The following is a 71,132-nucleotide window of genomic DNA, read 5'->3' as shown; positions in this document are numbered from 1 at the left end:
CTTACCAAAGATGAATCTCATCTGTTGCTCCGTTCCCGTCTCACCATGGAGGACCTGGAGAGTGAGGATTTCAAAGTTCATGACCCCTGCGTGACATGGCTGAATGGTATTATATTGACATCACCCACCCCCCCTTCAAACAACAGCGTGCTTTTCAGTTTGAATCCAATTTAACCCATTTAGAGTGGGAGCCCCTATTTGTAACTATACCTTTCAAGACGGGAACCCCTTTGGGGTTCTTGTTGCTATGTACAGTATATAGCAACATAATGTTTTTGTAATCTTTGAATAAATATTTGAAGTTTTTCAGAAAACTTAGGTCAGGATTTAGAAGGCGTTTTTAGAATCGGCCTCAGGTCTAAATGGGTTAATGGTCTCACCTGAAACTAAGCCTCAGATGAGCAGAGGTATTAACTGAACGTTGTCCCTGTGGATGCATGTCAGAAGTGTAATAACACAGATCTGTCTTGTCCCTGTCAGACAATGAAGTGGCTTTGAGCACCAGAGAGGCACACATCCTGTCATACAGCCTGCATAGCAACCTCACAGCCACCCTGCTGGACAACAGCACCCTGGTGAGTCAAGGCTTATTTTTTATTTTGATTATCGCTCACCGAAAGTAACTCCATGGGAAAAACACGCTGCACTGTGTCTCATTTTTGGCAAACAGCACAGTCGTACAACTAAATAATAAATTAGTAATACATAGCTTTAGATCCGTACAGACTCTGAGGTAAAAGAACTGATCTCAGTATTGATTGACTCATATATGTGGACAGCTGGACAAATGGACTGGTCATTAGAGAGGTGCTTCCAGATGGAGAGTGAATTTAGGCAGCGCGTTACACATTACACAGATTATAGAAAATAGTACATGCATCAGCTGAGTGATGATGTCAGCCCTGCTTTTTTCCCTTTTTCCTTCTGAGCACCCAATGTGTGGCTTCGGAGAGATTTTCCAAGCAAGGGCATCATTTTGAATGCTTTTCTCTGCACGTCACTGACAGTTATGTGGGTCACTGCCTAGGCACAGGGTTGCATGTTTAGGTTGGAAAGATGCCTCTCCTCTTTAGTGTCTCCTGAGTTATCATTTGGTCTAACATCTCTGCAGCATTAGTCTTTATATCCCCCGGTTGCAAATATATTCTCCCATTTATATTTTTCTGTATATTATTCTTTTTGTCTATTTTCCTCTGGTTGCAACAAATCCTACCTCAGTAACCGAGGAAAGATGCAATTCCAATTAAATTGTCAATATATACTCTATTGGCACTGTTTTTTGCTTTAGAGAATATTTCTACACTTAGACACTGTATACACATGCGACACCAACATTTCAGTGCATATAATGTACTCGCATATACGTGTCACAAACACGGCACATTGTCAGCTGGTAGATCGGCTATTTTCAGGGAAGAGATTTAGTGTGGGGGGAAGGTGCGGACCAAGTATAGAGCCCTGGGGGACCCCGGTCAACTAAGTATAATAGTTGTTTAAGTGGTTAATTGATTATTGTTTTCTGTCTTTTTCACAAGGACCTGACCTCTACTCAATTCCACGTGTCTGGAGACATGAGGTTTGTCCTCCTGGCGTATAACACCCAACCGGTAAGTTTTGCTTGAATGTATTGCCAGAAAAGATTTGCTGCCACTACATATAAGCAGGTAAAAAGGAAGGTTGGCCATAAGTCGACTTTGAACTAAGCCAAAATGACCTGTCGAGCTTTCAGCCTCAAGAGAACATGGGCACCATATATCACACCCCAATTTCAAAGGCAGTCCGTGTCTGCTCCCAACCATGCACATCTTGTTATAGCCACTGGTGTCTTAGAAACAACAGTGACATGCATTCTAATTGATTCGTACACCGTCTGAATTAAATAAGGGGGACCTGCAAGAAACCACAGAGGCGACTGGAACAGAGAGAGAGAGAGAGAGAGAGAGAGAGAGAGAGAGAGAGAGAGAGAGAGAGAGAGAGATTCTGCTGCTGCAGCAGTCCGTGACTCTGTAACACAGGCAGGCCAAATGACTGGGAAAACATATGGGGGATTGAATATTTAAAGTGGCTGATGGAGCAGGGTGCATGAGGTAGAGGAAAACTAAGGGGGAGTGATAAGTTTGTAGGTGGTGCGGACAGTGGGTGACGATGCGGGGATGGAGTGGAACTGTAAAGTTGGAGCTGCGGTAATGAAATCACCCTGCTGTTTCGCTGGGGAATTTTAATGAGGCACTTACGAGAGTCAAATGCACGATTGCAGGTAGTGTGAGTCAAGCCTTTACACACGTCAGTGGTGTAGATAAAGCAAACAAACAAACAAACAAATGACTATTATATTTCCACTCTGTGTTACAGATCCATACAACCTTCCCCGCACCAACCCCCTCGCTCTGTAAATACCTGCATGCTTATAATAATAAACAATTGCCCTTACCTCAAGGGGCAAAATATAGAGGTATACTATTTCAATAATGAGGGGGAGGGGAGGGGGGGGGGGGGGGGCAGCCTGCAGCATTTGTTTTCTTATTTATTCAAAATTCCTGCACAGATTTTGCCTGTTGTTTAGCATCCACTCTCTGGGTCCATATGTATGTGTTTTTCATTTGAAGTACCTGCTTTAGCTCTAATCATCATCTGCATCATATCCTCTTAGACACACTGGGTGTGGGAGGATGAGCCTGTTGCTGTGTCAAAGCTTTCATTATGATCACAGCACATTCATCCTGACTGAATTATTTACAGCCTGATATCATTATTTGCACCATGTATCGCGTTCTCTGAGCCGTGTGGAGAGATGGGTTTCAGATCTTTGCCCTTTATCTGTGGGTTGGGTCGGGTGATTTAAGACTCTTCATTTGCATATTTGCTACATTATCAGCAGGATAGCCTGTCTTGATCTGTATGCTCAGTGTGACTCTGAATCAACTACAGCGGGCACGTCACCTGCATGCATGTTTATGTATAACTACGTGTGGTGTGTAACTGTGTATGTTTATGTATGTGTTCACATGTGGGGGTGGGGAGTGGGGATATTCCTCCATCCTCTCATCCTTGGGCTGTCTTTCTCCCTCTCTCTCTCCCTCTCCCTCTCACTCTCATTCTACCTCTCTCTCTCCCACACATTTTGTTCCTCCTCTATCTCTGGGGGTTTTCTGCTGACTGAAGCAGTTTGCAGCAAGCGCCAGCTTCCTCATCAGGAAGAGAAGAGGCACGCTGCTGAGAATGGCAGAGAATGAGAAAGGGAGAGTGTACGGCCAGAAACGTGTGTGGAGGGGGTGCTGTATACCTTATTTGGCCTTAGATACCCTGTCCAATCGAAATCAATCAAAATGCGTATAAAAGAATGATGCCGATACTAAAATGTGAGTGCCGCAGCGGAGATAAATTGGTGAGTGAGCTGTGAGTAAGTGAGTGCCTGGAAGAGGTGAAAATAAATGGATTTTTATAAGGGGTAGCTTATGGTCCAAAAAAAAGGTGAGGTATAGGGATGGAGGTGGATAGGAACGAGTGATGGCAGAATTCCTATAGGAGGAGAAGAGGACTATTGGTCTCTCCTCAAAGTTCTTGTGAATCAGGCAAGTGGGCGAGACGGAGACAGAGAGAGAGGGTGAGAGAGAGAGAGAAAGAGAGAGAGAGAGAGAGAGAGAGAGAGAGAGAGAGAGAGAGAGAGAGAGAGAGAGAGAGAATGAAATAAGTGCATAAAATAAAGGAGAGAAAGCTGTGGGGGACTGGGAAGATGTGGCGGCATGGTTAGACAGCTACCTGCCAAGACGGTGCAGTTTAGGGACAAGTGAAACGCCAAGCAGTGATGTGTCTGTACGTACACTGCAGCAAGTGACAGTTGGGTGCCGGCATCAAGAGGCAGCACAGTGTAGAATTGTTGAGAAATGGCTGTGAGGCAGTAACAATGGGATAGCTAAAAATGCTGTTATCCCACATTGTGTGTCCTGCGGCTCACAATACCAGTCAATAGGTATGGTCATGAGGAGTTGTAATCTCTTTACGGGTCCATTGTCGCTGCATCCCGCGTGAACACGTAGTCTTCTTCAGAGTGTTAAATATCACCCTCCCCCTGCTTGGCACCATGGATTGGGGAGGGAGGTGTGTGGGAGCAGTAGTGGGAGGGTGGAACTAGTGTAACCATCACTAGCGCAACAGTGGATGATTTGTGACATGTACTTGGCAGCCACATTAAAATTTATTTTGCCTCTGCTAGACACCTCCTTCACATATAAACACACGCATGCACACATACACATGTCTCTTTCCATTACTCTGGCCTTCAACTTCACTGTCAGTGTCTCTGAGTTTGTTTGTTTTCTCACTCGCTCCATTCTTATCCGCAGGACACAACTCTTATCTATTCTCTTCTCACTATTGCTGTTGTGTTTTTTGGTTTCAGCGTTAGCTGCACCTCTGAGTGCCATTTTCCCTTTTAAACCCACATTCCCCTCCATACTCAGAGCCAATGACCCGCTGTGTAGGAGTTACATTCTGCAATCAGGTTTCAATTTTGGTTAGAAAGCGACAATGTTTTCTTCTTACGTCCCTGCAGCTTTGCCTTTGCCTCTCTCCATCCCTGCATTTTACAGTCAGGGACAAACTGCACAGAGAGAAATCCAATTTCACTGTTAAGTACGCTGTATAGAAGATGTGACATTTAATTTCTTTAGGGACTGGCTTTCTAGTGGCTAAGAGTTCTTACTGGCCAGTGGGAAGAAAAGCATGCCTCAAAGTAAACTGGTTGCTTGAAAAAGGTACAATAACAGTCACTGCATCACGTGCATTACCTTAGAATGCATCAGGTACCCACAGGAGGAGATCATCAATTGCATTTAATGTGGACATAACACACACACACACACACACGCACGCACGCACGCACGCACGCACGCACGCACGCACGCGCGCGCACAGTCAGTCACACACACACACACACACACACACACACACACACACTGGACGCTGGACATATATAATTAGCTGTAGTGAAATTCTTCACCAGCAGTTTGTAAAAATAAATCCTTGACTAATGTCTTATGGCATTTAAGGTCACTTAGGTTTACACACACACACACACACACACACACACACACACACACACACACACACACACACACACACACACACACACACACACACACACACACACACACACACACAGTCTCACCTCTTCTCCAATGTTAATTTTATCATTCAGTGAGCTCCTACTACCTATGCTAGAGAAGAGCTCCCACAGTGGATTGCTCTCATTGAGAAAGATATTATAGCTATAATAATTTATATAATTAGAATGCATATCCTAGTCCCCCGTCCTCTTCTACACATTACCTTCATATTACATCATTTACGTGTTAGCCCATCACTTACTCTGTATAAAGGGACCTTCTCATTAATCAGACCTGATCACAGAAATGATCTGACAGATGAAACGGTGTAGACGATATAAAATATGATGGATGAAGTGCCTGGCCTGGGTTTAATGACCCATAAAGAGCGGGTTAAGTGCAATCCTTGCTTGGTTTGTTACATTTGCCTCATTTGTGTCTGTGCTAAGTGCCTGTTTGTCTGTGTACGCTGTGCGTGCACACATACAAATAGGCACGTCTCTATGCCCTGTGAGCAAGTGCGTGCATGCATGTGAACTTACTGCAATGTTTGACTGAGCGTGTTCTCACCTAACCACTTTAACCCTATTTTATACTTTGCCTTATGATGGCGTTGTGGAAAAAAATTGCGGAAATAGCCAATCTCTCACCCAATCTCACAACACGCCGATGTGCTAGTTGAGCTGCTATTTTCACTATTATTTTGAATTAATTTCTAAACATTTTCGCCTATAATGACATGCCCAAAAAAGGCACACCAGGTGGAAAGTGGTTAAGTGTGGCACCCCTATGTGCATCATGTCCTCTACCTCTTTTCAGGTATTCTCTCAGTCCTTCACAGCCTCCTATGCTATCTACAATGTGGCTAATGGGTAGGTAGAACCATGAATGCCAATGCATGGGCTGCACCGGGCATGATCCCTGCCAATGCAAGCAGGCCCGCGGACCGACCAAAACTCCTCCAAGTGTGCCTCATCGAATGAGAACATCATGTTTCTGTCAAACATGCATTCCACTTTATCATTCTTCTTTCTGGGTGCCATACCGTAGCCAGCCTGGAGGTTTGTAATGTACTGTACCTCTATGACTATGTGCACTGCCTGAGATTCATTGCCAGCATCATGACAGTGAGACACTCAGTGGTAGATGTAGTTGTGGATAAATAGAAAAAAACTAAACCTGATCTCTTAGGAAAGCCAAAGCCTCTCTTTGAAGTGACTTTTGGAGAACCTGCACTATTATATGAATTGCCTGAGAATGAATGCCTTGTAGAAAAACATTTGCCTGCCCTGAGGAAGCTCTAAGTGAGGCTAGAAATATGGAAAGAGAAATGTGTCACCATTGCATGAACCAGTGTCTCTTTTTTGCACTCCTGCATCTTGGTTCATTCTATTATTTTATTTTCTCACCTCAAAAACGTGAAAACTTTCAAACCAAGCCCACAGCATGGACAGATCTTGGAGGGCCTCTATCCCTTGATCTACCTGTGGGTTTAAATAGCGCTGTTCTTCTCTAATGAAGGGTTTATGTTGAATTCTTTGTATGTGTTCCAGGGAGCTTCTGGAGCTTAACCCACCGGAGCGGGAGAAGGCAGTGCTCCAGTATGCAGCATGGGGACCTCAGGGGAACCAGCTGGTAAGACTGGCACTCTCTCACTTTTTACTGTCTCACTCGCAAGCATGTGTCCCAATTAATCAAAAATGGTACTACACAATAAAATATTGTGTTAATCTTGTGTACATCCATCTTAATTTAAGTCATGTACCGGTAAGGATTCCAATTATTTACATTTGTACACTCTCTTACAAAGGGCTAAAATAACACTGAGGATTTTACTCTGTAGTGGCTAGTGATGAGCGGGTCGGGTTTTTTCATGACCCGCCCCGCCCCGCCCCGCGACGGAACCCAACCCGCCTCAACCCGCCCCGTGAACCCATATATAAATCTATGGCTCAACCCGCCCCGCGACCCGCGATTTTTTTTTTATTCTGTAAAATCATGGTCAGAAAAGAATCCCCAAGTATATTCAAATTGTTTTATTGCTATTATTCTTATTCTTATTAGGAATACAGACAAAACAAGAGCATGTGATTATTTTTATTTTTTTTGCGTGTGAGAGCGGCTGACCCGCTCACCCACAGCCCGCATAATTGCCTCGACCCACCCGCGCCGCGGGTTGACCCGCGGGTCCCGCGGGTTACGGGTCGACCCGCTCATCACTAGTAGTGGCAATTTTCATAATACTAAGTAAAATCCAGAGTCTTAAAGTAACACTCTGAAGTTTCTCGTGTGGCACTATGTCTTCGCAACTTTGAGGTGACCTCAAGCAACGAGAGCAGAGAAGTGATCATAGTGCTGTAATATGGTTGTCCTAAATTAATAATGTATCGTCTCCGTAATGAGATTTTCTTTTCACGCTATGCCTATGTGTTCATCCGCAGCATATAAATTTGAGTTAGCTGACTCCTCTTTGCCGGCCAATGACTCACTCATTTTTGGACAGAGCCTGATTCATGATTGAGGCAGCCAACACTGAAGCCTGCAGCTGTTATGTCTTTGATAAAGGATTTAGCGCTGTCCCTTTGTGTCGCTGTCATGCCAGGCTTACGTCTTTGAAGGGGATATCTACTACCAGTCAGGTGTGACTAGCGAACCTGTGCGTCTCACCTCTACAGGCCAGGAACCACAGGTTGTCAACGGGCTCTCAGACTGGACCTATGAGGGTAGGAAGTGACGTCACATCACCAGAAGCTTTTTAAATCACATTCATTTTTGTAGGGATTAATGTTTAATCAAGTTAGGGGGAAAGAATGATGACAACAATGCTTTTAAAAGGTACTGGTAGATGTAGGTGTTTGCAAATGAATAATTCACAGATGTTGGTCACTTTTCCAACAGAGGAAGTTCTCCTGACCTATGCTGCCCATTGGTGGTCTAGTGATGGAGCCCGGCTGGCATACCTCACCATCAACAATACTGCCACTCCTATGATGGAGATACCTCATTTCTTAGGCGGTCTCTATCCCTCCAATATGGTCTTTCCTTACCCCAAGGTGACACCTGTTTACATACTGATTTGTCAAATCTTTAACGGTGAATGCATGAAATAATTGTATTCTCTTTTTCTTAGGCTGGCTCCAGTGTCCCTTCAGTCAGTCTGTTTGTGGTGAATCTGTATGGCCCGGCACACACTCTAGAGATGATTCCTCCTGACTCTCTCAGGGCCAGGTATTGCCTCAAGGAGAACCCAACAACAAACAGTATACTAGAAACAAAAAATAGAAAATGCTACAATATGTCAGAGATGTTGTGTATTTGTCAAACATCCTCTCCTCCCCTCTCTTCTCTGGTATATGCCTTTAGAGACAACTATATCTCCATGGTGACTTGGATCAGTAGCACCCGTCTTGCAGTTCGCTGGCTGAATCGCGCCCAGAACCAATCATTGCTCTGCGTGTGTGAGGCAACCACTGGGGCATGCTCAGAGGTGAGAGGTCATGAGTCATTCCACCTCAGTAATCCAATGGTTCCCCATTGCCATAGAATAGGTGGATTTAATAGAATTTTCCAAATCGGGCATACTATGTGAGCTAGGATTGATTTCCTTAAGCTCCCACACCTCGCCATGCAATATTAATATGTAAGGTCAATGGTTGCATGTGAGGAATTTATAGTCGTGTTCTGCAGTATTCCTGTTTCCTTAGCCCCCAGTTAGAAACTACATATTTATGATATATTCACTATATATCAATTAATAACATAATATGTTGTACTGTATCGTTGCTGTCGGATTTAAACCTTATATGTCCAAAACTGTGGCTTTTCAGGATTTCAATTCAAAAGTAGCAAAAATAGCCCATCTGCAAGCTCAAAGCGCATAGATCGGCTATTTTTGCTACTTTTGTGTGACACTGTAGTATGACGAAGTAGGGCATTAATTTACATAAAATAAGGAGATAAGAGGTTTCTGACGGACAGCAACACTATATTTAAACGTTATTTATATGGCATTATTCTTATAAAATGCTTATAAAATGTATTTTATAAATGATAAAACAATGCATTTCCCTATAATGTATTATTTACATCCCAGAAACACAAGATGGCCATGGATCTAATGCAAAACCAACGGCAGGTAGGTGTTAACTCATGAACTCCAGAAATCTATTCACTGCCTCTCGGCCGACTCCCAAAATGGGATATTTCCTGGATTACTGTGTTGATGTGATGTGTCTCTTTGGCTCAACAGGAGGTGCCATTGTTTTCAGCTGATGGCTCTGTGTTTTATATGATTCTGCCAGCAAAGCAGGGTGCCCGCGGAGAGTTCCATCACATTGCCAGCCTGCCAGTACAGGTAAGTTTTTAGGGCAATTAACTTTTACTCCCTTGTGCGTCATCGATGAATGGTTTACTACTAAATTGCTTGTTAACCTTTCAACAGGGTCACATGAAATATCTTGTGATTACAAATCTTAACAATACAGAGCCCCAAAGTTTACTTCATTCATACCCTCAGCCACATCACGCATTATGAGAGCAAATTCTGCCCATTTATTTTGGTCTCTATTATTATGATCACTCGCTGAACAATATATTTTAAAAATGATGTTTGAAGAAAAGATTTGTTTTTCTCTTCTATTTAATAGCATTAATTTCCGTAACCTTTCTTTGCCTCTTAGCTTTTTAAAGGGATTCTTGATCATGCTGATTAGAAACATGCACTTACTAGCCCTAGGTCAGACACCAGATTTACTTGAAATCATATGTATTGATTGAAATGTTCATTATGCACTGTCCTGGAAATAAATAAATAAAGTAAAAAGTAAAGTAAAAAGTACAGCATACATGACATCTCTCTCGATTTCTTTATTGTACAATAGTATAATAGACTTTCTGTACTCCATCAGTGGAAATCCAATGTCTACATTTTTTACTTCATCTCAGATACACCTGCCGTATTTTCTGCCTGCATTTCTATTTTTCATACTCGCCTGTTTCTATATTCCACCTTGTCTCTGTTTCTCAACTTCTATATAACGCAGCCTGCCACCCCCTCTGCCCCTCCTCGCTTCTTGACATCTGGAAACTGGGATGTCACCTTGCTCTGTGCCCTAGACGTGGATGCTGGGAAGATGTATGTGAGAGCCGTCATACTCTCTGTGTGGAGCTGTGCAGAATTGTACTTTAGCATGTAGCTATTTACAGTGAATGTGAAGTGCAGGGGTGAATAACATTCAAACACATTGCTAAAATGTATCTTGGTATTTGTCCAAGCTAAATGTAATTTCAGAAAATGGCAGCTTTTGCACTGCAGTTTTAAATGACATTGTTGTAGGAAGTACGTATTTAAAGGTCTATTTCAAAACGTTCAGTCTTAAATTGCAAAGAAAACCATTTTAATTTCTACTCGTTTATCTCTATAAAAATAATAATGTGAAAGGTATTTTACTTTCCTCCGAGTAAAGCAGTGGAAATGACACACACTAGGATTAGTTAGTCTTAGCCAGCATAGAGAATTGCCAATTCCGCCTTCACCCAGCTTGAGGCATGAGCACCACATGTTCAGAGATGGTTGCAGTTCCAAAGCCCATTTGGTGGCATTGCTCTTTGCCTCCAAGTAATCTCTCTCTCTCTCTCTCACATGCACGCACACGCACACACACGCACACGCACACACACGCGCATGCACACACACACACACACACACACACACACACACACACACACACACACACACACACACACACACACACACACACACACACACACACACACACACACACACACACACACACACACACACACACACACTCAACACTCTGCTTCCATTCATAGCGCAATGATGACCTACTGGTCATATTCAGAAATTCACTATCACAGATGCTTCCCAATGATCAAATTTGATTGTATTAATCATTTAATGTAAATGTTTATGGATACATTATTTTCTTTTTATGGAGCAATTATTATGTGTAAATCGTCATCGTGTAGTATTTGGACTTGAATAACTGGCCTTTCACCCTTTTATGCAGCTATTTCTTGAGCACAGAAGAATCCAGGCAAAGCAGACATCTCTACAGGTAAGTGGTGATTTGGAGAAGACTGTGAATAATTTGGCGGATACATTGGGGAAGGCTGTGGGTGGTTTGGGATCATTTGTGAATGGTTTGGAATAGTTACTGACTGTTAAGGGATGATTTGAGAAAGGCACTTGGGGTGGCGTGAGACAGTTCATAATAGTTTGGGGATGTTTTGAGGATGGCTGATAATGGTCTGGATACATTTTGAATTGTTTGGAGCATCTTGAGAATGGTTTCGGATGTTTTTGGGACAGTTAGTAGCTCATTGGTTTTCTCATTGGCTCAGTGGTTAGTATTGTTAAATCACATAAAGAGGATCCTGGGTTTGAACCGCCTTGGACCTTTCTCTGGTCTTTTGCATGTTCTTGCTGTGTTAATGTGGGTGTCTTGGAGGCAGCTGGGTGAGGAGGATGGATTATGGACAGTTTGGGATGGTTTGCCGTTAGATTGGAGATGGATTGGGATGGTTATCACACTGGTAAATTATTTAATTCTGTCCATTGATAAAAAAGATCTATATTAAATATAAGAAATATACAGTTTGTAAATAAAATAGAGAGATGAATCTAATATGAATTCATTGTCCCTTACGGCACATTTTTAAAGTTACTACAATCAGTTACCGCACACAAGAATCATTCTCGTGTGCGATAACAAGAATTCTCTGAGAATGACTGAACAGCTATCACACGAAATAAATCAGAACAATGAATGCTAACTGATTTGCTGATATGATGAAAAAGTTTAAAGACAACTGAGGTGTGGGGTAAAAATCTATTGTGCAGCAGATGAAGCCTCTCCATCCTTGCCAGGGTGCTCCAGGCACACAGCCCAGTTAATGCATTTACAAGAGAGACTGGAAGCTTTTGTGCTGTTGAGTCATGAGTCACTGAGACGTAAGGTACTGTCTGCCACCTGTGATAAATGTGCTCATGGCCTTGCGTTTCTATCCTATGGGCATTATATTGTTTTTATTACATAGATTGGGGATTGAGGAGATCACTTAATACTATAGAGGAGGCAAACCAACTGAATTCAGCTGTGTCTGCTATTAACAGACATTTACACACTGGACTCAGCCTAACTTAGTGCTACAAGTGAAACGGCTTTGATATTCACCCTTATTGATCCTGTTTGTTCATGGGAGGTCGATCGTCTGAATTGTTTGTCTCTGGACACAGATACATTGCTTAATATGTAGGCAATCAATTGGCTGTATCCTGGAGCACATTAAATAGTTTCACATTCTCTAAAGTGTAATCAATAACACTACACTACTCTTATCTCTCAGTGTGGACCTGGATGGAATCTTTGAGCGCCAGTGCATCTCCTGTGACCTCATTGATGGATGTAGCTTTTTCAAAGTTGATTTCAGTCCAAATCAGACTCATTTCACCCTTTATTGCCTAGGTAAACATTCCACACTGACATACGCACACATGAGCACTGAAGCATGCCCCTACACAAAGATCCATGCTGCTTAGGCAATTAATACTCTTTCATCTCAATTCAGTTTTATAACTACGTCTTTTGAACAATTCCCCCAGGTCCAGGAATCCCTAAAGTGACTGTTCACAATACAAAGGACCCCTACAGTGAGTATCACATCTGCTTGCCTGACTAATGGTGTAATCGTCCAGCTAGCAGCAATACACTCCACTCATGCCCATTAGACATTTTACAAACAGCCTGTAGAGGGTGGCATACCCAGGCAAACACTTATCTATTCTGTATGGACCAGACAGTAGTAGATGCATTTTGATGACTCTAGTGTTTGCTTGAGAACACTGCCCTCTGTCTTTAGCTCCCGGTTAGAGCAGTCTTGGACTCAACATGAAGCATTGAGTCCACACTACAGTAGCCTTCTATCTGATAGACTAACCTGGTGTTCAGGATGAAAGATACTGCACCTATCTTTATATGCACAATTACCTGACACCATAGTATTTAACCTTAGTATAGCATGGCATAGCATACTGTACCATCATTTTGTTTCTTCAAGGATACATTGTTCTGGAGGACAACAGCCCCCTTTCTGAAGCACTGCAGGAGAAGAGACTCCCGGAGACATTGTTCCGGACCCTCTCAGCAGATAACCATGGTACAGTAGAGAAGCTTGTTTTTGTATTCATTAACGTCATCTGACCAGGGTGCTTATTGATTAAAAAAAATTACTTATACAGTATTGGCCACAAAAAACACAATCACAATGTATTCTCCCAGAATGATCAATACCTTACCCAAGCAATTACCATTACCGACTGCAGTTCCACCCACTGTATCCAGCTGTGACAAAGAGGCACTGGCTGCACATATTTCAGACTGCAGGGAACAAATACAGCAGAGAGAGCCAATCAAAGCATTAATTGCTTGAATTGGTGAATTGATGTATTAAATATTCCTTCAGTGTATAAAAAAAAGATCTTTTATCTCTATTGGGAGTCAATTCATAAAAAGACAAAGTGTGACAGATATAGGAACTGACCAACCACAGACCTCCTTAGACCAACTATGGATCAACTAACCTTGTGTCACTAGGTTCTGGTTTTCGTTCCAAACTGACTAGGGTGGTCCGGTCTCGGCCACGCCTACTACACGCCTACCACGCCTACTTGAATAAACTTGTCGGATTCATAAACGTACACATACAAAATAATAATACAATTATGACACCTCTGGCCGAGGGGTATCGTTTTGGAGGAGCACAGGCTATATCCGCTCTGCTCTGATCTGTTACAGTCCAGCCAATAGGGGCTTTTCTCTGGCGAAACATGGACACACTGACCTGTGATTACAGACCCTTCGTCATAAGATAGTGGGTCTGACCATGTGATACTAATTCACTGTTAACATAATAGCACATACAGTATCAGCCTCAAGGGACCTAATTTAGGCCTACTGGCCCAGTGTCTGGAGATGTTGTAGACACTGAATAGTGATGAGTTTATCTACAGCTCTATCAAAACCTCTATTGACAGTTGACATACTACTATCTTGTTTACACTCATTAGATCTGCACCTGAAGCTATCTCTGCCTCAGGGCTATGAGGCCACCCTACACCCTCTTCTCATCATTGTGTAAGTATGACTGAATTACAGCCACAGTGGTGGTCACTGGTGTCATTACATGCATTTGTGAAATATCAAGCTACTATGAGGCTACAGTATGTACAGTAACATTACAGCTCAACTGAATTTAGTATGTAAATGATCTTTTATATGACCTAAATAAATGCTATTGACTGTGACAAGCTGGCAGAAAAGCTCTAGGTGGTTGAGTGTGACATGTTTTATGACCTGTGATCTTTAGCCTTATTTTGCATTCACTCATAGCCTCATAGCTATTACCATACAAGCTCATGCTGCTTACAATTTAGGCATTTAGCAGACGTTCTTATCCAGAGCAACTTACAAGTGTGTAATCTGAGTAAATGGCATGATCCTTCTGTTGCCATACAGAGATGGAGTGCCTGGCAGTCAAGCAGTGACAGAGGAATTCGCCCTGGGCTGGCCTCAGGTCCTCTCCAGCACACATAATGTTGCCTTGGCCTGGGTGGATGGGCGGAGTGGGGTTGGCCGTGGACAGAAGACTTCCACTGTGGATCCACGCAAGCTTGGCTCACTTAGAGTCAAAGATCAACTAGGAGTAGTGGAGTCAGTGACCTGCTTATGGCATTGTCATTGATTTATCTCTGGGTATTTTCAGCGTGTTGATAAACTGACAGCTTTTATTTGACCTGTTTCCACAGATGGTTGATGCAACTGCCTTACATTGATGATCGTCGCATGGCCCTCTATGGCAAGGTCGGTTTGTGTTTAAATTGGGAGATCCTACTTCTCTTAACTACATGGATAAAATTGATTGGTTTTGTGTTTTCATGATTTTGACTACTTTGCTTACAGGCATTTGGCGGTTATTTAGCCCTCAAGATGTTGGCAGCAACAGACAAATTATTTCAATGTACAGCCGCTGTGACACCCATAACTGACTTCAGATTGTACAGTGAGTTGAAATTATGCAATTCATTCAGTAAGCACTTGGAATGGATCTATGGTACAGTAGTTATGGTCAAGGGCAAGACAAATCAACTTTATTTTTATAGCATATTTCATACACAAAGGTAATTCAACCATATAGAAAGGCACTTAAAGAATAGAAGGAATAGAATATGGCAATAAAAAGGCATAAAGGTTAAAGTGCATTTAGAGTTTTACTACTCAGTAAAGTTTCACACCAGCACCAATAAAGTCATATTCATCAGAAGTCTTGTATTGTTGTGTAAGAGCATTTATCCTTTGTATTTTCAGCCACCAACAAATAATATAAAAACATTCTGCCACTTTCAGGTGCTGCCTTCTCGGAGAGGTACCTGGGTCTTCCAGCCAAGGAGGAACACACTTACTCTGTGAGCATCTAAAAATAAAGCTCTGGACTTAAGTGAAATTGTATAACTTTATTTCATGTTGGAGACCAGGTTATCATTTCAGAGTGTTGTGTATTTGGTCAGTTGCAGAGACTTGTTACGGTTGGATACTTGGAAAATATTTACTTACATTTCTTCTTGCTTTTTAGTCTGCATCTTTGCTGGATGAGGTTAACAAGCTGAAAGATGAGAATTTCCTCATACTTCATGGAACTGCCGATGGTGAGAAATCAGTCAGCTATGCAATAGTTTTGAATGTTGAATCAGGTATGGTCTGGATTTCTTGGGTTGAACTTCTTCATGTGTGTGGGTGTGGGTATATTTCTTTCTTTTTACACAGCGAGGGTACACTTCCAGCACAGCGCTGAGCTCCTGAGCCGCCTGGTGAAGGTGGAGGCCAACTATTCATTGCAGTTGTATCCAGATGAGGGTCACAACTTCAGAGAGCCACGCAGCATCCAACACTTCCAGCGAACAGTGGTGAACTACCTTCAAACTTGTCTGAGACACAGCCTCCTCTTAGCTCCCATAGAAGAGCCAGAGGAAGAGGATGACTGAGTCATTCTGGAGAGGGACACTCTGAGAACAATGTACCATCTTATGCATTAACTTGGGTCAAACTACCAGGCACAAGAGCACATGAGTGGGGACCAAACATATCGGCTTCACCGCCTACAACAATAAAAACCGTATATACCTTTTGTCGACACAATTTGTTTGTGCTGTTATATGTTTAAGGCCCTGTTTGTTTACATGAGTCACAAGAGATGGTGTGAGCTAGTAGGCTACTGATTCTACCCAAAGTTTACAAACTAGTCGAAAACATGCATGTCGTAATGGCTGCATGATCATGATGTGGCGTGGTTTACAATGCGTCCCTCTGTGTTTTGCAGCTCCTCATTCAGCCCAGCGGGGGTTCATGTGAAAACTCTGCCTAAATGCTGTTACTGTATGTCATGCATACTGTTCATCCTCAATGTGCCAAATACACAACATGGACTTTTCCCACAAGTTTTATTAATGTTAGTTTCATATGAATGTGATAAAGAATGATTATGCTATTCACCGCACCAGTTGTGATGTAAAAAGTCATTAAACAATTCAAAACAACTCCAGATAATCCACTATGTAGCTATTTATAAATTGTTGTGTTCATTTCTATCATTTTAGAGTTATATGTTTGTGAAATAATAGCAATAAGTTGGCTGCTACTGTACGTTGCATCCCCAAAAAGAAACTCTTCCAGAGAGAAGCATAAACTGTATTGTTGGATGAGATCTTGACCGACTGCTATGGAGAAGGCTATCAAACAAACTGCATGTAGCTGTTTTGAAATCGAATGCCCTGACCTGAGAGACTACAGACTATTCCTTGTTTCAACCTTCCTTCTCAATAAATAATGAAGTTCTTGTTTTACAGCAAAAAAAGAAGAAAAAAAAAAAAGAAACACTTGGCTTGCTCACTTCAATCTTCAGTGAACAGCATGTTTGCATTCTGGGAATCTGTTCACTTGATCTGTTCTCCAGCTTGGTCTGTAGAGGCCTTGGCTTAATACCAGTCTATCTGATCCCTGCAAACTGAACCTCCTGCAAATCTTGGCACCCACCGATTGGTATCTGTAACCATTGCTCTCAATGGTGATTATAGTAAGCAATGGTACTGGTGTTTTTAAAGCAAGGTTGATAAAAGATGAAGTGATTATAGAAGCTATAGTCGTTATAATGAGAAACTTTCTTGAAATAATGACTTAGTATCTCAGAATAACAAGACACTTTCTCAAAATGATTTAGTATCTCAAAATAATCAATAATGGGAAACTTTGCTCAATATTTTGAGACACTAATTAAAGCACTATAACATTTTTTTAATTAATACATTTGAATTATTTCCAATCTGTATGGTAAAGTATGTTAATACAATATAACTTATACAATTGGGGTGGTTGTATTTTGTCTCCCTGCTCTTCTGTTGAGACATTTAGAACCTGTCAAGACACAGGATCAGACACGAATTTTGACCTGATGGTCAAGATTCAATTTATCCCCTGAGCAAACAGGCAGGCTCTATTAGCTCAATGGTAAAAATGTCAGCACTTATGCAGGAAACCTGCTTCAAATCCGATAGAAGAGGAAAGTTACATAGTGCAGCATCAAGTCATTTTAATCATTTTTTAGAAAGTTTCTCATTATTTAAAAACAAATGCTGAATCTGTGCACAAGACCTAAGTATCTGTCTAAACACGATAAGATCCTCAACCGAAAAATACTTTTGTCACCATTGTGACCGTGTGTGTGTGTGTGTGTGTGTGTGTGTGTGTGTGTGTGTGTGTGTGTGTGTGTGTGTGTGTGTGTGTGTGTGTGTGTGTGTGTGTGTGTGTGTGTGTGTGTGTGTGTGTAAACCTAAGTGACCTTAAATACCATTAGACATTAGTCAAGGATTTATTTTTACAAACTGCTGGTGAAGAATTTCACTACAACTAATTATATATGGTCCAACAGCTAACAGCTCGCCACACACACACACACACACACACACACACACACACACACACACACACACACACACAATACTACAATACACACAGCACAGGGGGTATTGTAGCCTATTGTTCTGTACAGTATGCTACTGTCTGCACTGTACATGTCACAGTTTAGTATAGATAGATAGTATAGAGAAACACTTTTGCATTAGTACACAGAAATAGCCATTGCTATACAAGGCCTACAAGACAACCCATTACTATTGTATTAGTCTTGTGTGTTGTGATACAAACGTTTACACACTCGCCCTTGAACGTACAGTAGGCCTACTCTTTTTTTTTACTGATAGTATAGACTGACAGGAAATGAGGAGAGAGAGATGGAGAGTGAGAGTGACACACAGCAAAGGTCGTCGGTATCGGGATTCGAACCCGCGACTCGCTGTCAGGCTGCTACGCCAGCCATCCGGGCCTGCTCTGATCTCCAGTCAGAAATAACGCTGTACTACAGTTAGCTGACCTCCAATCAACATTCTCCCCATAATCAGCCGGCCAATCAAAGTTCCCTTACGCGGTGACCACGCAACGCCGGCGTCGTCCAATCAACAACGGCGCTACTTGCGGGCCCGGATCCCTCTCTTCAACCTTCTGCTTTCTGGAGGCGAGGGCACCTTCAAGCAGCTCCGCGGCGCACTGGCACTGGCTCTCTGACTTCATTTATCCAGCAGAGGAACCGACACCTTGACCACACACACCATGTCCTTTCTGTCTCTCAGCCGGCTAGCGCCGAAGCTCCTTAATTCAAAGGTAAGAGAACTTCGATGTCACTTTATTTGCCAACCTCTGTCGGCCGTGGAAGTTAGCTGTAATAGCTTAGCCGGGCTAATTCAAGCCCTCCCCGGTGTTTCGTCGTACGGCGGCGTCGCGTGCCGAAAACAGCCGATCTGCAAGCTCACGGAGCGTCGCTTCCGCGACTCTCCGTGAGCTTGTAGATCAGGCTATTTTCGGGGCTGAGTGACGAACGTTAGCTCGTATGCTAGCTAATGTTAGCGCTGTCAAGCACATTGTGTGTCAGCATATACGCCCCCGATTAAAGGGATTAGCTTTTAAAACTACAACATCCAGTGCAGTTTATAGACAAAATTACCTTGTATTTGTTGTGTTTATTTTTTTGTTAAAGGCGATGGAGTTGTACGGCTGTAATACCGTTGTCTTACACTCGTTTGGTATTTGTTAGCCTGGCTGGCATTGTCATAGCCTGGTTGAGTTCATGTCACTGGTCTATAACTAAACGTTACTACGTTGAATGTCCTCCTGTGGTGTTGTATTGTTATGCAATGCTTAGGCTACATCCAGTGCCATATAAATACTGCTCTTCCTGTCAAACAATAACGTTACCTGCTGCTACCCTCTCTCTCCCTCTGCCTTGACCTTCACGTGAAAATTGATGGTGATAACGTTATCTATCATTATGTTAATGTGATGATAATCCAGAGATAATGTACAATAAGTCGTTTATGACCTGTTAATATAGTCAATCTATAGAACCAATCTTCTTTTTTCTTTATTACTTTTGCAAGGCTGGGTTCATGTCACCCATTACAGACCAAATGCAAATGTTCCCATAACATTTTGCCAAATGTATAATGATCATAATTTAAAGGCTCATTAAGTACCTATTGACCTGTTTGGCTCCTACTTCAACTTGAGTAATACTGAGTGATAGTAGTGAGTTTGATCTTTCTTGGCCTGAATGCATGCAACTCAATGTCATACTCCAGTGACCCAAGACTGCCTTAAACTCACACTCACAACACTGACCCTGGAGTCAACTTGTGCCTCTCACCAGACTAGGACTTTACTGTATGTAGTTCACCCTGTCAGCATCAGTGACTCAACACTTTGCTTCTCTGAACTCTTGTGTGTACATACTTCACCATATCAGTGCCACTGTCTGTAACGCTTATTCGTTTGAACCTTTCCCCGCCTATTGACTGTAATCTGTTCAGAAGCCTTATTTGCAGGATTATTATTTGTTGTGTTCATTACCAACAGCCCATAGTGACCAAATCCATTCTCTTTGTTGCCAACTAATATTTGGTAAATATCATGACATGAGTTGAATGCCTAAGATGAAGTATTGCAACAACAAAATCACGTGATGCAGTGATTCACATATTTTCATCTTGAGAAGAATGTAAAGTGATGAAGTATTTGTGATGTTCACACCCCTTCCTTTCCCTTTCCTTGGTTACCTTTTTAATCATTTTCTTTTGGAAAAGTTGAGCTCATTTTAGTGCCCCCACCTACAGAACACTTGGCCTAGGGTCTTTATTGACGGTTATTTCTTTCCCCGTACAGACATACTGTGTTTTGTCACTACCAGAGAGCACTGCTCCAACTGCCAAGTCTATTTTCAATATAGATTTAGCCTAAATTCTATGTTGTATCATGTGCAGTTTATTTTTCTTAATGTATAAAATGGGGTTTATGGTGAGGCCTTTGCACTTCTGGGAGTGGTGTAATCTCACCCTTACCCCGGTCCCATCCCACAGGTGGTCAGGAGTGACCGGTTACTCGTGCTCTATATTTATAATCAGTATTACATAATCTCTTTCAGCTGTGTAGACAATCTGTAACTACGATGAAGTGAAATCATGGCTTTGTTTCTGTCGTGAACTACCAAGAGCATAATCTACTCAACACCACTTGTCAAATGTGATCTGCAGTCTGCACTTAGTGGGAGGAAAGCCAAATGTCTTCCTTGGCCCAGAAGCCACTCCTCCGTTCATTGACAGTGTCTCTAGTTTGACAGGGGAATCCTGTTTCAGTGGACTGGCAGCAGTAGGCTCAATCGCAGGTTCCTCCCATTTAGCTTTTGACATAATTCCTGGATGACAGTAAAGTTCTTTTGTAGCAGATGCCAACCTCATTCGCTGTATACTAGACAGCCCTTTTAATCTTCTTACCTCTGAATTTGACTAAATCATATACTGAGTCATTTGGGTTAATAGCTGGTTACAGATTACAGTACGGTATGTTTATTTTTTTGCCCAATTGTCAATTGGACAAACATCTAGATTACTACATGTCAAACTGTCTTTCTGTACTGTGTGCATGTGTCAACAGTGCACACAGTATTCTGAAACTTGGGCTTGAAACTTTGATCGCAGTACAATTTGAGCTACAGTAGGACTGTAGTCTATTTTTATCACCACCAGCAGTTTTGGCGTTGTCTGTGACATCAGCCATATGGATATGACATTTATAAACGGATACATTTGTCTATAACTTATTTAAAGAGTCAAGCCTATGATGCTGATTTTGTTTTAGGTAACAAAAAAAATACATTTTTCTGTCAGGAGAGTGTAGAGAGACAGGAAACCAAGGGCAGAGAGAAGGAGACGTGTAAGGCAAGACCAGACTTGGGTCCTCACACTCACAAGCAGCATGTAGTCACCAGGCACCACCTATGATTACATTTCAAGTCAGTGTTATTTTGGGGAAATGCTAGTAATTGTTGGGAAGAAATTGATGGTATTCAATTGTGGTTATTCATGCAGTGTTGCATTCATAAAAAAAGGATGTAAACAATCAATTAATTTTGTATCCGAAACATGTTTGTACTTGTTATTTAGGCTAAGTGGACAGTAAAGCTTTTCAGTCCAGGTATAAAGACCCTCATCCATATTTTTGGCCTTGTGCTGTGGCTTGACAAATTTGAAGGCTTGCATTTAGTCAGTTAAATCCATCCACTGAATAAAAAAAAACAAATGGAGAACGCCTGCTCACTCCTTGAACTGGACTTTCCCTTTGAAAGTTGTATTCTTTATTAAATTCACTAGATAATCACCTCAATCAGTGTAGAATGAGATATGTTGGGTTTTCACTTAAGCTTGGGGTTAGGGTTGTTGTTCAGTTAATTGTGTAGGTAATGTAGGTAATGCTTGGTACACATTATACAATCTTTATGTCAGAGACCATGTCAAATTTAAGGACTGCAGTTTCTGAATTTCGCTGCTCTTTCTGTCCTAAAGGGTGTCTAACTAGGAATCTCAGGGTGAGTAATTTCATGATTCCCTCATGACTTTTCACCACGATTCCAACCTTATTTAGCTGTGAGAGTAGGGCTGCACGATTTTGATAATTCTGATTATTTTGCTGAATGTATTAATCACGATTATTAATCACAATTGATGATGGTGTTTGGTATAAGGAAATGATTTTATGTGTTTTTTAAATACCTTTGGTATTCATTGAGATTCTTAGTGTCATAATTATATTTTGTCAGATGGTATCTACTATCTACAGTAATTGTCTAATTATTATCTCCGCTAGGAGGGGGAGAGTGTTGCGATCGGGGATGTGTGTTTGTGTGTGTTGCTGTCCACAGCTAAGCTCTCAAACTACTGGACCGATACTATACCGACTCTTTAAATAAGTTATAGTGCACGCTACGTCACTGACAGTGGGCCAAGAACCACAATTCCTGAAGGTTTATTAAACCATCAAATATTTGTGACTTAATATTCACACAGCACTAGTTCATGCCAGGTCATGGGATATACGTTCCACCAAGCTATGGAGTGGAACAAGCCAAACCGGCGCAAGCTGTCTTATCTGGTGTTTGAGATCGACACTACTAGCCAATTACAATTTTGCTGTTGAGAGATGCCGTCATAGTTTGGTGAAGTTCGGAGAATGCCACTTCTCAAGCCATGGCCTGGAGAGTTTTGGGGCATTCTCCCTCACATTCTACTTAATCCTTGTGTATCTTTGAAAATATTAAATAAACTAACAAAGCCCGTTATTGATTAACACCAATAAATTTAGAAACAAATCGGGACATGCCTTAGTTTAAGAAGAGACTTAAGTGAACAAACACCTCCTCAGCTTGAGACTGTAATCCCATGAAACTCAAGAACATTCAATCATGCACAAGTAATACAGTTCAGTTCATACATATCCCTGAGTTGCTGCAGATCAGTTATACGTTATTAACAATTAAAGTGCATTTTCCTACACATTCAACTCAGTCTGAGCTGTCATATGTCAGTGAGAACGAAGGACATAGAGGTTGACAACGGATGTGCATCAAGACGGTAGAGACCAGTGTTGTAACAAAAGTTTTTTAATTCCACTATCAAAGAACAGTGACAACCCAACACTTGGCTGCATAATACATGTTGTCAAAATGTTGTAAACCAGATGCTTCGAAGACACTGTACAGACACATACTACAGCTGACAACCGTCTCTCAGCTGTCCCTCCGGCATATGAGATACTACACTACAATCAAATTACAATATTGCTGTTGAGAGAAAGTTGCAGTTTGGCGCAAGCCCATGATTGATTAACACCATTATATTAAAAAATATGACAAAATGATCCAAATTACACAAGTCTTAACATATATGTGCGTACCATGCACATTAAGCTCAGTTCGAACTGTACATAATACATGAATGAATAATGTTAAATTATTAGGGGTGTTCCGATTCGTTTTTGGTCCGATCACCAATGTTTTTCCTCACGATCGGCCAAATTCCAATTTTTCACTTTAATATTTCCTTATTAAAACTGCACGTGTGTGTAGGGGGGGGGGGGGCTATCTGGGCATGTCGCAAAGTACGTCTGACTACTTAACCAGTGCTGCTTGGTCATTAAAGATATTTTTGGGGGATCGGGTAAATTACTGATCACCGACCGTGTCATTTGGAATTAAAATAAGTCGATTTAAATAGGTGGCCAGTTGATCGGAGCACCTAACATATCCATTCCATTACCCTTTGTGGTGGACAAAATTCATATAACAATCATTGTGGTATTGATTCATTTAATGTACTTACAATTCTGACTTGGTGTGACAAAGACATGCCATGCTCTTAAGCATACAACTCTCTCAAACAGGTGAACAACAGCTGATTCTCAGAGAACCTTTTTCTGTGTCAGTTCCTTGCCAACAAGTTGTTTCACACCTGTTCCCCTAAAGTGCTAATAAGGGTATGCTGTAAGTAACTATTGGGGTGAGCTATACAATATGCCCATGTGAGGAGTTACCATGTTGCCTCTGTGTACTGCTCCTGCCTGTATACATATGTGGGTGAGATTGGTGCTGCGGGGGTGCTGGGGGAAGCTCTCTCTGCTGTGATGAGATCTAAAATAAAGTATGACGTTTGATTCCTGACATTGCAGTCCTGCATCTTCCTGATCTGTTTAACTTACTTAAAGTAACATCAAAAGCTACCATAACACCTTGCAAAACAGTGACTGACTCTGTAATGAATTTAGCTCTTTGAATTGTTTAACACACCCCTGAAACATTTTGACTTTGACATTAAACTGCAGAAGTGACGAAGTTAACAAAACATGGTGGTAGCTTTCGTGACAGACTCTGGCCAGTTTGAGAGTGCTGTGTTCCATAGAATTATTGTTTGTGTGAAATGCTGGTGTTTCGGTGACTCTCGCTGTCCCTCCGTGTCTCTCACTCACTCTCTGCCTCACTCTTTTTTTGGCATGGATGCTAATTGACGGCCTGATTGCCTAGAAAAGGCTTGGTGTGTAGAGGCCTTTACCTCTCATTCATTCTCACTGCTGTTGCTGCCACAAACGTAAATAGGTAGATGCCTCATTGACCAGTGGGGCCGCACGTCAACACCACCCCCGTATTATGTGGGGAAACTTAACTCCAATGCAAGAATTATGCCTGAGTTGGATAAAAGTACCTGGGACTAAAACTCCCCCCCCCCCCCCCCCCTGTTTTGTAACATATTGTTACTATCTTTGTAACATGAGGTGTTTGGTATGAAAATGTATTTATTTAACCACATCCTATATCATAACTACATGTCTGACATTTCTAACAAACAAAAAAATCAGACTGCATTAGGAGGCACGGCTCTCCCCACAAAATATGGCGGCTGCGATGATGCATCGCTCTAATGAACCGCAGTGGCCAATGAGGTATCTACGTTTGTATATCTATGGTTGCTGCTATGACACCTTAATTTCCCTCCAAGAAAGGTTTATCTTATCTTAACACCACACAGGTCAGTATGACACTCCCAGTGTCATACTTGATGACTGGTCGTGTGCATGCGCTTTGATTTTCTTAGGATATGTAAATAAAGGCTAAAACCAAAAGTCATGTAGTCTGTTGTGTGAACATGAATGACTAAAGTGCTTTTGAACAGGGCATACTAATAATTTGCAGATCAGTTGTTTGAATTAATGACTACAGCCCTGTTAGACCTTTCTGGTAGTTTGATGAAAGTGGACACCAATGGATTACAGCTAATAATGTGCAGTTCTATCTTTCTTTTGGCAGCAGTGTAACTATGGATCACGTATATTGTTCAGCACGATCATTGCCCCATAATCTAGTGTTTGTCCAAGAAATGATTCTGCTAACATGAGTAAATTTGGCTTACTCTAGTGGCCTGACAATCACCATGTCTACAATTGAACCCCTGTGGGATCCTGTATCACAAAGGATGGAGTGGAATGAGCTACTAGACAGCTGCTAAACTGCAACTGAAAATAGTATGGAGTCGATAAAGGCCAGCATCCTCATTTAACTCTTTTGATCTTGTAGAGTCAATACCCTAAGAAGTCCCTAAAGTAAATTTTAAGAGCTGTATCAGGAAAAGAATGATTTGTTGCATATTCGATACTCTACTATCTTGTTTACTTGCCCTCCTTTGCACCGTCCATTTGTTGCATATGGCATCAGACCTGTATTGACTGTATACTTTCCTTTTCAAAATAAACGTGCCGCTTAATCCAGACTTAACCCATTAAAACCAGGAAAGCATCTGTGTCATTTTAGATTTGACCTATAGCAACATACGTTTTTCAGAAAACTCTTAGGATTTAGAACAGTGGTTCTCAAAAATAGCAGATATCCAAGCTCACAGCGTGTTGCTATTTTTGAACATTTTTGAAACATCTTGAAAGTGTTTGAATGATTTTGACAAACAAATCTTCTCTTCTGGCGGGGTCTCTGGCACAAACATTTTCAGATGGGGGGGGGGGGGTCCGCAGCTAAATGTATATCATTTTGGGGGTCCTTGAGACGAAAGAAATTGAGAACCACTGATTTGGAAGGCATTTGTTGAATTGGCCTCAAGTCTTAATGGGTTAAGGTGAACACTATAGCTCATTATATCTGGAATAATATTTACCATGATGTGCTTATGATGGAGCATCTCTGAATGAAGGCTATAAGGATGTTGTGACTCTGACAATCCAAGGTGGTTTAGAGATGTTCTTTTCACTGTAGGCTATTGGCCTAGAATTACAACTGTGCTCTTTGTTCTGTCCCTGTCTTACCAAAAACTTGTTTTGTCTTTCCTTTAGAATGCCTCTGGTGTCCTTGTTGCTGCCAGACATGCCAGCGCATCAAGTACTGTGAGTCTACATCAAAGTCAAAGAACATCAAGTTCTTCAGTCTTTTGTTTGTGCTTAATGTGTAAAAGTTAAAAAAAGCAAGTAAATCTCAAGCCAGATATTTATATAAAGCGTATTTATTTAAATGTGTGTAAAATAAGGTAATAAATGGGTATAACAAATGTCTAAATTTCTGTATTTGTCCAGAATCTGAAGGATGTTCTGTCAGACCTTATCCCCAAAGAACAGACCAGGATCAAGAACTTCAAACAGCAGTATGGCAAAACCAACATCGGACAGATTACTGTTGACATGGTAACTCCTTAACTCAATTTGGTGTTTGTTAAAATCAGAAATGTTTTTCCTGTTGAGGGATGTTTTGGAACAACTTTCATTTTAGAGGCTTCTAGTTTGAAGGTCTAGCAAAATTCTCACAGATGTTTGATGAGAAACCGGGTATTGTGAGGTAGTGTAGACTAATATCTGTCTACACACCCATCTTGGACTGTCATACCATTTACCGTGTCAGGTTTCACTCCTCAGACCTTTCCTGGAGTCACAATATGACATTGCAATGTTGAGTGTGACTGGCTAATTGAGGTGTTTTTAGCTCCCAAACTAGAACACACACAGTGTCAGCTGATCCTTTTTCCACTACAACTCTGGAATTGTTTTGGGTAAACTTTATGGCCGTAGCCTCTTCTGTCCACGTGGTTGTTTTAGTGGACCTACAGTACAGAATGCAATTATCTTTGAGTCATTTGGTGTCACTGCACACAATGCAGTTAAGCATGTGGGTACTGGGTATGCTTGGTATGGAGCATGACGAATAAACAATCTGAAATTATGTCTGAATATTTCACATCAAACTATTTATTTGGTGAGGCCTCTTTCATACATACTTTATTAATATGAATTAATCACACAAAATAAACGCCCCCGGTGTGTAAGGAACCTAATTGTTATTCAAATTGATCAACACGCCTGACAAGTGATGTTGTGTAACCATAAATCAATGACTATTTAATAGTTGATTCTACCGCAGCCTAGATGGATTATAATTTTTGTATGTTTTATCTTGTAGGTCTATGGTGGGATGAGGGGAATGAAGGGTCTGGTGTATGAGACTTCAGTGCTGGATCCTGATGAGGTGTGTATACCAATACTGAAACCTAACAGGAAAAAGAACACGTGCTGTGTTTTCAGTCGCAAATATTATTTTTTTTGAACACTCCTCACCCCTGGCAGATAATCAGACTGTATAGGCACTTAGCTAAATTACTTTTGGATTGATTTTCTAGATTGCATTCCGTTCTTAGAGGTTGAAGAATAACCGCTTTTAGTGTCAGTGGCCTCATTCGTCACATGTCTTGCTGGTATACTGCCACATGAAATGACCACATTTCATTGCCAGAGCTAAGATCCATGTGCTCTTCCTCTGTTCTCATTGGTGTACAGGGAATCCGTTTCCGGGGCTACAGCATTCCAGAATGTCAAGAACTGTTGCCCAAAGGCCCAGGAGGTCAGGAGCCACTGCCTGAGGGCCTCTTCTGGCTGCTTGTCACAGGGCAGGTGCCCACCGAGGAGCAGGTGAGAAGGCATCAATGGTCATGGAAAGAGCTGTAGCACTATAAATGGTGGGTTAAATCAGGGAAATTCCACCAGCTGACCTGGTATGTGTCTTGTCTGTGCTTTAGGTGAACTGGGTGTCAAAAGAATGGGCCAAGAGAGCAGCTCTCCCCTCTCATGTTGTCACCATGCTGGATAACTTCCCCACAAACCTGCACCCCATGTCTCAGTTCAGTGCCGCTTGCACAGCTCTGAACAGCGAGAGCAGCTTTGCCCGGGCCTATTCCGAGGGTGTCAACAAGGCAAAGTACTGGGAGGTACAGAACCTATTCCATCTTGTATACTTAATACATTCCTTTGTAATGATTCAGTCTGTATTTGTTCCTTCTTGCTGGTCACACCCCATTTTCCATCTTTATTAATCAACCTCCTGGTTCACCTAGTTTGTCTATGAAGATTCCATGGATTTGATTGCCAAGTTGCCCTGCGTCGCCGCCAAGATCTACCGCAACCTGTACCGTGAAGGCAGCAGCATTGGAGCCATTGACTCCAACCTGGACTGGTCCCACAATTTCACCAACATGCTGGGCTACACCGATGCCCAGTTCACTGAGCTCATGAGACTCTACCTCACTATCCACAGGTATGACACCCATTCCTAACATGCAGTACCTCAGTTCGAGCAAGCCAACAAGCGACATTGAATAGCTTGCAATACACTCAAATGAACCCGTTCTAACCAGCTCCATGTGTTACGGAACAAGGCCAGTGACGTTTGGTCTGCTTGAGAAATCAGCCACTCTGTTTGCGACATTTGGTGGGCTTGGGGTAGGGAAACTGGAGAATGTTGAATTACAGGTTTTTCAGGCAGCTGGACACGTGGGATATTGGCAGTATTGTCCCTTCAAGAGAAAATAATGTCCTTCACCACTACATTATCACTATTCTGTTATACTATGGCACGGTTTCCACAGTTTGAGATAGATCTTAAATAATGTATCTACAGCCTGATGGGGCTTTGAAGCCAGTGAAATTCAGAGGCACACAGTGTTTCCCCTTGGATGAAGTTGTAACAGCGGAGCTGAATCTTGCTCACAACTCGTATACTAATAATAATCTTCATAATAGTTAAGCGGCGGCGCTCACAAATCTGGAGCGGTGGCATCCAGCTGTTAAAAGCATATAGGGAAAACACGGCACAGCTGGTGGGACATTTGCTTCAGGAACCTACAGTGTATTCAGACAGAAGCTCATCTCAGCCCCTCATCTCATCTACTCCACCACAGCATCAGACAGTATACAGCAGGACAATTTTCTGTGTTCCCGCATCAAGCTTGCTTGCTTGTTATGTTATGAACTTACGTGAACTTTGACGGAAACACATTTCCACCCGAGTGGTTTCACTGCAAATAGGAAGAGATTACAGCTGTAACAGCATATTGAATGATACTCTAGGGTGTAAGGCGACATTAGTACTACTTGACACTTTCTGAATCAGTGAACAAATCCAACAATGCACCCTTCAGACACAGGCTTGCCAGGAGGCAGCAGCGCTTGGCTGCAAGCCCAGCCCCCACCCTGCCCCACATCAATGAGTCATAGTGTAATGGGTAACACTGCCCTCTAGTGTCCATATTATGAATGCGATACTATAATAAAGTTCACTGGTTTCTCTGAAAACAATCTAATCCGCACAGGAAGGTGTGCAGATTTTAATGTTGTTTAATGTTATAGTTTTGATCCAGCACCCAGCCTAACAGGACAGGATGTGCGTGCCCTTTGTAACTTTGTGACACATTTTTAATGCTCTGAAAACAGATTTATAACAATCTGTTAAGAGATTTGCGTTGCCTTAACCAACCTCTCTCCCCTGTCTCAGTGACCATGAGGGAGGCAATGTCAGTGCCCACACAAGCCACCTGGTGGGCAGTGCCCTGTCTGACCCCTACCTGTCCTTCAGTGCAGCTATGAATGGCCTGGCCGGTCCTCTGCATGGCCTTGCCAATCAGGTTTGTACTAAACTGAAAAACAGGCCAAACATAAGGGATGTAATGTGACAGTGGTGGTTGAGGATGATAATATTGTATTTGGTTTCAATGTCTAAACTTTGCTCTGATGTGGAATCCCTTCTACATCCTGCAGGAGGTGCTGGTGTGGCTGACAGCTCTGCAGAAGGAGCTTGGTGGAGAAGTGTCTGATGAGAGGATGAGGGATTACATCTGGAACACACTCAAGTCTGGCAGGGTAAAGTGGCACCTAGTATAAGATTCCACTATGAAACATTACAGCCTACCCGTAATAGAATTTCAGCGTACGGACAATTTATGCTTTGCACGAGAAGTGTCACGATGAAAGTGACGTCAAAATGAAAAAAATGTGTATGGAGAACCACCTCAGAGGGTTTTGTGTACCTCTGGAAAAATGAAGGCCATTTTGTATTTACATATTTGGGGAACAGCGTGAGACATGTAGTGTGACTCGTCATTTGACACTTGTCGTTCATAAAGCATAAATTGACCTTAAGTCTCATGACAGGACATCTCTGCTACCCTGTCTTGGTTTATGTAGAATACCCTGCTCTTCTGTCATCACAGCCATACGGTTTGTGCTCAATTTGCCCCCCATCTATCTGACGCAGGTTGTGCCAGGCTATGGCCATGCTGTCCTGAGGAAGACTGACCCACGTTACACCTGTCAGCGGGAGTTTGCCCTGAAGCACCTGCCCAACGACCCCATGTTCAAGATGGTGGCTCAGCTCTATAAGATTGTTCCCAATGTCCTGCTGGAGCAAGGCAAGGCAAAGAACCCTTGGCCCAACGTGGATGCCCACAGCGGAGTGCTGCTGCAGGTAAGAAAACGGGTGGTGGTGAGACTTCAGGATCATTTAACCCATTAAGGCCTGAGGTTCTGATTCTATAAAATACTTATGTTTCTATATCAGTGGTGCTCAAACCTTTTCATGTCCAGGACCCCCAAAATGATATGTATTTGGCCGCGGACCCCCCATCTCAAAATATTTTGTTCCATGGACCCCCAGAAGCAAAGATTTCAGTTACAAATGTTCGCTTTAAAAATATATATATTCAAAGATTTGCACACATTTTCGCCATTTAAAAAAATGGCAGATCTACAAGCTGTGCCACGCTATAAGCTATATCTGCTATTTATTTAATATATATTTAATAGCCAAAGAAAACTTAAAAATCATACAGATGCGTTCTTAATGGGTTAAACAAGCTAGCTATCGTAGTCTACATTTTTATACTTTTTAGGAAAATGATTTTCTTCTCATCCTGACCTGCCATCTCTCTGTCCCTGTCTATGCAGTACTATGGAATGACTGAGATGAATTACTACACTGTGTTGTTTGGCGTCTCCCGAGCCCTGGGTGTGCTCGCCCAGTTGGTGTGGAGCAGAGCCCTGGGATTCCCCTTGGAGCGCCCCAAGTCCATGAGCACTGATGGATTGATGGGTTTGGTGGGGGCTAAGTCAGGCTGAAGAACAGGTTGATGGGTGTGGGGGGTTAGTGTAAAGGGAGATAAGGAAGAAGTATCACACACATCAGACAAAAGATGACCCCTGTCCTTCCCAACCCCAGGGAAATGGGATTCAAAGAGACAGTACGCTTTTAATCTCAATTTAAAAAGGGCCTTTCAAATATTCACGCTGGTAGTGTTAAAGTGTGTTGGTTTCACATAGAAAAGTTTTCACACCATGCCTCCAACTATGGATGATGAAAGCGAAAAGGCCATACACACTTTTCCCCTAATAGGCTTAGGCTCACTCAATGTACTATGAAAAGGTCAGAAATTATTATTAAGATTTGTTCCTGATGTTCAGTGTAGTGTCTTCTCTTTGGGCACTGGATGGAAAATACAAATTGGAGGCGGCAATGGCATTCAAAGGGAATTTGGGGGGGTGAATGACACTTCAATTGTATCATCAAGTTAAAAGCTACAGAACAAGTTACTAATCATCTGACTCGACTGTTGCTGCTTTTGGCTCATACTGTGGTTTTTCTGTCTTGTAGAATATTCCCCCAAAAAAATCACTTTATTTTTTTCATGTAAAACTGATAATAACATAGGTTCTTCTATGCAATTTCCCCAGACATTGTCCCACCCAGTGTATCACTCCCAGTATGAACACTCCATTTTAGGTCCCCCCCACTTAACAATTTACACATTCAGGATAATGAAAATAAGTTAAAAGATACTGCCCCTTTAAATCTTTGATCTCCCCCTTCTCTCCAACTTTACTGTATAATTATTTTTCATGACCAATCACCTCTATGATCAAAATGACTTTCCTTTAAAAATAGAAACGATTTCCCCTACTTTTCTCAATTTACCTTTTCAAATCTTCAGTGGGTCTTGACCTCAATGGGTGCTCCAAAAAGCCATCAGAATAAGCATAACTGTACAGCAACAGAATGTTAGAGGGATTGAAGGATGATATAATTTGCTAACAGTGAAGGCTTAAGAGCAAGCTTGAATAAAAGTGGGCAGCCGGAGCCCATCTTATTTGTTGAGGTCCCGTCTTATTTTGGTGTGTGGTTATTTAATCCCCAGACGAAAGCGCTTCAGTCAACTACTACTCCAAAATGAGCACTTGCTAGATTGGATTCCCTAATACTAATTCGTATCTGTAGTAGACCCAGGTTGATTTAGTGTGATTTTTATGCAGGGTTTGGGTGTTTAAATATGTATAAACCTATACTGTAGTCTTTGGTGGGAACTCATTTTGTGGTTTTATTTATACTTTGTGTACATAGGTATATATATATGTATAGCTTGAATGTATGAGCGCTACTCAAACAAGTTGCTTGTATAACCAACCACAATAATTACCTAGGTTAAACCATCTGTGTTATGTCCAGCCTCAGTTATCACTGGGACATGTTAACTTTTTCTGCTGTTTTGGAAACGATGAACAAACCTATATTGCAGCTATCTTGTATATATAGTGATTTCTTGCCTAGCTCTCTGGCCTTAGCTGGTGCTGTTTATTGCAGGTGTTTAATTTGAATGTTTCAAGCTTGCTCTTAAGCCTGCATTATCCTTGGTTGCTTGCGGGTGTCAAGCACCGGAAATGGCAGATGTACAAGCTCACGTGTTTTAACGTGTTGTGAACTTGTAGATCAGCTATTTTCAGTAGGAGACGCCTGCGTGCAACCAAGTATGAATTAAGCCCTACGTCTGTAGCCGCTTCACCCATGCTGTAGCTCCCTGCTTTGTCCACACTCCATTTTGTGTAGTTTAAGCTGGACCTTTCATCCTGCTGCAACTCAAATTTCTTTTCCATGTTAGTTGGTAAATCTTTTGCATCACCATGCCTTGCTTCCTTACCCCTAGCAGCTTTATTGGGTCTGTGTTTATATTATTCTGTTACTGTTCCATGTGGTTGGGCTTTAGAATATCTAGTTATTTTGATCATAGAGGAGAATAAAGGTTGTACTGTACATGATAGCTGAGGGAATTTGTTGCAGATGGATTCATCAGAAGGAAAAAAAAAACATTGGGAATGGGGCTGGATGGGTCAAATGGGCAAGAAGTGCTTGGCAGAGGAAATACAGGAAAACTTAAACAAGGAAAAATAAAAGTTTTTATTAACACTTATTGTCTCATTTTCTTCAAGGTATAGAAAAGTCGACAATGTGTAGAGCAGCTCTTAACTGGTGGTTCTAAAATGTCATGCATGTCCGATACCTATGCAACACACCTACACGCAGCAAAGACATAGTTGTCATTTGGTCTGTTCGATTTTTAAGCCCAACATATATATGTTGGTTGTAAATACTGTGAAGTGGAAAAAAGCAGTGCAGTGCTGCACGTTCTACCCTTGAAAATCAGTTATTTTCGGCGAGTGACGCAGTCGCATGACGAAGTACAAATTTGACTTTGGGTAAAGTTACAACCTCAAGACGCATGACCTGTTACATGAGCTCATACTCAACTGGCTGTGAACCCTATTGAGGGAATCCAACATGCCATTTGTTTGAGCACACAGATTTGAACAGTTTAGTAGGGTGCACCAGTGCCATCTATTAGAGTTACGCCAACTCCGTTCACCTCTTCGGGCCAGGTCTTCTACATACACATACATTGGCGAATAGTGACAAATCCCTAAACCGGAAGTTCATGGAATGCATTGAAGTCTACGGCTCCTTGTCACTATTTCCAGCTACATGAACCACGTGACCGACGCTGTTTCTGACTCCTCATTGGCGCAACTCTCTAATAGAAGGCTCTGGGGTGCACTAGTCACAATGGAGTTCTGTCACCAGTACCATTTTAGTACTAGTCTGAGATGGTGACTACTTTCACAATTTCACCTGTTACTGTACATTGTGGTGTTTACATGTTACGTTGATATTAAACTTACCACAAACTAAAAAGAGTGGAGACTTGAATGTTATGGCCATTGGCATGATCAAATGGGAAGATGGCCCAAGTACCCGCCTGTCCCATGTGATTGTTATTAATATCTGGCCCACATACCATTACCCCACTCTGGTTTCTTGTGCTTCGGCTGCCCTTGGAAAGGGGTGCATCTCCCAGTCTGTCACTACACTGGGAGTAGATTCACACAACCCACAAGACACAAGTGTCTCCCATTGATGCAATTGCTGCACGCATGATATTGCAGACAAAAACAATGTGCTTATAATGACAGTGTTCCTTCAATAAGTAGTACAGACCAAATTCTTCCAAATTGGGTCCGTACACAATTTACAATTTTACTAGTCATGCTGGGCATTTTACATTACTGATGCACTCAAATATCTTGCAAATGTGCACAGAAGTAATCCAATCCATTTTACATGTTTATTTAAATGATCTGAATCAAATGTATTATGAAGTGATTACATTATTTCTTGTACTTACAACCTTCAGATTAGAATTTCTCATGCATGTTTCTAATGATATATAATGTATGAAGAAGTTTATGTGTTTGCCTTGGATTTACTTTTTGGCATATCAAAAAACACCTACCACAATCCAAGCATTATTGCCAAAATGAACAACACGTTTGTCAATCATATGCTTTTATATTGTAGAACAGGCTTCAACATTATATTGTATTATATATGACTTAAAAACCAATATATTCAATTCAAATAACAGCATATAAGCCTTTGAGTAAATCTTATCAATATTTCACTCGGATTGAGATTCACAGAAAGTGCCACTCCCATATTTTAATACACAATATTGTACATGCATTGTTTAAATACACTGCCCCTTCATTTGTGTAGCCTCCTTGCTCATAGCCTTGAACATACAGAACATGAGCTGTCATACAATGAATCTGCTATTATGAGGAAGACCTATAGTTAAAATGACCTCTTCCATTGCCCTTTACCATAGGTCATCAGAAATGTCAAATACAATCAATCACTCCCTTTTGTAGTTAAAGAAATGTACATCCCATTAGGAAGCAGTCACACTAACAATACCATGGTGGTGTGATTTTTTGTTAGAACAAATGAGAAATAGCTCTATTTATCCAGTCTCCAGCACTTTACAGAAAATACTTTTTCAGGTAGGGATACCAATTTCATCCAATCAGAACAGAGAACTCGTGGAGGCTACATGAGAAACAAGTGAAATTGGAAAACTAACCACAAGCAGATGAGTGATCTTTGTGGGGTTCTCTCTCCTGACGAAATGTATTTTCCTGTTACTAGAGCTGGAGACTCTTTATCATTGATTACTATCAGGAGAATATACAATAGAGCTTTAACTTTTTAACAACTGTTTTAACCAAATCATTTACAGCACCTTTAAAATAAATATGTTCACCTCTACTCAATTACATTCATGCTTCATAAATTAATCAAGTTACATATAACAATTCAAAAACATAATGAAGCAAAAAACCCTTTGGGGTATTGTTAATGTTTTATTTTACAGCCCATAATGTATACCAACCATTTACTGGCAGTGTACATGATAGAAAGTATGGCTAAAGGGGAAGGAAAACCTAGTCTTATTTCATAGCTTTCGTTTCTGATTCCCTTAAAAACTACAAAGGGGTATAAACATGGCAGGTGGCCTAAGACTGACCTACACTGTGACGTAAGCACGGCAGCTGCAGCTAATTAAATTAATAATGGGTCATGGGTGTGTTAGATATACTGTACGTGTACCAATGTGTAAGCATTGACAATACCGTTGACTACTGTCCATGCTTGCACATCGGCAGACAAATATCCAACACACCCCTCCTTAATGTCATTAGCTGCAGCAGCAGCATTGCTTACAAACCTGCCACATTCATCCTTTTGTAATGTTTAACCTGTAGGCACAAACTACAAAATTGGACTAGGGTTTCATGCACCTTTATTACTGTAACGTTAATACTTTCTGCTTGTGTTCTTGACACAAATGCACGCCTGCTTACATAAAACAGCATTGGGAAGGTTCCTTTCAGAATCTCTACTACAGTACAGATTCAGAATACAGTACAGGAACCAACTGATTACTAGAACATGGTGATGCATTTACATTAATTTGAATAACTGTCGCCAATTTATACAGCATCATGTAGAAAGACTATTGACCTTTTCCAGAGAATGAGAAATTATCTACAACAATTTTAACCACTTGAACCCCAGATCCCTATTCTGGGGGGAACATTAGCCAACAATCGACAGATCTACAAGCTCACAACATGTCACGATGCAACTCATTGCGAGCTTGTAGATCGACCATTTGGACTAGACTAGAGGGATAAAAGCGGTCCAAGAACAGGGCCAACTCAGGTCCAGTTTACAAAGTGGTTAAGTAAGTTTATCTACATAAACAGGTAACCAGCCATCACTGGTAAGAAGTCCCATTTTATTTTAGAAATACTCCACCACTCTGTCCATTACATACCAGGTGGTTTACAATTGTTTGAAAATAATTCCAGTGACGATTGTTACACTAGATTATAGTTTCAACGATAGATAATTGTGCTGGGCTGTAAAATAAGACATTACTGCAATCAGACCAAGTCTCAATATCCAAAGCTCGTCTTCACAGCCTAATGCGGTCAAATTAAAGCTTACTTTTAGGTCAATTGAAGCACAATTGCAACCCATTAAATTGAAAATGACCTCTTTCCCTCTGCAAAAATCAACACTTGAATAATATTCTCACAACACACGGTGGGTGGGATGGAAGAAGAACTGTCCTTTTTGGCACATTTAATATGTATAAACCAAAATAAAGTAATTTAATCCCAGCACCAATGCTGCATAAGTTGAATGGATGGATACATGGATAAAATGTTTTTTTTGTTTACCAGTTTGCATTGATTCCAGTGGTAATGAGACAATATATTAAAACTACCACTTAATAAAAATAAAATAAAGTCAGACATATTCTTTTCTAATGGTTATTATAAGTGACGGCCAGTACTGAACCAAAACAGAAAATCAGAGTTGACAACCTAAACCGATAAGAATATGTTATAATAAGCGATTGGCATGTAAATCCCTTACAATGGCATGTTGAATAATAAAACCTTGAACCTAGTCAACGGCCAAACACCCATCCCTATCAGCACAAAGCTTTAAAAAGGGTCACCATGCCTATTGTCAAAGTCAATCTTGTACACTACTACTGTACACTACACTGTACTGTCCATTCATCAGATTGACAATAGATAACTCACTGCCATTGGTATTGTGATGTTGTATGATGCCGTATGTTTAACATAAACAAAGCTTCAACTGCAAATGAGCAAGCAGCAACACAAGGTTCCTCTTCCAAAGAAGGTCCCTGGAGTGGAGGTAGATGGAAACTATACAGACTGAATAGAAGGGGAGTATCAACAATTTGCTATGTTGTGTGATGTTGCGTGATATATAGGTAGATGCAAAAATAAGTGTAACCATACTGTAGTTATCCTCCACATAATGCTCACGTTTGGGTGGTCCCACTGTGCGTCTTCGTTTTGATGAAGTTCTGTGGCATCCAGGTGGTGATGGTGGAGGTGAATGCGAGGAGGGACTGTCTGAGCGGAGTCATGCAGACAAATGTGTACGAGGGGGATAACGGTCGGTATGATGTAAGGCTAGAGGAGGACATGCGGTGGCAAGCCTCACGTCTGGTGCACCTCATGAAACATCAGCTCCCGTGGGATACGAGTCTCTGGGCCGTAAAGCTTGCCGGCTCGTTTATGGAAGGCAGCGACATTTGTCTTTACTACCTCGTCAAAGAACACAGTGGCTAACTGGGAGTGGATCAAGGAGCGGAACTCGAAGGAGATCTGTTTAAGATAGGACAGAATTAATCAAAGAGAATCAATATTTAGTATAAAATGACAGAAGGGAGTATATAGCTTAAATAATACTTTTGTAAACCGAGGACAAATAACAGACAAAGAGATACTTAAAGCAACAACAGACAATGAATCTAGCCTACTCACAGAAAAGTCCACAGTGCAAGTGCGCGGATAGCCAGGAATGCCAGGGCTGAAGCGCCATATCGTCTCCAGATGATTGAAGAGTTTTCCATCGGTACAAACTGCCTGAATACACCAAAACCACAAACTCTTACTGCATTATGTTAATGAGAAACTCTGCATTACGACTGTTTTACGGAACACAACACATGAGATATTCGTTCACGGGATAGTCAACTTCACTGATACTAACAATGGCACTTACTTTGACTAGATGGGGTCGGACACTAGTGATCATAGATGTGTATCTTTCTACCACTGGTGGGAAGCCCACTTCAAGTTGTGCTTTGGAGTGGCCTGTTCTTTTCATGATGGTCTGAGACTTCTTGCACCATGGCACAAAGTGCTTGTAATCATCCACATTGTTCACCACATCATACATCTCCAGCATGGAGTACCTATGACAGTCAATATAGAGTGATGCAGAACAGTAAGACTCTGTACATTCTAATTGTAATTGCAAGAATAACATCTGTTATTTGACCTGTACTGTGATGAATTACCCAAGTATCCTACGCTCCGAATACTCCTTCCTTTTGTTGGTGAAGCCCATGAAGCTTCTGCTTTGAGGAGCAGCTGTCATCTTGTCCCAGTCCTGAAGGCAAAGCACTCTGGGAGTTCTGGTCATCAGAATGCCGCATGATGACAAGTGTCTAAAAGTGAACAGGAAAAGTCAAATAAACCATTTTCTGGAACCAGTACCACCCACCATATCCCCCATGACAAAAAACAACCCATTACATTCTAGCTCCCTTTACCTCAGTCAAAGGCATAGATAACATACAGGTCCAGCAGGGAACAGAAGGCCCCTGCTGTGTTTCAGAGCATGCTGGTATTTTCTGAGTAGTGGCCAGCATACTGCATGAATGGCATGTAATGTGACACCCTCTCATATGCTACTAGTACTTCCACCACTTAAAAGAGTTTCTAATTGCTGCCCAACACGTCTAGAATATATAAGAAGCAGGGCTGCCTACAATTCCTTTGCAGTTCAACTGGAGACCGTGTAATTAACAAAATAATCAAGATAATTACAGCCAGTCAAATCTATTAAGTGGGGTGGTTCTGTAATAATAATAATAATATCTCAAATGTATACAGAGATTTTCTAAGTACCCAAAGACGCTTTACATGGGGGGGGGAGATCAACTTTATTAGGAAAAACAGTGGAACAGTAAAACAGGGGGGGTGCAGTTAGCTGGGGAAAGCCATATTGAAGAGGTGGGTTTTGAGAGGATTGGCGGATGGGGGCTTCTCTGTGGTATTGAGGGGTGCATTCCATAAGAAAAAGCCCCATCGCCCCAGGTATGGCACTTGGTCTTGGGGACCTCCTGGAGGTTGGCGTTACCAAGAAGACCAGCATCTACCGTTGCAGTCACAATTGAATATTTCACTGGGAAGATTTGTTAAAAAACTGTTCCAGTGGCAGCATGTGGATCTCACCTGATGTTTTGTCTCATGCGTTCTCTGGTACACACTGGTCGACAGCATCGAGGGGAGCCCACTGTGGCAATCTCCAGAAACTCACTGAATGTTCTCACACCCATAGGTAACCGCCTGGCACTGGTCGAGACTGCCATCAAAACAACCACAGGTTCAGGTCTTCAGCAGAGAAACCAGTCTGGTCCAGGACCAGGTTGTGGGATACTGGGTCTGTGAAACAAAATGTGATTTTAACTAATTGACACACAGTAACAGTTGTGACATACAGCAACCGTTGAAGTTAAACTAGCTGACATACAATAACAGAGTCAGTTAAACTAGGTTGCATACAATGGTAGTTTAAATTCAACTGGGTGACAATGACATACGGTAACAGCTGTAAGTTAAACTATGTGACACACAGTAACAGTTTTAGGTTAAACTAGATGGCATACAGTAATAGACTAGATGACATAATGTCACAGATCAAGTTAAACTAGGTGACATTCAGTAACAGATCAAATTGAAATAGACAGGCATTACATGACAGTTTAAGTTCAACTAGGAGGTGACATACAGTAACAGCTAAAGTTAAATAAACTTACTAGGGTGATACACGCACACACACACAGTAACAGTTTATGTTAAACTAAAGTGACACACAGTAGCAGTTTCAGTTCAACTAGGTGATCAACATTAACACATTTCGTTAACCTAGGTGACACACACTAGTAAACTCGATGACATACAGTAACAGATGACAGTCAGTCCAACGTAACGCGGTGACCCTGGCGCCAGAGCTCCAGTGCTACATCTAGCTGCTAACGTTAGATTCCAGAAGAACAACAAGTTCCAATACACGCGACCTATCGGGCCGCCGTCCTACTAATTTGTCGAGGCCCCTTATTTCATTCCATGGCTGTAAAACACGCAAAGATTAGGTCGAATGTACGACATTTGCAGCATTACGTCTTGAGTGTTTGTCAAGGCTGTAACAACTCGACCTTCTGCGGCTGTGGAAAGAAACGCCGGGCGGCGGTGGGAGGCCAGGGTTGCCAGATTGTATGAGAGAAATAAGCAACCAGGCCTGTGGAAACAAGCCCAAAAGAAGCCACATGAGCTATTTTTGAAACATTCTAACAACTCAAATTTCGTATGGGAGTCCCTGGCACAAAACATTTTCAGATGGGGGTTAGGGGACAAATACATATTAATTTGGGGGTCCTTGATATGAAAATATTTGAGAACCACTGGTTTACATTATATATATATATATATATATATATATATATATATATATATATATATATATATATATATATATATATATATATATATACACTTTATTTATTTTATTTTATTTACGAGCCCAAATAATAATAATAATTATATAGCGCTTATATAGCACTTTTATAAGTATCCAAAGTCGCTTAAAAAATAAACAAGCAAATAAGTAACTACACTTTTAGAAACAAGTACCAATCACAGTCTATGGCACCAATATTCACAAGCAACTTTACAGAAACAGAAGCCCAAAGTCGCTTATAACAAGCGGACATGGCAACACCATGAGAGGCATAATGGTTCCTTTCTCCAATTCCAATGTTATTTGGTTTATTCCAAACATAGCTGCTCCAAATGCACAATGCTGCCCCTACTGTGTGGGAGGATAATTCGATATATATACATCTTTTTAAATGGAGATAATATCTTTGAATTGGGTCAAATCAGGTTTGTGGATGAGTCACTTTTTTGCCAACAAAACAATATGATTAATTAAGCATTGCCTCCAGTTGTGGAAGAAGTACTCACATGTCTTACTTGAGTAAAAGTATCAATACCGCAATGTAGAAATACTCTGTTACAAGTAAAAGTCTGGTATTCAGAATTTACTTCAGTAAAAGTACAAAAGAATATATTGGCATCAAAATATACTTAAAGTACCAAAAGTAAAAATTACTCATCATTATGCAGGATGTCCCATTTCACAAGTTTTCAAATGTATAAAAGATCTATAAGCTCGTAGCTCGAGTTTGTAGATAGTCTATTTTCAAATAGCCAACATGGTTAAGGTATGTTTTTTTTTAATACAGAGTAACTAGTAACTAAAGTTTTCAAATAATTGCAGTGGAGTTAAAGCATAATATTTGCCTCTGAGATGTAGTGGAGTAGAACAGTAGAAGTACTGAAAATGGAAATACTCCAATAAAGTAAAACATACCTCAACATTGTACTTGAGTAAATGTACTTAGTTACTTTACAACCACTGCATTTTGCTTCATCTTTCCACTAAATCTATTATTGGATTACACACGCACTCCACATACCTTTTTTTTTTTTAAAGCTGCCACACGATGTCGCCATTTCCCGGGACGAGAGGGAAAAAGCAGCCCGCCACGCCTGCAGGCGGACCATCGTAGACAGCGTTGCCAGATTCTGTGAGAGAAACAAGCAACCAGGTCTAGGAAAACCAGCCCAAAAGAAGCGACTATGGGCTCCATGAGCACTTTAACATACACATCAGCTATTTGAAAATAGCCGATCTACAAGCTCACAACGCGTCGCGACGCGTTGTGAGCTTGTAGATCGGCTATTTTCAAATAAAAATGTGCGGGGAAATTATAATAAGCAGATCTGGCAACCCTGATCGTAGAGAGTCGTAGAGCCTCAGCCTGCATCATCAGACAGACATTGGATACGGACAACAACACTGACCAAGATCCCAGCAGCAGCGGCACGGAATTCTAACAGCGATCACAGACACTGTAATGGGTGTAGTCTGACAAGGATAGGTGGAGTACACAGAACCAGCAGCGGCATCACAACATAACCTCTCAGTTCGATCCTCATGAAGGAGCTCCGTCCTGGCTGAGTTTAGGGAGATGGGAGTCCACAACATTACAGACCAGGTGGGTTAAGGTTGCTTTAGAGAGCGAGAGAGAAAGAGCTCCATCACGTCAATCGGCGTAGGCTATTTGCTGGCAAACATAAACCACTCGCTTGGACGTGAAATATCTGTGTCGTATTTCTTTCGTCCGGGCCCAAATCGGTGTGAAGCATGCGTGTGAGAGCGTTTTGCATCGTAGAAACGTGGTGTGATTGCGACTGACGATGCTAGAACATTGTGTCTGTTGTAGAGAGGTGTAGGCCCTGGCCTGGGTCAGGGCCAGGATGATAGCAGATTATAGCCGGAGCCCATTCGACTCTGACAGCGTTGCCATGTCCGCTTATTATAAGCGACTCTGGGCTTGTTTTTCTGCAAAGTTGCTTGTACAAATGGGTGGTTGTGTTTTTTGTCGTTGTTTCTAAAGTGTAGTCGCTTATTTGGGCTTGTTTCCATTGTATTTTTTTTAAACCAGTGGTTCTCAGATATTTTCATGAACGTTGTGTGCCCAGGGAGCATTTGTGTTATTGTTGGAATATTCCAAGTATTACACATTTTATTGCAAGAGCCTTTTTTAAATAGCAGAACTACAAGCTAGAAGTGAGCTGGTAGATCGGCTATTTTCGAATAGCCGACGCATATACGGTAGGTTTAAAGTGCTCTTGTGGCCCAGTTGTTTCTTTTGGGCTTGGTTTCCTAGACCTGGTTGGTTATTTCTCTCCTAAAACCTGGCAACACTGCTGGCTGACGTCGTTTAGCTCGGCCCCCCTGATGTACTAGGCCTCAGTCCAGGATCAGACTATTTGCTGGAAACAGATAAGGACGTATAATCGCCTAAATGTAACTTGTTTTTTTTGCGGCATACAGATGCTAAACGTCCCATGTACAGACTCCCGTTTTATAGTAATGTATGAGGACTGCAGCCTGCGGGGCTGAACCTCCGTCATTGGTGTACTTTATAACGCAGCACCATAATGTTAACGTCTAGCCATCATCACTGTATCTGCACAGCAACCCCAATGGAAATAAGCCATAGGCTTTCTTGGGTTATCCTTTAAGCCAGTGGTTCTCAAACTTTTTCATGTCAAGGACCCCCTAATTGACACAATTACCCCGCGGACCCCCACTTGAAAAGATAAGCCAGGGACCCCAATAAGAGAAGGTTTTTACGGCTCTCTAGCAGTGATTCTCAACCATTTTAATTTCAAGGACCCCCAGTTTGACATGCATTAGGCTACGGACCCCCATTTAATGGCATTTATACCTCTGACACCCCAATTCACATTGTAAAATCAATGTTAATTTAACTCTCAGAGTTACAGACCCATAAGGGTCCATTTGGTTCCTGTCCATCATTTAGCTGGGTACCCCCTGGAACCCCCTCAAGTACCCCTGGGGGTCCCCGGACCTGACTCTGAGAACCATGGCTTTAAGCATCCTTTTGTATGAGTCTGTACCTCTGCCCTTTATTTTGCAAACTGTTAATACAGTATTCAATCAATCTAAACCATGATGTTAACAAAGCCATCATCACTGTATCTGCAGCCTCCACTGGTCCAGGCCATCTTCAACCGAAATGCTGAAGAAGTCCAATTATTATTGCACAAAAAGGAGGATGTCAATGCACTGGTATGTATGAAATGCCTCAGCATTATTATTATTATTATTATTTATTAGTTATCAAATGTCATTGGTAAGAACGAACCTCTTAGCATTCGAGAGGTGCAAATAAAATGCAGTGGTGGGAAGTAACTAAGTGTGTGTACTCAAGTACTGCACTTAAGTACAAATTTGAGGATTTTTTTTTATTTTACTGGATTATTTTCAGTACTTTTAGTTCCACTCCACTACATCTCAGAGACAAATATTGTATGTTACTATGTTTACTCCACTACAATTATTTGAAAATTTAGTTACTGTAGATTTGTATTATTACACAACATGCATTAACCACTTTATCCCTATATAATTCGGCTATTTGAAAATAGCCGTTCTACAAGCTCACAACATGTAGCTTGTTGATCTGCTATTTTCAAACGATTTTTATACATTTTGAACACCTGTGAAATAGGACATTCTGCATAATGAGTACTTTTACTTTTGGTACTTTAAGAACATTTTGCTCATGTAAAACATTTGAGTACATTTTCCACAACTGATAAAATGTCAGGATTGATTCACCCTAACGTTACTTATTATCAGGACCAAGAGCGCCGTACGCCGCTTCATGCTGCTGCCTGTGTGGGTGACGTCCATATAATGGACCTTCTCATTGAATCAGGTACCATATGCATGCCTTCTGGATTACTAGTGTGTAAACATGCATTCAGTACTCCCTATACCACATTTATTACTGCAATGAATTTGTTTTTTTTCCATCACTGTTTAAGTTTGCAGTGTTGTAATGCTCTGTTGCTTAATTAGAAATGATTGTGAGACTTCTTTCCAAGTTGCCGTGTGTGTTTACTCTGACAGGTGCCAGTGTAAATGCTAAAGACCATGTGTGGTTGACTCCGTTGCACAGGGCGGCTGCCTCCCGGAATGAAGTAAGCTATGAATATCAGTCTCTTTTTACATTTTCTTTTTAATCCAATTGTTTTTATGTGAACATTCTGTTATCTATTCCTAACATTAATGTGTTGACTGACTCACATATATGCAAGGCGGTGAGTGCTAGGCCTGTCACAATTATTACATAATCGTCTAATCGCAATTATTTCAGATAATCACAATTATTTTAGCATAATTGTCATAAGCGTTTGCATATTGAAAACTTTTCACACATTTTCACATATTAAAAAAGCAGAAATAGCAGATCCACAAGTTGTAAGCTTGTAGATCAGCTATCTACAAATTATTAAATATGTCAATAATTTCTTTGTATATTTCAGTTATTTGTCATATCTGCCCTGTGAAATGTTTGATTACGATTACGAAGCCTAAAAGGCTTCATACGTTCCAATGTTTAATGCCAAACACGCAATAAAATCATTAATCGCAATTATTTATCAGTCATCAACTTAAATTTGTAATCGTGACAGCCCTAGTGAGTGCTGCACTGCAGGAAATGTGGAGGTGCTGGTGTACAACTTTTTTTCCCCTGAAGTCCCATTCTATTGCTTCTACCTCCCCAGAGGGCAGTGGGTCTGTTGCTGCGGCGTGGAGCAGAGGCAAATGCGCGAGACAAGTTCTGGCAGACACCACTGCACGTGGCTGCTGCCAACCGCGCCACGCGCTGTGCAGAGGCACTGCTAACCCAGTTGAGTAACCTGAACATGGCAGATCGTACTGGTCGAACTGCCCTGCATCATGCTGCTCAGAGTGGGTTCCAGGAGGTGAGAAGACTGCAGTCTTCCGCTCAGTTTCTTGGTTTTGGGCGCTGTTATATCATTTATTTATTAAAAGAAAATCTGTCTCAAGGGTATAACATGCACATTTGTCCATTGGAATATAGAAACCTATTTGTCCACCGTGACTCATTTTGTCTGCAATGTTTTCTTTTTCTTTTGTGGTGTAGATGGTGAAGCTACTGCTGAATAAAGGGGCCAACCTGAGTGCCATTGACAAGAGGGAGAGACAGCCCATCCACTGTGCAGCCTACTTGGGTAAGCACGTTTCTGCTCTGTGGCATAGGATCCTTATTGAAATGGCTTTCAATAAGGCTTGTAGGCCAGTCCCTGGTTGCATTCCAAGCTGACCGGACTTGTACTTGTAATCCTCTCTGATTTTTTTATGACTTCTTGTTCTGCCTCAACATGACTGTGACAAGTCATACCTGACTTAGTTGTGCACAGGTGTCACACACGAAAATGCAGATCTGCAAGCTCACAACGCATTGCCGTGCAGCATTTTATGAGCTTGTAGATCATCTAGAAAAATCACACCCTGTGTGAAGGAAGCGGTGCCTTTGGGGCGGGCCTTAACTCATTTCAATGCGTCCCTATTGGTGGTCTGAGTCCACTTACCAAATTTGTACTTGGGAGCATGCTGCAAACTGGAATGATGGCTGTTTAAAGCCCAGCCAATGGGCAGACAGAGGGGGCGGGGCTTAAGTAATGACAGTTAGTCCCTATTGCTGGCTTTAGTCCATGTACAAAATTTGTACTCCATAGCATGCTGCGAACTTGAGTTATGGCTGTTTGAAGGCCAGCCAATGGGAAGACAGAGGGGGCGGGGCTTCAGCAATTCATGCTGGGCCCTATTGGTGGTCTAAGTCCACATACCAAATGTGGACTTGGTGGCATGCTGCAAACTGGAGTTATAGCTGTTTAAAATCCCGTGCTCATCCCGTGCTCATACGGGCGCGGGGGGTCCCTGGACCCCTCTTTGATAACTTCATCAATTCATGCTCGTGCCTATTGGTGGTCTAAGTCCACATACCAAATGTGGACTTGGTGGCATGCTGCAAACTGGAGTTATAGCTGTTTAAAATCCCGTGCTCATCCCGTGCTCATACGGGCGCGGGGGGTCCCTGGACCCCTCTTTGATAACTTCATCAATTCATGCTCGTGCCTATTGGTGGTCTAAGTCCACATACCAAATGTGGATTTGGTGGCATGCTGCAAACTGGAGTTATAGCTGTTTAAAATCCCGTGCTCATCCCGTGCTCATACGGGCGCTGGGGGTCCCTGGACCCCTTTTTGATAACGTCATCAATTCATGCTCGTCCCTATTGGTGGTCTAAGTCCACATACCAAATTTGGACTTGGTGGCATGCTGCAAACTGAAGTTATAGCTGTTTGCTTCTTTGCCGTGCTCATCCCGTGCTGAAACCGCCGGCCGGACGGACGGACGGACGGACGGACGGACATACAAAAGTCAAAAGCCACGTATAGAGCGGTTGGCACCGCTAAAAATGTTGGTGTGCAACTGACGCCCGCACACAACTTAAGTATAACTCAGGCTTAATATGCTCACAATACTGAATGCGTGTTCTCATCTCTCCTGCAGGGCATGTGGAGGTCGTGAAGTTACTGGTTTCTCGCAGTGCTGACAAGAGCTGCAAGGACAAACAGGGCTACACGCCTCTCCATGCTGCGGCTGCCAGTGGTCACATCGAAATTGTCAAGTACCTACTGAGGCTAGGGACAGAGGTGAGTGCTCATGTTGTCGATGCATGATTAACATTGTTATTGGAATGAGGTCATTCTCAGGTTTTCTGTTCCTTTTTATTTTCAAATGGCAGTAATAAACACAGAATCAGGAAAAGTAAATGTCTTACAAATGCACACAATCACTGAAAATGACAGCGCAAAGGGAAACTTTGCAGATATTTTATGTAAATCATATAAAAAATGTTATGATAATTCTTGCTAATGTGTTCTGTGTCGACAGCTCAGATGGTGATTTTCTAGCAAAGCTCTAGGCAGTCAGCACACAGAACGCATAAGAAAGTGTTATAATGTCAAATTTCCACATGTCCTTGTGACTTATCTATTGACCAAATTCCATTTAACACCATACCATAAAGAGGTACACAGATGTGATTTTCACTACTGTGTTTTTTTTTTTCCCTGTGTAAGATCGATGAGCCCAATGGCTTTGGGAACACCGCACTTCATGTGTCCTGCTACATGGGGCAGGAGGCTGTGGCTACCGAGCTGGTCAACCACGGGGCTAACGTCAACCAGCCCAACCGCAGTGGCTACACCCCTCTGCACCTGGCTGCCGTCTCCACCAATGGTGCTCTCTGTCTGGAGCTACTGGTCAACAACGGGGCAGATGTCAACCAGCAGGTGAGCGGACTCACGTGTAGAAGGGAAGCTCTGCAGTTGCAGTACCAGCCTTTTTTTTATCCTGATGGTCATTTGCATGATCATGTCGATCTCTTAAAGGTCACTACCCTGTAACGTAGTAACAATGCACTTTAGAATGTTATTTGTGGAGAAATGTTACGTTTTTATTTCTTACCCTCAGAGTAAAGAAGGGAAGAGCCCTTTGCACATGGCAGCCATTCATGGACGCTTCACACGCTCTCAGATCCTCATTCAAAATGGTAACCATGTGTAAAAGTATATGGTTATTATAGGCATATCTTGTCTCCCAATGGCTCTTTGATTGGTGTATCTATGCGTCCCTGCTCTCTCTACCAGGTGGGGAGATTGATTGTGTGGATAAGTATGGCAATACCCCTCTCCACGTTGCTGCTAAGTACGGCCATGAGTTGCTGATCAGCACACTGATGACCAACGGAGCAGACACAGCCAGGTGAGTCCAGTGCGGTATAGATGCTTTCTTCCAAATGTTTTCATGTTGCTAGAAGACGAGCCAAGATCTTGTAAATGGTGCTCATCAACCAATTTAGTGTCATGTTGGCTAACAAGATAAGGGGTCAGGAGAGAAGCAATAAGATCATTTGTTCAATTGCTATGTTTTTATTGTTGTTTTTTTATTTATTCTTAACTTCTATACATTATAACGTGCAAACTAAGCTAGCATCTGACCAACAAGGTCACATAAGGCACATAAGGTTGATGTCCATGAACAGAATTGGAAAAAATATTCACTGTTATTGCTGTCAGTTTGGCACCATCTATTGGGCCGTGCACTTATAATGTCGGTATTTTGGGAATTCAGCGTTCATCACTGAATTCAACATGATAACAGATGTGTTAGTACTAAGACATGTATTGGTGTATATTCTCTTCTGTGAACAGGTTAATTCTTTATTGCTTCAAGGTACTGATACATTTCTTGCTTGTTACAATACCATTTGATTTATCTTCATCTCTACAGACGTGGGATCCACGGAATGTTTCCCTTGCACTTAGCTGTGCTCTACGGGTTTTCAGACTGTTGTCGCAAGTTACTCTCCTCAGGTTTGTGACCCTGCTGCGGTTGTATGACAGCAGTCGTTCATTTGATCCGTCAGCTTCTGTACACTTGGACATAGTCTTCACTCACAGTCGTCTTTTTTTTCACTACAGGTCAGCTGTATAGTATAGTTTCATCTATGAGTAAGGAGCATGTACTGTCAGCTGGGTTTGACATAAACACCCCTGACGACTTTGGAAGGACCTGTCTACACGCTGCTGCCTCTGGAGGGTGAGGCACACACACACACACACACACACACACACACACACACACACACACACACTCACACACACACACACACACACACACACACACACACCAAATGGCCTGTTAGACTGGTAAACAATAACTTGAGTACCCAATGTAGTCTGGTACAACATGGTATTGCTTTTAATTTTTTAACAGAATTGCATCTCGTTTATATCTCTTTGCAGAAATGTTGAATGTCTGAACTTGCTCTTAAGTAGTGGTACCGACTTGAATAAGAGGGATAATATGGGAAGGTAAGTGGCCTGCCGTTTCAGATACTGCCGTTACATCAAAATGGCTAATCTTGATAATACGGTACATTGTATTGTCATTCCATTTGATAAAGTTGACTAGGATGTGTCTGAGGTCACTTTGTATTTTGTCACCCGTAGGACACCGTTGCACTATACGGCTGCTAATGGGAGGTACCAGTGCACTGTGACCCTGGTGAGCGCTGGCGCTGAGGTCAATGAGCCTGACCAGACAGGCTGTACTCCCCTGCACTATTCTGCTGCCTCACAAGCCTTCTGCAGGTAGGGTCTCTCTCAGCACTCTTTGCTCGCTCTGCCTCTCTCTGCGGTACACCAACACACACGTAGTCAGGCTGAAATCATAGTTTGAATAATGCATGAATTCAAATACTGTAGTTTGAATGTCAATATCCACCAAATATTACAAAGTTTTATTCTCCCAATTCCTAGCTGTAATTTATTTTCAACAGTGATGTAGAAATCCTTATCCTTATGTTGTTGATTGTATTGTATTACTTTATGACACTGCAAATGAGTTTAAATACTTTATATCTTTTATCTTGAATAAATGAATATTATATGATTATAACAACTTAAGCCCTATCTTACTTTGTTGAATGAAATTGACGTGCAAAATCTACTAGCTCACAATACAAGCTATAGATCAGCTATTTTAATTCTTGAAGTGTTTTGAAATTGTTTTAAAAGTGTTTGCCTATAATGACATGCTCAAAATTGGGACACCAGGTTGAAAGTGGCTAAAAGGTGTGTTGGACATGTGCTGCAACTGTTGAAACCTCGGTCTTGAAGTTTACTCAAGATTGTTGGATAAACATGTCTAAACAGACCTGCAATAATGACGATTAATTGTCATATAAATAATTGTGATTAACAATTCAATTGAGTTTTGGCATTGAACGTTGGACCATTTAAACATTTCTGTTTGACTTTTAGGCTTGTAAACAAAAATTGCACAGGGCAGATATGACAAATAGGCTAACTTAAATATACAAAGAAATGCTTGTCATTTTATACGTTTAAATGAATAACCTTAATTGCTTTAGACGATAATGTAATAATTGTGACAGCCCTACTGATCATAGTACTGTGCATCAATTCAGATCATGAGGTTAATCTAATCAATGTAATTTGATTAAAGTGTTTACATGACCACATCTTTAGGTAGTTAAAGTGCAGTTCCAGTCCCTCGTGATGCTTCCAGTGTGGAATGTTTTTTTGCTAATATTGTCATTGTTGTCTGTGTGCTGTTCGTTAATGGTGGTGTTGTATAGCAAAGAATGAAAATTCATGATTTAAGTGAGCAGTTTCTGTCAAACGTGTACTAGTTATAGGAAGGATACTTTCATACAAATTTACTTTAGTATTTAAAATAAATTATAATGTTCACCCCCCACTTGAAAATAATGGTTGTAAATGACACTTCAATCAGGCTTTTGGGTAAACGGGTGTTTTAGAAGAATGATGATTTTCTTTTCTTCCCTTGCAGAGCTGACCGTCATTTTTCTGGAAGCCATCAGAGTGATGAGGACGGAGCGAAAGAGTCATACTTGTGAGTTACTGTTGTTTTCTTCTATCTTCATGACTTGTGTCAAGATGCTTTTGGGTTGTAATCCTCCATGGTGCTTCCACCTTGGCTGGGCGCTCCAACGAACACAACTGGCTGTGTTCACAAGTGGGAAGCCGGGCGGGGAGGGCGCTCTTTGTTGCTGCAATAATGACCCCTACAGGTTGGTCAGAGCACCTGTTGAGCAGGGAACGGAACTGAGAGGAATAGCGTGTTCCTCCGCAGGAGTTGCGCCCTCTCAGTGAAACTCCTCACTGTCTGGTGGACATAAGTGACTGGTGACGTCGTCGCGTGTATCAGCGGAAACGTAGTTGTCTGCATTATTTGTATTGACTTGTATTGACTACTAATTTGGGGTGAAATGTTAACATTGTATAATTTGTACCCTGAGTTTTGGAACCTGTTGCAACCATTGGTGTGGTACGATGATTTTCTTCCCTGTGCACTTGTATCAATTTGTTAACAGCTGCTTGGAACATCTTCTGGACAATGGTGCTGATCCATCAATGGTCAACTCAAAGGGTTACAGTGCTGTTCACTATGCAGCTTACCACGGCAACAAACAGAACCTGGAGCTGGTGAGTTTTACCACAGGTCGGCTCAAAACAATTGTGCATGCTTCGCTCGAGTCACAGCTCACCCATACTGAGATGTAACCTTTCTTTTCTTTTTTTAGCTCCTGGAGATGTCATTTAACGCCCTAGGAGACATTGAGAGCAGTATCCCCGTCAGTCCGCTGCATCTTGCTGTAAGTCTGTGTTTTTATCAGTGTCCATTTATCCATTTGTAACTCAAGTGAGTGTAGAAATCTAGTGTACAATCTCCGTTAAATGAACCCTCATCTATTCCCTCAGGCTGATAAGGGTCACTGGCAGGCGCTGCGCGTGCTAACAGAGACCGCAGCCTATGTGGACGTGCAGGATGCCGCGGGCCGTTCTGTGCTCTACGTGGCTGCCCAGCGAGGCTACGTCCGCTGTGTGGAGGTCCTGCTGGCCCAGGGGGCATCCTGTCTCCTCAATGACAACCGGCTCATGTGGACTCCCCTTCACGTTGCAGGTAACTAAAGGGCCGTTCAAAGTCCCTTGATGGGTCTTTAACGTGTTTCAGGGGGTGAGGGATGTCTCGCGTTCTTTATGGACACATGCAAGGTCGCTCACGTTAAATCCGTTGGAATTATGACTAGGATGACCACCTTCAAACAGGTCCATTGAGGGACAGATGAACCCGTTTCGTGGCACATCGCCGCGAAACGGGTTGAGTTGAGTTGAACGGGTTGAGTTGATGAGGACTGCCAACGGGCGCCAATGGTACTACAGGCAACGTACACGTCGGCCTGACGGTGAATGTTGATTGCACGGAAGGAAATACTGGAGCCGTAGGTAACGGAGGGGGAGACAAAACAAACAACATAAGGAGCGTCGGCGCTCGTTACGTCTCCTTACGTCCGACTATAAATGATACTTAAGGCTCTATGAATTCTGGATGACCGCCAGAGACTAGGGCATATCCAGGACAGGTGCATACCATCTCTGGCAGTCAGAAAGGATGAATTGGAACTACTGTGTCAAAGCATAGTGCTATTTTCCCCATATCTATACAGTAAAATCCTCAGTGTTATGTAATATTTATGCTCTCAGAGTAAAAAAATGGTCAATTACACACTGAGGATTCTGAGAAGTGTCCATTTCATGTTTTGGAAAATGTATTCTTGCACATTTCAGTGGAAAATACAATCAGAAATGTAAATAAAATGAAACAAGGACATGCCTCTGTCAGGGTTACTTGGCATCTGCCCAAAAACGTTGCTTTAATACTTAAACTTTCAGTTTTTATCTTTCATCCTAGTGTGACCGTTTTGCCCATTCTTATATACATTTTCAGTTTTGGCAAATATGATAATGTTTTTGTATCTTTCTAGCTGCCAATGGTCACACAGACTGCCTGCTCATGATGATTGAGAATGGGGAGGAGGGGGACCTCACCAATGTCACCGACACATTTGGCCAGTGAGTAGTTTTGTCAATGTTTGATGGAAATTTCCTGAAAATTAACGATCAAGTGACCGTAACTTTTTCAATGATTAAAAAGGTTAATTTAAAGAACACTTCACTGGTGCTTAGATTTCAAATAAGCAATCCAAAGGGTTTGCCACCCATTCATTTGAAAACATCCATCAAGATATTTATTCAGGAGTGTGGATTTCCCTTTTTGGATCTGTAACAACTTAAAGTCTATATACTGTACTTCATTGACCAGTGCCCTCCAGGGGTCTATACTGGTCCGCTCCAGCATACATGCATGCATACATACATACGTACGTACCCACCCAGAGCATATTTCCTGTCTTCCTGTCTCCATCAGGACCCCATTGATGCTAGCTGTTTTGGGAGGTCACACTGACTGTGTCCATCTCCTGCTGGAGAAGGGAGCCTCACCAGATGCCAAGGACAAGAGGGGCAGCACCGCCCTGCACAGAGGGGTGAGTTACACAGACCCTCACTATTTATCATTCTGGCAGGGCCTCATAATGTCTCGTACAAAGCTTAATCATAATCGTCTTGAGGTTTACAGATCGAGCTGATGGTACTGTGGGTGTGGGTAAGGTGAGGTTTCACTTAAGCAATTCATCTCGCAAGGGTCTAGCACATTGTAACGGGGATAGACTCTCGTGTTCTCTGCTGATATCGACAATAAGCCCCTCCGACCTACTTAATTATGTATTTATTATTTAGTAAAAAAATCTATTAGAACACTAATCGAAAATCGAGTTCATGTCGCATCCCTACTTTCCACATCAGTGTCTCCTGCCAGTACCTTCTTATAAGCTGTGGTGATCAGTATGAAAGTCTAATCGGCCCAGTTTGGGTTCCTGCTCCAGGCGGTGTTGGGTCGTGATGACTGCGTGACGGCCCTGCTGGAGCACAAGGCTTCTGCTCTGTGTCGGGACGCCCGGGGTAGCTCCCCTCTGCACTACGGTGCCTCCAGAGGACACACAGAGATCCTGGCCAACATGGTACAGGCCGCCATGGCCAGTGACCCCCTAGACAAACTGCTGGACAACAAAGACTACACCCCGTTACACTGGGCCGCTTACAAAGGTTGGCCGGGCTTGATTGGAACAATGGCACTTATTTTCTTCTTACCACACTGTTATGTAGTCAAATAAAAGTGAATTGTGTTGTCCCTTGTGCTTATCCCATGCCTGTCTGACTTCTTTCACAGGGCATGAAGACTGTTTGGAGGTTTTACTTGAACATAAAACACTTGTCCACGGGGAGGGCAACCCTTTCACCCCACTGCACTGTGCTCTGTGAGTACTCTAATTTAAACGCTTAAACCGTATAGATTTTGTTGACTGCGGTCCCCCAGGGGTCTATACTTGGTCCCCACTTTTATGGGTTTTGAGCTTGCTATTTTTGACGTATGAACAACCTTAATCCTCTGTGTTACAGGATGAACGGCCACTGCGGTGCTGCAGAGAGACTGCTGGAATCTGCTGGGGTCCACATGATAAACACCAGAGATGCCAAAGGAAGGTGAGTCTATGGAGCACAATAATCACTTACCTGCATTATTCAATGACATCCCTCATCCCAAGAGCATAAAAGAATCACTGATCCATAGCTTTTGCCCATTGAAATACTCAGTAATGTTTCCTGCACCTACTCTTGTGATCTTCATATTTCACAGGTGTTAACTAACACAGGAATAGCACATAATGCACAAAGCTTATTAACAATACCTCCAGATGTTGTAATCCTGAGCTCATGAGTTGCCTGCATTGCCTGCAGGACCCCGCTCCATGCGGCAGCGTTTGCTGAGGACGTGGCAGGACTTCAGCTGGTTCTTCGCCATGGGGCAGAGATCAATGCAGTGGACCAAACTGGACGCTCCGCCCTAATGGTTGCCGCTGATAAGGGACAGAGTGGCACCGTGGGTACGTCCACACAGAAACGGCGCACTTTGTTTGTGAAAAGCTGTGATTGGTCTCCTTTAGAGGGGACAGACGTGCATAAATACACACCGTTCTGGATGCTGTGATCGTGTTGCAGGAGATAACATGTCTTTGTGTTGTTGTTACCCAGCCATCCTACTTCACCGGGCCAAGGCTGACCTGACACTGCTGGACGACAACAAGAACACTGCCCTACACCTGGCCTGCAGCAAGGTAATCATACGCATCACTGTTGTTCACCCCCTAAAAAAAAGTTTAACACCAGCAGCGGTGGTGTGTATATTTTTACCAAGTAGGAGTGATGGAATCTAGGAATCATTTTCTCAGGAATGGAAACCAAAAACAATTCATGTTTGTTTGATTTTGTCTGTTTTTGTTTTGTCTTTCTAGGCCCATGAGATGTGTGCCCTGCTTATTTTGGGGGAGATCCACAATCCAACTCTCATTAATGCCACCAACAGTGCACTGCAAATGTGAGGACCTACTAATATTATCTGAAGTCTCAAACTATGAAATTCCCAGATTATTCATAGGGCTTATATTTTCTTTGATTAAATTATTTTATTTTGGAGATTAAAAAAGCGTTAAAGAAATGGATGAAAGATCCAGTAGAAAACAGTATAATAGAAATAATTGCAAAGATCACGATGAAAATGTTGCTTTTTACTTTCGATCTCTGGAAGCATGTCCTGCATCCCTTAATTTGCCTCGAGAGGATATTGTTCACACGTAATCTCACTAATGGGAACAACCTTCTGATGCATGGAGAAAGATTAGCATGAAGGGAGTTTTAACTGAACTGCTAATGCTTTTGAAATCCCGATATTGTTGAAAATCTGTGAAGAGAAAAAAAAGACAATTATATTTAAGTGTTCATCGCACCAAGCAGCTAAAGAAATGCTGGACTTGGATTTGCACTTTAGTGCCAGAATGGAGGCCCTGATTCCTGTTTCTGACCTGTTCCCCAGGCCCCTTCACCTTGCAGCACGTAACGGCCTGGCTACTGTGGTCCAGGCCCTGCTGAGCAGAGGAGCCACCGTGCTGGCTGTGGACGAGGAAGGTGATGAACCCCCACATCCTCCTCCTCCCTCCATTCTGTTACCTGCTCCAGTCATTCACTCTCACCACAGCTGTAGTATTTAGTTAAATCAGCAAATACTAGATTACCACATGCTTTTTAACCACTTAAACCCTCTCGACCTAGTAAACGGGACACGTAAGCTTGTAGATCTGCTATTTTTGGCTAATGGTCCCCCCCAGAACATGGATGCTGGGGTTCAAGTGGTTAAAGTGTATTGTGGGATGTGTGCGCATTTTGTGTCACACTAAAATCTCGCTTGTGGAAACTGCTGATTGGCTGATTTGTGTTGTTGTTGTTGTTGTTGTTGTTGCTGCTGCCATGGTGACAGGCCACACCCCAGCCCTGGCCTGTGCCCCCAACAAGGATGTGGCTGACTGCCTGGCTCTGATCCTCTCCACCATGAAGCCTTTCCCTCAGCGGGACCCTTCCTCCTGCTCTTGCTCTTCCCCCAGCGTCTCCCCCTCCCCGGGTCTCAACTTACTGAAGCACTGCGGCATCACGGCCGCCTGCGCGCCGCTGCCCAACGGCAGCCTCCACAACGGCTATGTCAAGGACCGCCACGGAGCGGCGGTCGGCCTGGATGGGTGTCTGTCTGAGTGAGGCCGTCCCCCCCAGCCCCCAGTCCACCCCACCCCAACAGTCAGCTGCTATCACCGTCATCACCACCAGGGGGCGACTCCCTTTAACACAGCCCAGAGGACCAGGAGAGCACCCACCCACCTGTCTGTTCTCTATGTATGTATGTATGTATGTATGTGTTTGTGCGTCTGTGTGTGTGTGTGTGTGTGTGTGTGTGTGTGTGTGTGTGTGTGTGTGTGTGCGCGCGTGTGAGTGTTTGGTCTTCTCTTGAGGTGCAGTCAAACCTAATATGCAATTAGATCCCATTCCTCCATGTCCCAGTAGTGCTCAATACTTAAGAGACTGATTGCTCTACAAGGTCACTTGAATGAGCTGTGGCGCCTGAAACAGCCTGGCAATCTGGCCATCCCCCGAATCATTAAGCCCTTTAAAATCACTTTGGCATAATTATATAACTGACAACTAATAGCATGGAGACCTGTATATCCTTGTCTGTCATTTGTTCCATATCGTTCAGTATTTAAAGTCATATCATCTTCGATCAGACTTGGTGACCTTGTAGAGGAATGCATAGCCTCCCCAAAAAGAATGATCAAAGAGGTTTTTTTTCTTTTCTTTTTTTGTCCATTAGCCTAGATTTTTATGAAGGAACCATACAAGGGAAAAGTACAAATTAGTTTGAGAGTGCAATGCCAGTGTACTACAGTACAATTCTAAATTTGGAAAAGGGTCATAAAGAGGTTATTTCCGTAGTATACTTTTAATGTACGGCCTAGAAGCGTTTTTTTCACAGAAGAGAATTCGGTAATGCTGCTGAATACGTAACGCCGGTCTCCTTCCAAAGGAGAGCCATGTTTGGGGTCGGCATTCTTAACATCAATTTTGTTCTCAGTGCTGACTCTTCATTAAAAAAAAAAAGAAGCTACATGAGTGTTTGTTAAGCTAGAATGTTTCTAAGCATATACGTTATGACCAAAGTTGATCAACACTACTATGGCTATAAATTATTTATTTGAGATAAACTGTACTGTACAGAGAAAGACAATAGATCTTTGATATACCTCGTCAACTCGTTTAGCAGCTGCTTCATCTTCACCCAGGGTCCGTAGGCCTAACGTTCTCTCCGTAGGACAAGAGAACTACTGTAGGATAGTGACTGACTGAGGCCTTGTTTATCTCTTAGATGAAGGCTTTACTAATAATATCTGCCAACAACACCTCATCAAAACGTCATATATCTGAGCACATAAATGAACAAGCCATTTCAATTTATTTCCCATCTCTTGACTTAATGAACAGTATTTCTTTTTTTTTCTCCATTATTAGATGTCATAATTAGAATGGCCTAAATATCGAAAGAGAGCAATCAAGTTATTATTATTTTTCAAGTCTCTTAAAACTTCTTTGTTGTCTGTAGTTGTCTGTAGTTGAACCAAGTGTCAGCGTTTTTTACTTTAACAAGCTCATACTTAATGCCGTGTTTGGAGCCGGTGATCTAATTTTCTCCATCTAATAGCTTGTATCTTGACTTTTCTGGTGGTCAGCTCTGATTGGTTTGACAAGATGGAGAGTGTTTCTGCTATTTTGGTTTGGCAGTTTTCAAGCAATATTTTCTTTTTGGCCTTTTTGATTTTAGCGTTATTATATAGACAATCACTGTCACAAGGGCTTTTGTTTCCCTGGAATGTTTTTGATTATTTTTTTTTATTTTTTTCGGTCCATAAAAAAACTGATCTAAAGACTAAACGAATGGCTCTGTGCAGCGGGCATTTTACTGTCAGTGTCAATACAAATGCACTGGATCACCTTCATGGCATCTCATGAAATGCCTTTTGATCCCTGCCTTCTGTAACGCATCATCATTTCAGTTGGAATGCTTTATAGCAGAGTATGACCAGTCCTGAGACTTGTAGTTAGGTTTGATTTCATTTTTTCTTATGTCTTTCAACCATTCGATAGCTTAGCGACAGCTTTGAACACAGTTGAACCAGAGTTTCTAGTAAAAAAAAGAAAAATAAGTGTAATGTCATGTGTCATAAGAGGCCAGAGTGAATTTCTAACCCTTACTAAAATGAATATAGGGCTAAGAGGAAACTGAGATAGAACTTTGGTGACGCTCCGCTTAGGCCAATACCTGTTTTCTTTGTTTTAAATTTCAGGAATAGCAAAAATCCAAATAATTGTTTCATTGGTGTTCCTTTTGTCGTCGCCTCACCTGATGTTTGGTACTAACATACTAAAGATGATTGTATTAGACCACTAGAGCTTTTTATGACTTGGACATTATTCCTAGCCATTCTGCGCTTTGTTGCCATCTGTTGATGGTTTCACAACACAGTTTTAAGGATCATTGTCACGGACAAGATATTTCATATCAACTCATGAAGAAATGGCACAATTACATGCGTTAGTTGGAGTTTGACTGGATTAGAGAGGAGGAACTAGACTATGTCATGAAAATACTACAAATAGTCTTTTGTGTTGTACTTCGCTGGATACTCTTAAGATTGGCATTAACTCCATTTCAGAGCAGTGAATTATTTCACCAGTTTTGTGTTTTCAGAAAGTGAACATTTCTAGTTCATGATTTCAAATGATCACGAAAATCGACTGAAATGAAATGGACTTATTTGACCCCATCCCCCTTCCCAACCTTTGTTCTCTGGGTCAAATTGGTTTGTGGAACAAAGGGATTTCTAATGTTTTTTATGATCTGTGTAGGAATAGATACATTTTTGTAGTCTCAGGATCTGTGTTAATGCAGCAGACAAAACTCATTTATCAAATCAGAAATATTAATGGAAAAATGATTTAGTCTTTTTTATGGGATGGTCCATGATGATATATAGTTTCTTGATCCTACAGCACTTAATTAGATAGTCAAGCACGCACTTTAGTACATTCAGGTCCTAAGTGTGTAAAATGGAGCAAATGTATGTATGTACTTATGTTTACATGCATGTGTTTTTCAGCCGAATAGCGGAAGAGAGATTTGCGAAAGACAAGCAAAGGCTGCAACTAAACTGTATACTGACAATGCATCATTGACAAAACAAATCTCTAAGCACTTGGGAGCAGTACCAAGCACCCAGACGTTTTGTTGTGTTTTTCTGGGGCAACTAGTCCAACAATGTCACTAGATCACATTACCCAGCCTCCTATTATAAATGCAGGCACTGACCTTAGGCAGCGGCAAAGTGGTGAAAGTCATACAACACCTCAGGCTCTTCCAAAAACAAACAAAAAAAAACTAGCCTACATATTTCCGCTGCTGTCTGCTGCTGTCGGACAGGTCGGAATGGGCAGAGATCTTGCTCTTGTGATGTCCATGTATGGCCAGTAAATGGAGCCATTGCCCCCCTGCAAATATACAAATTGTAACTGAATCCTTTTTTGTGTCACAGTATTCTTATATGTGCTTTTCTTTATTTGTGTGTACCAATGGTAGATGAGTACTTGTGCATGGAGCTAGATCGCAGTTTTGTTGTAAAAATGGATCAAACAAATGGAGCATATACAGTATATCCGGAGTCAGTAGTGGAAAGCAGTGAACGGTCCAATTGTAGCAATAGAGAGAGAGTGTGTAATCGTGTGCAGCACAAATATTGCACTGCCATCCATTTAGGCCAATTCAGTAAATCATAGCATAGATGCCAATGGAAGATTTAAATGCGGGTTAGATGTGTGAATCTTTGGTCACAAATGAGGCCTATTTTGCCAAAATTTGTTAAGGGGGAAGATCCCCCTTAGTAAAGCAGCAATGGATTTATGCATATGTTCAAGCAGTTTACAGTCTGACCTTCAAATCTGAGCCATGAATTTACTGACTGAAATGAATGTAGGGTCAGTTTAGAGCAGGACAATTTGCTTTCTCCTGACTTTAAAATATTGCTCTTCATTTGTGTTGTGTAGATGTAATTATACAGGTAGCATGAAAAAAGAAAAACCTATAATTATCTTACATATTAGTTGTGTATTAGTCTTCCTGCGATGATGAGGGTCTGGGTAGGTTTTGGCATTTCTGTTGAGAGTATAGGCCTACTGTTGTGTAATATTCACTCATTTTCTTTCCCTCTCTGTTTTGTGTGGAAGGTAGCCTACAAGGTAAACCGAAGACAGATGAATTTAAAGTTTGTGTTCATCCATTCCATTGAGATTGCCTTACAGTACAGAAAACAAGACAAAAAAAAGGACTACAGTAGATACCATCACACACATTTGATAGCCTATATTTGACAAAAATGCACCTAAGCTACACCCATCTAGTGCCATAGAAACCTTTATTTGCCTTTAGACATAAATCATATTAACTTGGTCAGTAACTTAAGTAGATAGTCAGGATTATTATTTTGTGTTTGGAGCTGCATGTCCTTTTTGCCAGGTATAACAGTAATAAACTAAGTTTTTAAAAAAAGGAAATAAAATCTAAGAAGACATTTGCATGGAAAAGTAGTCTTTTAGCGCAAGTATTCTGTTAAAGGACGACTTCACCCATTTTAAACCTGTCTTCATATAGTTGGTCCTCACTAATGATTATTATAAAATGTTACCTTTTTTCTACTTGGCTGTGTCTCAGAGGAGGGCTGTGGACAGTTCAGAAACCTGTCTACCAGTAACATCATCGATGGGGAATCCAAGCTAATAGAAACTGCAGGCTTTCTATTCCTGGAAAGTTAGCATGCTCTAATGGAAGCCATTGTTCTTGCGTTAATAAAAATAAAAATTGTTTCAAAAAAGAAAAACATGCCTAATGATGATGTCACTGGTAGACGGGTTTCTGAAGCGTTAACAGCCCTCCTATGAGAGACAGACAGAGTAGAAAAAAATTATACTATTTTATCATGAGTTAGTGAGGAACAATTATATGAAAATGGGTAAAGTCGTCCTTTAAGATTTGATGTTACTATAAATCTGTTTTATAATTGGACCTTTTCAGAGAAATATAGTCAGTCCTTTTGGTATTGGCAAAGCAATCCCTAGGTTGTGTGTTTGTATAACAATGTGGTTTATAATGTGTGTTACCGGGGAGAAATATATAATTTTAGATGTCCGCTAAAGCATGGTGTAAATGGAATTGAGTTGCCTCAACGGATGTCTCAGTTCTTACTTGAAATAATGCTCATAAATGGCAAATTTAAATTCAACTCTCTTTGATCCACTGTTGAGCCTTTTGCCTTAAAAGCTTAAACGGACGTGATATCTGGCAGTACCTGATAAGTTGTATCACCCCCAGAGTTATGCTACATAGTTGGATTTCTAAATTCTCGGCTAATTTTGATATAATGCTTAATTTATGCTTGTATGACTGTGTTGCATGCCGAAAGTAGCGAATCTATAAGATAAGATCACAACGTGTCGAATCCGCAACGCGTTGCGAGCTTTTAGATCAGCTATTTTTGCCGAGCAACACCTTTGTGTGACAAAGTATAAATCGCGCTGTACAGGCATCTGTGGGTGTCACGAAGCACACAAATCAATGAGGTAGCACATAGCTCAAGGTTGCCATGGTTGCAGAGATTGTTCTGAGAGGTTAGGATATTGCCATATTTGCCACTGTGAAAGAATCTGTCATAATTCACTGATTAAACAATCAAACTTTGGTCTGTCCATTGTCCAGAGCCAAATAATACAGAATAAATGTGGAGTACCTCAAAAAAGAGAGTAATTAAATTATGGGGAAATTTGTATGGCTATGTTAAAGCTTTCATGACATTCAGTTTTACAACACAGTAAAGGCCTTTATCATGGTCCTTCAAACTTGTATTAAAAATGTTTTTAACTGAAAAATCCACTCCAGTGAGCCATGGCAGGTTTTTCTCTCTATTTCTAAAGCCTTTTCAACTGCAATGAAAAAATAAATCTTTGCATGCGGTGTCACTGTTGAGGGATTTTGCCTGTCAATCATCGCCTCTGCTCTCTCCCCCCCCCCCCCCCCAAAGTAAAGGATAGGGGAGGGTAGGGGCGGGATTAAATGATGTCAAAGTCAAGGGGCCATTCCCAGCACTTTTTTTAGCCTAATTATTCAGAAAACCCCAGACCACAGAAAATCCACTGAATGTTCAAAGTTCAGTCATAACCCCCCCCCCCCCCAAAATGAAAATGAATGTCATAAGACCTTTAACCAAGAGTTAATTCTCTGATCCATCTTGTAAAGGGTAGCGTAATTGCTTAAACCAGCCTAAACCAGAAATGTATCTACGCAGAAGTGTTAGATTAGTGTCGGCAGATGTCTAATGTTTCCTACCTTACAAAGGGGCAGTATAATGCACCTTGCGTTTTTATTGGACCTGCGGTTTTACCTCATCAGTGATCTTTGTGTGATGACGCTGACATTGATTCTGTGATTAGTTTTTTTTTTGTCTTCTTCTGATGCCAGTAGTTTTAGATTTCTCTACTAGTGTGCGCGAGTGTTTTTTCTGTAGATGCATGTTGCACAAGTCCCCTGTTTAATATTGAAGAGAACGGTAATCCTTTTTTTTATTTCAACACATTTTGTCTTTGTCTCGCGGTGAAATCCGGTGTAAATTTAATTTAGGTGTAAAACCGATCATTTCAGGTCAATTTTTGCACTCCACGTTAAATGAGCACTACGGATTGGCTGTGTATACGAAGCAGATGAGTGTAAATCCAGGGCAAGTCATATGATTAGGGTACATCCCAGTGTAAAGAGGGAGATGATGGTAGCTATGTAACTTTACCTCTACACATTAAGTAAAACATTTTTACTGTATGACTAACGCTAGTTTGACCGCCTTTCCCCACCCACATCCTTGTTAATTTACCCACCCGCCCACCAGTAGAACCAGTGTGATATCCAGCGCAGTGGTGGCATGGTGCCTTTTATTTGTTACTACCGAAAGGTACGGTCTTCCATGTGTACTTCCCGGAAGCCTTATAATGGGAAACAAATATATACACACAATGAACGTTCAAGACTACAGTTGATGGGCTCATATTCCCTCTGAACTTGACTCAACTCGATGCGATGTGAGTCCGAAGAGTCTAAATAATTCTCTCTTGTAATGGTCTGCATTTCCAATGGGTGGCCTGTGGCAGAGTGCTCCATTAGGGCGGCAAGATGAAGGGCATGTTGCCCTGATGTGATTTTTGGACACATCAAACATTGGAAGGGTGAGGGATTAATAGTGTACGAAAGCACAAATCCAAAGATGGCACCTCAAGGCTAAGCCAAGCTCCTAACACCATGGAGTTTAAGGAGCCTGTGTAAAGTTTTGGCATGCAGGGGAAGAAAGGCATGAGACTCGTGTGAAGTGAGGGAAAACAAGTTTAGATTGTCAGCAACACATAGAAACTGTAGAAAGACAATTGTCTCATACCAGAGCATATGAATTCTGATTGTTCTTCTCAATTCTTTTGGTAGTCAAAAGACAATTCATTTAACAACGCAGTCCCAAGTTGTCACATGGTACATTCATACAAGATACAAGTGATTATGTTTAGGATAACTGTTTGTTGTGACTGTGTTGCAAATTGATTGTGGAGATTGTTTTGTGTTATTAGGGTAGACTGATTAAACAAAAGTAGGGTTGCAGTAGTAGCTGTGTGCAGTGTTAATAACAGTGTGATCATACTATAGAAGTAGTGTAACATTTTGTTGTCTTCTTATGGCATTATTAAGGCATGAATCATCTTTATCGCTGACCTCGTTTTTAAATAGACAAAAGATAAAAGTGCAATAACCTTTTGTTTATCATTGCTTCCTCAGTTGGAAAAATAAAACTCAATATTTAATATGCCCTTATTTGTTAACACCAAAAGTCACTCTCCTGTAGATAATTGGGGATTTAAAACAATCCTTGTGTTTGCATTCAGAGAAGTGACATTTGATAGTGGAGTGTGTGATATTACATTATTAAAACTGTGATCGATATTCAACTATTAACGCTGCCTGCTCAGAGAAAGGACCGTGCACAAGTTGAAGATAGATTTTGAGTAGGCGCGTGTTTTATTTTGATAAATGGGCTTTGATGGTATTGTATTATGGACTTAGACCTAATTCCTTGAATCTGGTTAATAGCTGATAGACATGTTCATTTGCATGTGTAGATGTATATGCATCCTTTTCCTCCTTGAATGAAATGTTTTCTCAAATATTTTAGACCTGCTGTCAGTGAAGTATGCAGATAAAAGGAATTATGAAATGCCTTATAATATATTTGTTTTCATTGTTGAGCATTAAGGGTTCCTATGTATCCCTCCCTTTTTAGTGTGTAGCCTAAAGCTTGTACAGTTAAGAAACTCATGAGATTTAAATCTACTGTATAGCCTATGTGTTCTCAGAATCTGTTACTTGGAGGTCCTGTGATTGTGGTTTTAGAGTAACATTCCCCTTGAAAGTGCCGTTTGTTTTCACCAGCAGAGGACAAGTCTGGGAAAGAAAAAAACATATATTTGCAAGAAGGAGTAAAAAAAACAAACAGCAACCCTGAAATGTTCAAAACATTTTTTCCCCCAATGTATATCCCTAGACCCTCTGTACTGAATGACACCCAGGTGTTTGTTCAGGTGAACTAAGGCAGCAATCTTCTGACAGAGCACCTTATTGACTTGCTCTTTCTGTGAACCCACAGTGGAAGTAGTCTCACACCAAGCTTGATCATACTCGAGCAGAGCCATATCAGACAAAATGTCACTAAAGGCTGTTTTATACTTGTAAGACCCCGGTCTTTTAAGTATAAAACAGCCTTAAGGGGCCCCCTTGAATGTGCTATTAGGAATAGCCTACTGTAGGAAAGGATGTATACTGCATGTTCTGACATTATGTTAGTGAGGTAGTACCCTAGCTGTTTTTTCTGTTTATTCCGCTTCACCATTGATGTTGATCCCTTATTGCGACTCAAAGCTATTAACAATCCTATTACAACTGGACTGAAACAGGCATAAGTCTTACTTCATGACAGATTTTGAAAGAAAAAAAATTATAGATAATTGTTGCCTGTTTTACATTGAGTGGCTTATCTGGGGAATAATACCAAGGAGCCCTTTATATGAGTAGAAGGACTCTGGATCAGGGCATATGATGAGTTACAATCAAATAATTTCTTGGTGCACCTTCACAAAAAGTTGGCTTGTCCACCCAACATTCCAAAGTTGTTTTGTTTTAAGTTTTGTTTTCACAATCTTGGCCCATTGGTTTTAGAAACCTCTTTTGCTTTGCTGGTGGTGAATGGAGTGGGCATATGTTTGTTAATGACAGGGTTCCCTATTTAGCCTAACGCTAATTACCTCATTTACAAATCTGCAAATATACTAGTCTACTGTGTGTAAAGGAGTCGATGCCATCACCAGCAACATGGTCTGTAGACCTGTGATGACGACAGGACCAAGGAACTTACTCTAATTAAGTTAGCCCATTTAAATCATGATCAGTACTAAGGATACAGGCAAAAGACACGATTCAAAGTCTGTAAGGCCGACAGCACCCTGTAAGATTTCTTGGATACTGCTAAGCACCCCAGTTGGCATCCCAGTCAGCTTCTTCTGGATCAGCATAATGTGTAAAAGCCACATAGGATTTGTCTGTTTGGTGCGTTTTCTTCCTGACCTATTTACGTTTTGTTTAATGTCTTAATTTGGCTATATCTGATTAAATAACTTGTCCATTGTTCACAATGTCTCAGAGTACGCTGACCATATTTATTCTCAACAGTTGACCAGGATAGAAACTGTAGGTGCTTGGGTGCATCCAAGAAGTCCAGGCTAAAGGCTCATTTGTTGTTGTTTCACGAAGTATGAATTAGCCTTAAGCCTGATGCATAGTTGAATTATTTATGTAAACGATCATGTTAGCATCACTTGCTGTTTTCAGTAGCATTTTTCCTACCTCCTTGTTTTGCAGCCTTGTGTATTGTTTGTCTCTCCACCTGTTTTTGACTTAAAGCAAATCTGTTCACCGTATGGGAATACAGTTCTATCATAAGCAATGGTAGTTATACATAATGAAGTGTGCTTGGTTGTGCTGTATGTGTATATGTCTATTTGACGTGGAAAAAAAATATTTATGAAAAGCATTTATACAACAAAAATACCACTGGAATGTGAAGCCAGACAATGCTATGATGCAGATTCTGATGATAGTCTCTCCCCTTTAACATTCAGTAATGCATGGCCACAAGAACCATCTTTTGAAAATAACTTTTTAATTTTATTTTACTACCATCTGTTTTCGAATTCCTCTTGTGCATATACTGTGTGTGTATACTGTATACAGTGTTGTGTGTGTTTTTTTATATATATATATATATATATATATATATATATATATATATATATATATATATATATATATATATATATATATATATATATATAAAATAAAAAACACACACACGTATACCCCCCTACAGTGTACTAGGACGTTTACAGCTTCATGTTTTCTGGCTTAGCCATTCTCCCTGCAGCTGGACTTGTACCACAGGTTGTCGTGAGGTAGATGCGTGAGGTAGATTTCACTATCCTGTATGAGGGTGAGTCCCCTGACCCTCAAGCCGTATGCCTTCTAAAGTCATCTGTCTACTCCAAACCAAATTCTGCTATATAGGTGTCTGTCCCCCCCCCACCCCCACCCCCGACTCCCGACCTCCCCACCCCGCCCCCATCGCTCCACAAGGGGTACAGGACATGGGTGAAAGGCTTGAGGTTTTCTGATCAGGCAATGCCCACACACACCTCCTCTAGGACAGGACCCCACCGTGTCCCCTTCACCCACTAGCTCACCCAAACCTCAAGCCATTCATTTCTTCTTCTTTTTTTTTTTCTTCTTTTTTTTCCAACAATGCAATCCTGAAAGCACTTTGCCTTGTTATTCCTTTGTGTGAACACGTGAATGATGATTTGTTACAAAAATGTTAAATATGTATAAGATCATTCACTGTTTTGGAAAAACCCGCATCTGTCTTTCTGACATTAAAAGAAAAAAAAGAGAATTTAGTGACATGAGAAACCTGAATCTATTTTATAAAATGTTTGCTGCAGCCAATTGGTCTTGTCATTCAGTATTGTGGCTTAGGGTTGTTTGTGTTCAATAAAGTGCTATTGCTAAATATCTACAGTGTCTTGAGTAATTTCTTACCATTGCGCCACTGTAGTTTCACACACTTCTTATCTTTGTTAGTGAATGAATGGGACCAGGCAAGAACAACACAATGATAAAATGGTCCAGCATGATTGCATTGAATCCAGCTTGATTTAATTGCATCTTGTTTTGAACAATGCAGATGAGAGTAGTTATAATCCTCTTCTTCTTTAATTCTGTGAAAAGAAATGGCACGTTCACACTGAAGAGAAACTCAACTGATGCTAGTCTACAGATTCATGATTTTGAAGCTTACTGCTGCTCAATGTGATTTTTCAGCTCTTGGATCCTAATCCTCAGATTTTGAGTTATAAACATTAGCACGAAATTGTTGGGAGACTGCAACTCGAGTCTTTCTTTACTCTTGAGTCTGCTCCCATAAAAAAACGCAATGTCAATCTGATTTGGATCTCGACACTCACAAAAAAGACAATGTATTGCATTTTACAGAAAGAAATTATACAATTGCAAATTCCCTGTCTATGACCACCATACACACCAAGCTTCCTTTCCTTTTTGCCAGATTTAGTAGGCAAGTGAAAAGACTCCTGTTCAGGAATTCCTCTAGGAGCTCTTGTCTACTCTAGAGCACCGTTTCTCAAAATTGGGTCCGGGGACCACCAGGGGTCCAAATGGACCCTTACTGATCTGTAGCTCTGAAAGTGTAGACATCGAAGGTTCCGTTTCTGCACACTCAGAGTTAAATTAACACTGATCATTTTACAGTGTCAATTCCCAGTGTAGGTCCCAAAGATACAAAATGGTTCCATTTGTACTCACTCAGAGTTACAGACCTGCAAGGGTCCATTCCAAGACCCCTGGTGTGCCCCGGACCAGACGTTGAGAACAGTGCTCTAGAGAACATGCAGGCAGGAAAGCTGTTATCAGTGCATGGGTTCCTTAGTTCTGTCTGCATATTTTGGTTTGTATCAATTCTTCATGCACTGTGTGGGGGTCTATTATTCTGACTGTTAGGAGATCACTCAGGTGGTGAGTATAATGACTCATAAACTGCCTTTTCAGTGTGGCTGTATTCCCAGCAATCCATCTACTCATTGCAGTACAATAAACCTGCGCTACTTTGGACTTTGGCTGCTGTTTCCTTCTTTTACTGTGCTCTCTGGTGACATGCACCACATTAAACTGTCAAGTAGTCATCAGAATCCTGCAGGGTGGGGCTTCCACTTAAAGGACGACTTCACCCATTTTCAACCTACGTTCATATAATCGGTCCTCACTAATGCTCTTGATAATGTGGTGCCATTTTTCTGTACCTGCCTACCAGTGACATCATCGATGGGGAATCCAAGCTAATAGAAACTGCAGGCTTTCTATTCCTGCAAAGTTTGTATTTTTTTTCATCATTTTATCATGAGCATTAGTGAGGACCAATTGTATGAAGATAGGTTGAAAATGACTGAAGTCATCCTTTAGAACACTAAAAGACGAACCAAAAGAACCAATAAAATTCCATGTTTCAAAGTTCAAATTTAACTTTATTGTCACATCACAAGTGCACATGTAGTACACCACGTATAAAAGGGGTGAAATTATTTTTTGCTTCCTTTGACTGCAGTTACATATTGTTAATTGAAATAAATGGAAGTTACTAAAATATGGATAAAGGGTATAAAGGTATATACAACATACAAGAATATGCGCACAATGGGTTTCCCATGAGACCATATCCAATTGAAATCAGTATTCGCAGGCAGCCAGTTACTCAACCCATTCAGACTGGGAACGCATCTTTGTAATTTCTTTGATTTCTTTGGCTATTCAAAAATAGCAGTTCTACAAGCTCATACCGTGGCACCGAGTGCCGCGCTATGAGCTTTTAGATCTGCTATTTTTGAAAAATCGTGAAAATGTGTGCAAATCTTTGAATATATATTTAAAACGAACATTTGCAACACAAATCTTTGCTTCTGGGGAATTCCACAAATGTCTTCTAAATCTTTTTTTTAACATATGTTGCTATATTGGTTCTCAAAACCTTTTCATGTCAAGGACCCCCAAAATTATATGTAATTGGCCGCGGACCCCCATCTGAAAATATTTTGTTCCAGGGCCCCCTGAAGCAAAAAATGTAAGAGATGTATATATATATTCAAAGATTTGCACACATATTCACAACTTTAAAAAATATATAGCAGATCTACAATCCACGCCGGCATTACCTTTAGTTTGACTCGGTTCCACAGATAAATAATGTGAAAATAGGTGATCTACAAGCTTGTAGATCACCTTTCATTTTTTCATTTCATTTCATTTTTCATCATGATTTGTGTGCATGGGGAACTCATTTGAAACAAGCTCAGTGCTTTTATGAGTCTTCCAGTTTAGTAGACCTTGTATTGTGAATTTGTACTTCCATGTACTGTTGTTCTCATGTCTTACTAAATAAAGTACATCAATCAATCAATCAAACCTATTTATTTTTTTTGTAGAATAGTTTGTTTATTTTGATGCAGTAATTGTGTCTCTTGCGTTTTTTGGTCTCTTTTGGAGGATTTAAAAATGTCTTATAATTGTTTAAATTGTCACTTTTAGAAATGTGCAGATACCCTGTTGGTTTGTTACTGTTGAGTGAGAAAACATTGTTCTGGTGACCCCCATTAAATCCTTTGGGCCCCAGTTTGGGAACCACTGTCCTAGATATGTAGGTGTATGCTTCCAATTCATTTTAGTATAGCATTCTGTTGCTGATCAATA

The 71,132-nt window shown here is 41.4% G+C and overlaps 4 protein-coding genes across 5 annotated transcripts in view; 3 read left to right on the top strand and 1 right to left on the bottom strand.

The window, feature by feature from the left end:
- LOC311053047 (inactive dipeptidyl peptidase 10) overlaps positions 1 to 16,167 on the top strand; it is a gene marked incomplete at both ends in the record, with an annotated part of 24,947 nt that extends 8,780 nt beyond the window's left edge. The window contains 23 exons of the mRNA XM_084068422.1: positions 11 to 106; positions 481 to 575; positions 1,536 to 1,607; positions 5,925 to 5,977; positions 6,659 to 6,740; positions 7,708 to 7,828; positions 8,004 to 8,158; positions 8,236 to 8,333; positions 8,469 to 8,592; positions 9,199 to 9,240; positions 9,355 to 9,459; positions 10,148 to 10,239; positions 11,138 to 11,185; positions 12,477 to 12,595; positions 12,733 to 12,780; positions 13,188 to 13,286; positions 14,197 to 14,263; positions 14,645 to 14,839; positions 14,935 to 14,989; positions 15,089 to 15,188; positions 15,533 to 15,591; positions 15,759 to 15,831; positions 15,950 to 16,167. Of these exons, the coding sequence (XP_083924548.1) occupies positions 11 to 106; positions 481 to 575; positions 1,536 to 1,607; positions 5,925 to 5,977; positions 6,659 to 6,740; positions 7,708 to 7,828; positions 8,004 to 8,158; positions 8,236 to 8,333; positions 8,469 to 8,592; positions 9,199 to 9,240; positions 9,355 to 9,459; positions 10,148 to 10,239; positions 11,138 to 11,185; positions 12,477 to 12,595; positions 12,733 to 12,780; positions 13,188 to 13,286; positions 14,197 to 14,263; positions 14,645 to 14,839; positions 14,935 to 14,989; positions 15,089 to 15,188; positions 15,533 to 15,591; positions 15,759 to 15,831; positions 15,950 to 16,167 (2,216 nt within the window). The remainder of the gene's footprint in view (positions 1 to 10; positions 107 to 480; positions 576 to 1,535; positions 1,608 to 5,924; positions 5,978 to 6,658; positions 6,741 to 7,707; positions 7,829 to 8,003; positions 8,159 to 8,235; positions 8,334 to 8,468; positions 8,593 to 9,198; positions 9,241 to 9,354; positions 9,460 to 10,147; positions 10,240 to 11,137; positions 11,186 to 12,476; positions 12,596 to 12,732; positions 12,781 to 13,187; positions 13,287 to 14,196; positions 14,264 to 14,644; positions 14,840 to 14,934; positions 14,990 to 15,088; positions 15,189 to 15,532; positions 15,592 to 15,758; positions 15,832 to 15,949) is intronic.
- Positions 16,168 to 18,726: 2,559 nt separating this feature from the next.
- cs (citrate synthase) lies at positions 18,727 to 33,659 on the top strand. Its single transcript, XM_084070254.1, has 11 exons — positions 18,727 to 18,895; positions 26,447 to 26,497; positions 26,684 to 26,791; positions 27,561 to 27,626; positions 27,935 to 28,066; positions 28,174 to 28,362; positions 28,489 to 28,688; positions 29,925 to 30,054; positions 30,188 to 30,289; positions 30,684 to 30,893; positions 31,373 to 33,659. Exons 1-11 carry the CDS (start codon positions 18,845 to 18,847, stop codon positions 31,541 to 31,543), a joined length of 1,410 nt encoding a protein of 469 aa, XP_083926380.1. The 5' UTR covers positions 18,727 to 18,844; the 3' UTR covers positions 31,544 to 33,659.
- A 1,572-nt stretch (positions 33,660 to 35,231) lies between these two features.
- coq10a (coenzyme Q10A) lies at positions 35,232 to 40,958 on the bottom strand. Of its 2 annotated transcripts, none has more exons than XM_084068056.1 (6): positions 40,672 to 40,958; positions 39,944 to 40,153; positions 39,004 to 39,153; positions 38,706 to 38,898; positions 38,465 to 38,566; positions 35,232 to 38,305 (listed from the first exon to the last, which is right to left on the bottom strand). In XM_084068056.1, the coding sequence occupies exons 2-6, from the start codon at positions 40,078 to 40,080 to the stop codon at positions 38,138 to 38,140; spliced, it is 750 nt and encodes a 249-aa protein (XP_083924182.1). In that variant the 5' UTR covers positions 40,081 to 40,153; positions 40,672 to 40,958; the 3' UTR covers positions 35,232 to 38,137. The 2 variants fall into 2 exon arrangements, with proteins under 2 accessions (XP_083924182.1, XP_083924183.1); XM_084068057.1 differs by having other exon boundaries at positions 40,892 to 40,938.
- A 1,678-nt stretch (positions 40,959 to 42,636) lies between these two features.
- Positions 42,637 to 65,321, top strand: ankrd52a (ankyrin repeat domain 52a). The gene is made up of 28 exons (XM_084069770.1): positions 42,637 to 42,831; positions 44,352 to 44,435; positions 45,009 to 45,087; positions 45,282 to 45,352; positions 45,941 to 46,141; positions 46,324 to 46,411; positions 47,757 to 47,899; positions 48,329 to 48,541; positions 48,723 to 48,801; positions 48,899 to 49,013; positions 49,542 to 49,624; positions 49,733 to 49,850; positions 50,057 to 50,125; positions 50,264 to 50,404; positions 51,630 to 51,692; positions 52,174 to 52,285; positions 52,384 to 52,455; positions 52,562 to 52,763; positions 53,626 to 53,713; positions 54,069 to 54,186; positions 54,586 to 54,805; positions 54,930 to 55,017; positions 55,160 to 55,243; positions 55,499 to 55,644; positions 55,793 to 55,875; positions 56,053 to 56,135; positions 56,631 to 56,722; positions 57,072 to 65,321. The coding sequence occupies exons 1-28, from the start codon at positions 42,805 to 42,807 to the stop codon at positions 57,341 to 57,343; spliced, it is 3,234 nt and encodes a 1,077-aa protein (XP_083925896.1). The 5' UTR covers positions 42,637 to 42,804; the 3' UTR covers positions 57,344 to 65,321.
- Positions 65,322 to 71,132: the final 5,811 nt, after the last annotated feature.

Source organism: Gymnoscopelus microlampas (genome assembly GCF_963454915.1).
Source record: "Gymnoscopelus microlampas genome assembly, chromosome: 10".
NCBI classification, from domain to species: Eukaryota; Metazoa; Chordata; class Actinopteri; order Myctophiformes; family Myctophidae; genus Gymnoscopelus; species Gymnoscopelus microlampas.
This window is presented reverse-complemented; position numbering and strand designations above follow the sequence as displayed.

Coding starts and splice junctions, on each gene's coding strand:
- ankrd52a (XM_084069770.1), top strand. CDS start 42,805: ATGGGAGTCCACAACATTACAGACCAG. Junction 49,851..50,056: donor CACGCTGCTGCCTCTGGAGG/GTGAGGCACACA, acceptor ATCTCTTTGCAG/AAATGTTGAATGTCTGAACT. Junction 56,136..56,630: donor ACCAACAGTGCACTGCAAAT/GTGAGGACCTAC, acceptor CCTGTTCCCCAG/GCCCCTTCACCTTGCAGCAC.
- coq10a (XM_084068056.1), bottom strand. CDS start 40,080: ATGGCAGTCTCGACCAGTGCCAGGCGGTTACCTATGGGTGTGAGAACA. Junction 39,154..39,943: donor CGCATGAGACAAAACATCAG/GTGAGATCCACA, acceptor GTTCACTTTTAG/ACACTTGTCATCATGCGGCA. Junction 38,306..38,464: donor CTTGCACTGTGGACTTTTCT/GTGAGTAGGCTA, acceptor TATCTTAAACAG/ATCTCCTTCGAGTTCCGCTC.
- cs (XM_084070254.1), top strand. CDS start 18,845: ATGTCCTTTCTGTCTCTCAGCCGGCTAGCGCCGAAGCTCCTTAATTCA. Junction 26,792..27,560: donor GACAGATTACTGTTGACATG/GTAACTCCTTAA, acceptor TTTATCTTGTAG/GTCTATGGTGGGATGAGGGG. Junction 30,894..31,372: donor ACAGCGGAGTGCTGCTGCAG/GTAAGAAAACGG, acceptor CTGTCTATGCAG/TACTATGGAATGACTGAGAT.